Source organism: Zootoca vivipara, chromosome 1 (genome assembly GCF_963506605.1).
Source record: "Zootoca vivipara chromosome 1, rZooViv1.1, whole genome shotgun sequence".
NCBI lineage: Eukaryota > Metazoa > Chordata > Lepidosauria > Squamata > Lacertidae > Zootoca > Zootoca vivipara.
In genome coordinates, this window is record NC_083276.1 from 79,102,976 (window position 1) to 79,171,403 (window position 68,428).

General features: G+C 43.6%; 3 protein-coding genes across 3 annotated transcripts; 2 read left to right on the forward strand and 1 right to left on the reverse strand.

Moving 5' to 3' along the window:
• Positions 1–1,505: 1,505 nt before the first annotated feature.
• NLRP6 (NLR family pyrin domain containing 6) lies at positions 1,506–14,949 on the forward strand. Its single transcript, XM_060280322.1, has 7 exons — positions 1,506–1,580; positions 3,169–3,391; positions 4,984–6,529; positions 10,238–10,387; positions 10,906–11,076; positions 12,448–12,621; positions 14,928–14,949. The coding sequence occupies exons 1-7, from the start codon at positions 1,506–1,508 to the stop codon at positions 14,947–14,949; spliced, it is 2,361 nt and encodes a 786-aa protein (XP_060136305.1).
• On the reverse strand, positions 14,906–35,593 carry INCENP (inner centromere protein). Its single transcript, XM_035123200.2, has 18 exons — positions 35,223–35,593; positions 32,785–32,929; positions 31,202–31,309; positions 29,844–30,568; positions 27,762–27,798; positions 26,399–26,426; positions 25,759–25,849; positions 23,355–23,406; positions 22,766–22,880; positions 22,544–22,681; positions 20,557–20,666; positions 20,350–20,470; positions 19,896–20,018; positions 19,087–19,259; positions 18,478–18,592; positions 18,172–18,270; positions 16,797–16,947; positions 14,906–15,707 (listed from the first exon to the last, which is right to left on the reverse strand). Exons 2-18 carry the CDS (start codon positions 32,919–32,921, stop codon positions 15,505–15,507), a joined length of 2,526 nt encoding a protein of 841 aa, XP_034979091.1. The 5' UTR covers positions 32,922–32,929; positions 35,223–35,593; the 3' UTR covers positions 14,906–15,504.
• A 1,032-nt stretch (positions 35,594–36,625) lies between these two features.
• Positions 36,626–56,525, forward strand: LOC118088960 (inner centromere protein A). The gene is made up of 18 exons (XM_035123223.2): positions 36,626–36,984; positions 37,569–37,682; positions 38,976–39,697; positions 40,448–40,496; positions 41,840–41,873; positions 43,299–43,416; positions 44,425–44,515; positions 45,572–45,704; positions 45,782–45,916; positions 46,687–46,698; positions 47,717–47,826; positions 48,798–48,918; positions 50,553–50,651; positions 51,388–51,473; positions 51,727–51,808; positions 52,429–52,533; positions 54,887–55,046; positions 55,884–56,525. Exons 1-18 carry the CDS (start codon positions 36,818–36,820, stop codon positions 56,096–56,098), a joined length of 2,553 nt encoding a protein of 850 aa, XP_034979114.1. The 5' UTR covers positions 36,626–36,817; the 3' UTR covers positions 56,099–56,525.
• The last annotated feature ends 11,903 nt before the right edge of the window (positions 56,526–68,428 follow it).

Here is a 68,428-nt window from a genome sequence, read left to right on the forward strand (position 1 = left end):
ATTTCTTACTCACAGCATTATCCTTGCTGACTAATGGTAAGTACATAATTTTCTTTATTTTCTTCCAGTATTCGTCAGTTTTAATCGTAGTGTTGATGAAAGGCCCCAACTGTGATCTATGAAGTTTGCTATTCGGAAACTTCTTCATAAGCTCCTTAAGAATGAGCTGGACCTATAGCTTAATTCCCATATATTTCAATGGGGCTTTTGCATATGAAGTCCTAACTCTGGTGAAAAGTTTTGCTGTTGTTTTGTTTTTAAATGGAACATTCAATCCTGAATGGGATTGAACACTGAACACTGATAAATGCCTATAGATTTAGATTTACAGATGCTCAAGGTTAAGTATTAGAGTTAAGTATCAATAAATATTCTATTGCCTCACATTGTCATTAGTTTTTGTCTAGGTGAGACATTTTCTGGAAAAGTAAAGAACACAGATATAGTAGGCAAAATGGAAACTTGGTGGAAGGAAGAGTATCATTGGGACATGGTTATCTCTCTAAAGATAAACTCCACAGGAGGGACTGGAAAGGGCGTACTGGGAGTGGTTTCACAATGTAGGTCAAAGACAACATAGAATCCACCATGTTAGAAATCCCAAAAGGGGCAGATTCCCCCATGGAATCCTTGTGGGTGTTGATAACAGGCCACAAGAGTAATTTAGGACTGGGGGTCTACTATTGTCTGCCTGTCCAAAATCCCAAGGGTGATTGTGAGATAGAGAATGAAATTAGGGAGGCATCTAAAGGAGCAAGTGCTGTAGGCAGTGCTTTTTCTGGGGGTACGCAGGGGTATGCACACCGCTAAACATTTTGTGAATCTAAGTTTGGCCTCACTGAGGGGCAGTATTTCAATATGAGTAGGAAAATGAGAGTACCCCTAAACATTTTTTTCGGGGGGGGGAAGCACTGGCTGTAGGAATGGAACCACCTGGCATGAACAAAGACATTGGATTCTTATCTCTTTATGCATGATCAAGCTTTCTTTAGCCTCAGCCCTTGCTTTCCCCCCGCAGGACCTATTGCAGTCATCAGCAGTCGTTAACAGCCATCAACAGGTTTACCACTCCTACAGCCCATCACCCATTCCCATCACCCCCACCCCACCCTCTCACTGTATATAAGAGTCTGGTTGCTTCTGTTTCAAGTGTATCTGACGAAGTGTGCATGCACATGAAAGCTCATACCAAAATAAAAACTTAGTTGGTCTTTAAGGTGCTACTGAAGGAATTTTTTTATTTTGTAGGAATGGGTTACTTCAGTTACTCTCACACAGACTGGGCAGGTGTGGGTTCCAGTAATGAGAAAGATATAACATTTCTAGATATCCTAAATGACCAGTGGTTCCCAATTAGCTAAGTTCTGCCCCCCCCTGCATTTTTCAAAAGCCAAACCATGGACCCCTTTTGAGAATTTTGATATCTCTGTGGTAGCTTTTGTTATGTGGATGGTGCCACAGACCCCTTGGGTGGGTTACGCAATTGGGAACCACTGCCCTAGACAATGGGCCATGAAACTGGCCAGAGGGGCAATGACTCTGGGCCCCAGTGGGGTAGTACCCAGGACCTGATGCAAGACGTAAGTGTAACTGAACCAATTACTGGACAATTGCTGAGGAAGTTGAAAGGCAAAGTGGGTCAAATCTCTCCAGAATACTTGGGAGCAGTGCTTTTCTTCTAGAAGAAAAGTTGCAGGTACTCATCATGTACAGGTAGTTGTTAGAGTAAGTCCCACACTTTTAAACAGGCCCTGGACCTCTGTGCTGCCCTGACAGTACCACTGTCAGATGCCCCATCTTGAGTGAGTGGGACTTACAGATATGGTGCAGATACGGTGAAAGTAGGCACTGAGCACCTCAGTCATCTTAATGTTATTTATAGTACCTAGCTCACTTTCCCATTGAGTTATGAGCCGCCCTACAGTGTTCTACAATGTTCTCATTATGTTTCGTATACTTAACAGACATGGCTCTTTATTTTAATGTTTCCATTGTTTAATTATACTTTGGTTTCAGCAGGGGGTTGTTGCTTGTCTGGTTTTTGTCTCTGTGTTGCGGACTTGTGGGCAGCAGGTTGGAGGCCACTGGGGAGTGAGGAAGGGGGTGGGTGGGAAGTATAAATGCAGTAAAGAAAGAAAGAAAGAAAATTAGGATTGAAATGGGCAGTCCAGGAGCACCTCTTGATTAATGCCAATTGTCCAAATTATAGAGGAACCAACCGCAAGCCATGCCAGAGAGGGAGGTTCATCCATGGCAGGGACACACTCCCAGGTCGCACCCGCTCTGCCTTTCAAGTTGGCAGACACGGGCCTGTGCAGCACAGCAGGATGCAGCGAGCTCCCCAGACCCCACTGGGGAACATTGCCAGGACTTTTACCTCATAAATCCTGGCTTTCCCCTGCCTGAACCTCTTCACAGCCCATGGAAGGCTACGAGGAGCGACCACCATTGACTCGTGACGTGAACTGAAACCGCTGAGGCCATTACTGACGTCAGCTGGCTGTGTCCTCAGCTCCCTGGCTCTCTGGTGGCCACAACCACCGCTACTGCTTGAAGACTGTAAGCAGTTTTTCTTGCATCACTGTCCTGCTGATGTTCTTAGTTAAAATATCTTTCTTTAAATTTCCTGTTTCTATTCTATTTTTAAACATTTTTTAAAAACCACAGTGTGTCAGAGTTGGGTAGAGCCTTCAGAGTAGCCCCTTTCACTTCCTTGCAGTGTTTAATGCATTTTCAAACACCATAATCCTCATTAGTTGTAGTAGTACCGGTAGTAGCGTTCAAGGCATAGGTATGCAACTTTGGAGCAGTTTGTGAGCACTGCATTTTATAAACGAATTCATATTAAAATAAACATTCAAAAATAAAAACTCTGATGTATACAAGTATACATGCACACATTAGTATAGAGTGAGTTCCCCCAACCTGAGAGTGCAGCACTATTGCCATAGTCAAGCGGCCTGGATATGCAGCCATTTATTTTCCTTTCTGTAGGCAACTAATCCCATCCACCATGTTTATTTTAGATTTCCTTTTTAAATTATGTTAGTAAAGTGGTACTTTGCTCCTTCTTTATATTTCACTTTAGTTCTTTGATGCTTAACGATGGGAAACAAAAGCAGCCGAATCAGTGACCTGCTCTTACTTGTGCTCGGTGATCTTTCTCAGGAAGACTTCAAAAGATTTAAAGACAAGCTCTCCTATTCAGACCTTGAAGGAAAGCGTTCCATAATTCCCCGAAGTCGGCTAGAGAACGCGGACAGGGTAGATACCAAGAATCTCCTGCTCAAGTGTTATGGTGGAGATGATGCAATAGATGTAACCATACAAGTGCTCTCGGAGATTAATCAAAAACAGTCTGCTGCTAAACTCAGAAAAGAGAAAGAGAAAGGTAAGGGACTCTGAGAAAACATGCGACTCATTTCCCTCCATGCATCTCCAGCTGGAACAAAAAGCAGCCGTGAACAAGCTGTACTTAACACAGGCGATCCAACTAGCTCCACTTACCACTTCTGTCCAGGGTGTAAGTGTCTTCTAGAAAAGAGTTATGAAATGATTATGTACAAAGAGTTTGCACTTAGAGTCTGGCAAACTTGCTCAGAATTATCTACTACTGCACATGGTTGCAACATTGAATTTATATGTGGGAAACTCAGTTGGACTCAACTATTACATTTACCAGATAGCTTTGGAGAAGTTATCATCTTTTAGCCTAAGCTGGTTCCAGATGCTTGAAGAAAGATTGATTTCAAGCTCAATGCATTTTAGAATAATCCTTCTTTGGGCCACCAAAGAAGTATATGTATATGTAAATAATATACATGTGTCAAATGACGCCAAACTAAACAGGTATTCTAAGAACAATTTCAATTCTCCTTTCAGGTTTGGAGTCTGGTCAGAAAGCACTGGAGATATCATCAAAAGGTACATAAAACCCACAGCAGTCCATTCTTCTTATTAAAGCCTTAGAAGTCTGGGTTTAACACCTTAGCAAATCTGATTCACTTGAAAGTATTTTGAGAGCGCTGCTGAATGCACATTATTTTGGGTGTTGGATCTGGGTGGTTGCTACTCCATTAAAGTGGTGAACATGGTCTTGTACTATATATATATACACAGGACAGCAGCACTCCTTTCTATGGAAATAATCTAGAGTCCTGTTTGCATATGGAGGGTAGAGTGCTGAGGCCTTCCTCCTGTGTACAAGCGGACCATAGAAATATAAGGGCAGGGCAGGCCTTCTCTGGACCAAATCAAAAGCCCACCTAGTCCAGCAGCCTATTTCAATAATGGGTCACACCCTGGCCACACCTACATGCAGCCTCTCAGGACTTGCCTAGCTGCCACTGCAATCCAGGTGAACAGGGCATCTAACCCCCCCAGCCCCCCTCTAGCCCCGTACAGAGACTCCAGCCACAGTGAGGTATTAGGGCTAGAGTGGGGAATCTGTGGCCCTCCAGATGATGGATCACAATTCCCATCATCCCTGACAATTAGCTGTGCTGGCAACAGCATCAGGAAGGTAATATGTTGGCAATTCCTTTGTTAGGGCTTGAGTGCTCAAATGTCTTGGATCTGAGTCCAGGATCTAGCCCAGCATCCATGGGCCTCAGTAGGGTCCCAATTTGTTTTCTACCTGCCCCACACCTGACATCATACGTGATGTCAGGTGTGGGGCAGGCACAGATGCAGCTACAAAGGAATAATCAAGAACTTAATGTTCCCGAGTAGCTGACGTTATTCCTGAGTAGCTGATCAGTGATTACAGGGAGGCTCCTTGAAATCTGTTTTAATTCAAACCACTTAATCCAAAAGGAGCATTTTACCTCTGTGGATGTCTGTGTCTGCAGAGGAGGGGGGAAAACTCCATTTGCAGGAAGCCCAAACCAAGATCAAAAGTCTACTCCTGGGAACTATATCATTAAATGTCTCGTTTGCATTGTTTCATGTACTCTCCCCCAGTGCTTTCTTTCTTGTTATTAGATTACAGGATTAAATACAGAGAATATGTATGGGAAGAATATCAAGTAATTCAAGACAAAAATGCCCTCCTTGGTCAATGGGTGAACCTAAACAGAAGGTACACCCATCTCTTGATCATTCAGAAACATTGCCTGCTGGAAGAGAAGCAGCATGAAATCATGTCCACAGGAAGGAAACATGCCAACATGATGGGCAAGCAAGCCAGTCCAGGTAGTGTTGCAGCTTTATTTGATGCTGATGAAAACAGAGTGAACCCTAGAACTGTTGTGCTCCAAGGGCCTGCTGGGATTGGAAAAACAATGACCGCGAGGAAGATTATGTTGGACTGGGCAGTTGGCAAACTCTACCAAGGCAAGTTTGATTATGCATTCTACATAAACTGCAGAGAAATTAACTTGATGACTGAGCAGCATAGTCTGATAGATTTAATCTTTTGGAACTGTCCTGAGAGAAATGCTCCCCTGGAAGATATTTTTTCAAATCCAGAGAGGCTTCTGTTCATAATCGACGGTCTTGATGAACTGAAATTTCCCTTAGAATCCAATGGGGAACACCTGTGTTTTGATCCTAGTCAAAAGAAGCCGGTGAAAGTTGTACTGAGAAGTTTAGTCAAGAAAAGCATTCTTCCCAAATCATATTTAATCATCACTACAAGGCCAATTGCTCTGGAGCAACTGCAGAAGTATCTGAAGTATCCCCGCCACATAGAGATCCTGGGGTTTTCTGAGAAGGACAGGGAAGAGTATTTCCACAAGTATTTTGGGAACGAGAGGCAAGGGGTACAAGCTTTTGGGGTTGTGAAAGCAAATGAGATGCTCTTCACCATGTGCTTTGTCGCCATTGTGTGTTGGATCATCTGCACTGTGATGAAGCAACAGATGGATAGAGGAGAAGATCTTGTGCAGACTTCAAAAACAACTACCTGTGTATACATGTTTTATTTAACTAGCTTACTCGGAGATCACAGTCCAGTGTTGGAAAGAGGTAAACAGAAACATTTCCAAAACCTTTGTCTCTTAGCCAGAGAAGGAGTCTTGACAAGGAAAATACTCTTTGAGGATGATGACCTCCAAAAACATGGCTTAAATGAGGCTGACATCCGGTCACTCTTCCTTCACAAGCAACTTTTCCAGCAAGATATTGATTGCCAATCTGCCTACAGCTTCATCCACTTAAGTTTCCAAGAGTTTTTTGCAGCCTTGTCCTACGTGCTAGAGGAAATACCAGAAATTGTCAATAAATCAGATTGTTGTTATGAAGACGTGAGAAAGTTGCTAAAAGATTTTGGAGAGGGTGGAAATGAGTACTTAGTGTTGACAGTCCGCTTTCTGTTTGGTCTTTTAAATGAAAAAATGAGGAAAACCATAGAGAAAAGTTTAGGCTGTAAAATTTGTTCAGAAATAAAACAAGTGCTTTTGGACTGGATCGAAGCTGAGGTGGCATCAAAGAGCTGTCAAAAGAAATCTGAGATATTCTGTTGCTTATATGAGATTCAAGAAGAAGAGTTTGTGGGAAGAGCAATGGATTGTATCCCCGAGATTAAGCTGTATGATAACTGCCTAGGGAACGCATTCAACTCTCTGGTTATTTCATTTTGCCTGAGACACTGTCGTAAAGGACAGTCCTTTCATCTAGGACAGTGATTCCCAACAGGTGGTCCGGGGACCCCCAGGGGTCCGCGAGCTATGCCAGAGGGGTCCGCAAGATGCTATTAGAATAAAAAATATATTAAATATATTTCGTATGATAACAGATTTTTTGTTTTGGTCGCTTCCTGCATGAGCAGAGTCTAGCGCAAAACTAGAATTAGATAGAGGCAGTAGTTCTGCTGTACGCCGTTAGGTGGCGCTTTACAAACACTACTGTTTTGCAAAGAGGCAGCGCGCGCATTCTACTAACGCTCACCTCCCCAACATGCTTTGCGTGCGTCGGCTTCATTTGTGCGCTACTGCGCAGGTACCCTGTCTTCTCCATTCCCCTCCCTCCTCCCTGGCGCCCGCTGCCTCTTTGCAAAACAGTAGTGTTTGTAAACAAAGCGTTGTTTTCCGCGGAAGCTACAGTTCGCGTAGTTAAAAATGGACCGTTGGTTAAAAAGTGGTTCGTTACAACGACAAAGGCCTACAGATGAAGAGGAAGATAATGCATTTGATGTTCAAGCAAGTAAGTCAGTGACTCTCGAACCGATCTTGTCAGTGTCCATTGAACCTAAATTGTCGGCGTCCCTTGAACCTAACCCTTCCAAGATCAGTGTTAAGCTTACTGGAAAAATTAGATTAGGAATTAGATTTTGGATTAGGAATTAATGGGGGTCCTTGTCACAATAGCGGCTCGATGAGGGGTCCTCGAGAAAATTTTGTTGGGAACCCCTGATCTAGGATATCTACTTTTTTTGTCAAGGTATGTAGACCCATCAGCAGACACTGTTCAGATCAGTTCAGGGTTTTTGTTTTTAGCTAATGTGCAAACCAAAACTTTGGTCCATTTAATTTTGCCCTTTCCTGGGATATTCTGACCGCTATGGCCCATGCAACAGCAACCTCATAGTTAGATTACTATAATGTGCTTTATATGGGGATACCTTTGGGCTTGGTTTTAAGGCTGCAACTAGTGCAGAAGGCAATGGTTAGGGTACTGAGCGGGATATATATCTATACACACATAGCGCCCATGTCAAAGGAACTGCACTAGCTTCCTTTTAGGTGCTAAGCCATGTTCAAAGTTCTGTTATAAACAAATATAGCCCTGAACAACTTGAGACCAGGTTGTCATGCCATGTCTTTCCTGCAGTGGCACCAGTCCTCTGGCATACACTCCCCAGTGCAATCTCAGAGGCATCAACTGAGATACATTTTTAAGAGGCATCTAAAACAAATGTGTTTGTTCAGGAATTTCCTGAGTGTTCATTTTTAGATTGATTCTGGGTTTTTATTGACAAAATGTATTTTAATTTTATTTATATTCTAGGTCTCACAATTGGTTGGGTTTTGTTTTGTATACCAAGTAGTCTATAAAATGATTAAATATATAGGTGTGGTGTTATATAAAAAAGAAAAGGTGTAATTCTCTGAAAGCCAAACAATGTTCCAGATTTAAGATTCTATGTTGTATGTTCAAGGGTACTAGAGCATGGGTAGCAGTGAATCTAGGGCATAGATTTTCCAAAGAGCCCATTTTGTTAAGCCAGGGCACATAAATTTTAGTTGCTAAAGCTCAAACTGAATGCAATAAACACGTTTTTGCAAACATGTATATTGTACATGTTAATTCATGGCCATCGCCCCCTTTTGAGCATATACTTGGTGGCAAACCTAGCTTTGCTGGTGCATACTTCATGAAAGAGCCCTAGTTTTGGTTATCAAGGGGAAGTTTTGTTCAAGGTGATATTCACTTTTCATATTCTAAAATGTGCCTTTCTGTTGCTTGCGGCTATGCCAACCTCTTTCAGAAGTGATTTCACCCAGAATGAGCACATCATATGTCAACATTTATCCTCTAGGGCTAAAAATAACTCTTGATCAACAATCTTCTCTCTGCGCCCTGGGGGCGTTATGTAAAACACATCCCACAACTTCACAGGTCATGATGCAATGTTGTCTACTGCAGCTGTATGGTCCAATTGCATAGCATATCCAACACACGTTTTTCTATTTTGTTCAGCTTATATTTTAATGGAAGAGTGGATGAAAACCTCCCTCTCCTATTTGAAGGACTGAAGGATCCAAGGTGTAATGCAGGCATCCCCAAACTTCGGCCCTCCAGATGTTTTGGACTACAATTCCCATCTTCCCCGACCACTGGTCCTGTTAGCTAGGGATCATGGGAGTTGTAGGCCAAAACATCTGGAGGGCCGCAGTTTGGGGATGCCTGGTGTAATGTAAGAGAGATCTGGTATGTAGCTGGCAATGATACTTTTGTTCTTTCATGTCCTGTGCAACTCAGCCTTAGTTCATCTCACCCAGCTTCCAATTGGCATGCCCAGGGCCCAGATGCCCTCAGCCCTGTCTGGGGTTCAGCCAAACGCCCATGGGCACGAAATGGGTAGGGGTTGGGAGGGCTGTGCACACTCCTCCCACCCCAGCATCTCTTCACATGACTGTATGGAGATTCATAGCCTGTTCAGCTGGAAGCCTCCTCGGGATCTGGAAGCTTGTATTACTAGGGTTCCCACTCCCAGGAAGGCCTTTCAGTATGTTCTGCTGAATACAATTGGTATGTCCATTCATCTTCAACAGACAAAGTTTGAGAGTGGAGGGAGGCATTGAAGGTGGTGTACATGGCTCTCTATTTTACACCATTTGTTTAAGTATTTTAAAATTGCAAACTGCCTAGGGTGCCTTGACAGAAGGGCAGGAAATAAACGCAATTTTAAAAATAATATATATGAGACCATATAGAAGTCTAGAGTTGCTGTAGGCAACTTTTACCTTGGATGTGAATAGTTTTTCTTAGGTTTGCAGCTTTAGGTTATTTAAAAGTAGCATCCATTATGAAGGCCTTTTTATTGTTTGGAGATAGCAGCAAGCAGCCAACTTTTTGGACAAATGGGCAGTTGGAGTACAATAGTCTTTTGAGGAGGGGGAAAGCCAGCTCCCTGCAGCTGCTCCCTCTCCGGCCAATGGATCGGACTATGCAGCCTGGCCATTTCCCTTGATGTACAAGGAGATTCTGTTGATGATCACATGAATAGTTAAAGTAACTACTGAAGGGAGTAGACTGCATTTCCAACACTGATTTTAAAAAGGAGAAATCTGTTATCAGGGACTGCCAATCCATGTCAATATAGTTAAAAGTCAAAGGTATAGACGTGGGCCTTAGTATGATTCACTTCCTGTTGGCACCCATCTGTCTCGGGAGACAATGGAGGAGTGCGCCTTTGGGGGTGAGGTCAAGCTGCTGGATGGGTGCAGTTCCTGCTGTGGCGGTAGAGGCCAATGCAGGAGACATACTTCGTTGCAGCAGATGAAGGCACCTGGTTGTCCTGTTGCAGATGCATCATGGTGTTTCTTCTCTTTGGCTCCTAGTCTGAAACAGGCATCCCCAAACTCGGCCCTCCAGATGTTTTGGGACTACAACTCCCATCATCCCTAGCCAACAGGACCAGTGGTCAGGGATGATGGGAATTGTAGTCCCAAAACATCTGGAGGGCCGAGCTTGGGGATGCCTGGTCTAAAAGCTTATCCCAAAGTTGCAAAGAGCTGGGAAAGGGAAGACTGACTCCCTATTTCTTCCTCAGTTTTAAGCGATGTAATCTCAGAGCCGCTTCCTTTGAGATTCTTACCTCTGTCCTCACCACGAATCAACACATCAGAGAATTCAACTTACAGCAAAGTGACCTAGGAGAAGTGGGAGTGATCAAACTCTGTCAAGCACTCAAGCATCCCAACTGCAAACTGCAGATACTGAGGTAAGTACTCATAGGTGCCTTTTATCAAAATCGTAAGGGCAGAACCTGGGTTACACTTGCCAGGGTTGCTATCCAAAATGGCCTTCTTGTGCCAAACGATACCCAGCCTGGATGGAAGACATAGTTGTAGTCTGTGATGCTCTGCCCCGAGTCCTGACACTGCAAATCTCCATGCCACTGATCTATATTTCTGAGTCACTGGAGGGTAAGTGGATAGTCAATGTGATGGCAAACTCAGTGGTTGGAATAAGAAATAAATTAAAACACATTAGTAAATATCTATACTGTTATATAAGTATTTGGGCATAGCAACCACATTTAGAATATTGTTCACTGTGCTAGTCAACCCATCTCTAATGCACTTTCTGAGGACGAAGGAAACAAAGCACTACAAATAAGGAAAATGCCAAAGATAATGGGGCTTCTACTTTGGTTTTTTTAAAATGTGACCTTCTTTTGAAACAGTTAACTTACTGAACACATCATCATAATTCCTCTTGAACACTTAACCCTTTCAGATTACGTTGCTGTAACCTCAGCCCCAAGTCATGTGAGAAACTAGCCTCTATCGTTCCTAAAAACCAGAACCTGAGAATGCTTTATTTGGACTTTAACAATATAGGGGATGCTGGACTAATAGAGCTCTGCCAAATGTTGATGCATCCAGACTGCCAACTGCAGGTACTCAGGTAAGTGACCAATAGCTTATTGCAATCATAGGCAAATTGTGGCTCTCCATGTCCTATTGGGCTTCAACTCCCATCAGCACTGGCTAGCATGACCTCCAGACATTTGATTTGGCATTCCTAGGATGCCACAGCAGAACCATATAGAGACCATCTTGGCTGTCTCTTAGTGCAAACCCAAGTCAGCAAGCCTGAGCTTCCACAGTCACCACCTGCCCTGGCAGGATTGGCAAGCAACAGATGTTCAGTGCTTGAGATTTCATTCTATTGTTATTTATGCTGTTTTAAATGTGCATTTTGTATTTGACTTCCTTTGGTAATGTTTCCTTTTGAAATGTTTAGGATTATTTTTTTTTGTTAAATTTGTTACGTTAAATATGCATCCTGTTGTTGACGTCCTTTGTAATGCTTTATTTTGACATCTTCAGGTAATATTTTAGTTTTCTGTTAATTATGTTGTTTTGAATGTAGTGGTGCCTCGCTAGACGAATTTAATTCATTCCACGGGTCTTTTCTTATAACGACAAATTCGTCTAGCGAATCCCATAGGAATGCATTGAAATTTTTTTGAAATTTTTTTTGCCCATAGGAGCGCATTAATTGAATTTCAATGCATTCCTATGGGAAACCACAATTCGCTAGACGAATTTTTTATAAAACGAATTCGTCTAGCGAGGCAACCTCCGCTCGAAAAATCCTTTCGTTAAGCAGGGCATTCGTTAAGCGAGGCACCACTGTATACTTTACATTTGACTTTCTCCAGTAATGCTTTATCTGATGTTTTAATGTGTTGCAAACAAGATTATTTTCTTTAAAATATAAAGCGGTATAGAAATGAAATGATTAATTGTCAGGGACAATACACCCCATCAGCAGGCTCATATTTCTAAGCAGACTCACTTTGCAGATGGCATGTCATATTCCTTTATAACAAAGAGACAGCACATTGGGGCAAGATTCTGCTACATCTCTTCTTCCTAACAGGCTAGCTGAGAAGGTGCAGGAGTAGTAGTTTTGTCACATGCAACCATTTAATCAGGTAGCCTAGCTGTAATCATGACTGTGGCAAAACCAGGCAGGTGCGCACATCTTGCAAGCAGAGACATTTCCGTCATAAGCCACCAGATAGGGAAAGTCAGCCAAACTAGTCCGATTGGGAAATGGATGCAGTCTCAAATCTTGGGGGGGGGGGGGGAGTCTCAATGAGTACATAAAGTGACCTTTCTTGTACAGGACTCATTTTATTTTCGTTGCAATAAGCTATACACCTTGTAAAGGCAGATATTGTAAAAATACCCTGCTGCTGGACTTAAAGCCTGTTAAGTTTCTTCAACGCAAATAACTTTGTAATGGATTTTTCATCTCTTTGAACAGCTTGCTCAGTTGCAATCTCACTGCTGCTTGCTGTGTGAATCTTGCTTCTGTCCTCTGTAAAAACCAGTCCCTGCTAGAGCTGTCTCTAGGCCATAATGAAGAAATGGGAGAGGCTGGCGTGCAGCTCTTATGCGAAGGCCTTCTACACCCAAATTGCAAAATAGTTTCACTAAGGTACTTGTTTCAAAGTATTTGAAATATCATAGGGATGTTAAAAGCAAATTGAGCAGTGATGGGAACCTTTGACAAAGTGGTTCATAACTATTTTGGGAATAAGATATTATCAGCTATACACCAAGTTTGGATGAGAATTGCTTCCAACAGATTTTAGAAAATTTGGGGCATGGTGCCATCAGTATGCTAAAGCACCCAGCTCTATTTGTCCATAGTATCAGGAGAACAATGCAGATCCTGGCCATGCTTGGACACTGTGGTGGTCTGAACGGGAGAAAATAAGCAAGCTTGAATGGAGGGGCTGTGGGTGAATGGTTTGTGTCTGAAAAAGACCAATTGTCTTTGACAAAACGGCACTCTCCCTAAACGAGCAGATATAGTCTGGTGTACTTCTGGATCAACATTTTTCACTAGAGGCCACATGGTTTCTGTGGCTCGGAGTGTCTTTCATCAAACTGCAGTTAGCAATCATGCTATTATGCTGGGCAACCCAGCCAGGTGGGCAGGGTATAAATAATAAAATAATAATAATAATAATAATAATAATAATAATAATAATAATAATAATTTATTATTTATACCCCGCCCATCTGGCCGGGTTCCCCCAGCCACTCTGGGCGGCTTCCAAAAAAACAGAAATTCTAAAATACAGAAATCCATCAAACATTAAAAGCTTCCCTAAACAGGGCTGCCTTGAGATGCCTTCTAAAGGTCTGGTAATTGTTCTCTTTGACCTCTAGTGGGAGGGCATTCCACAGGGTGGGTGCCACTACCGAGAAGGCCCTCTGCCTGGTTCCTTGTAACTTGGCTTCTCGTAGTGAGGGAACCGCCAGAAGGCCCTCGGAGCTGGACCTCAGTGTCCGGGCAGAACGATGGGGGTGGAGACGCTCCTTCAGGTATACCGGACCGAGGCCGTTTAGGGCTTTAAAGGTCAACACCAACACTTTGAATTGTGCTCGGAAACGTACTGGGAGCCAATGTAGGTCTTTTAGGACCGGTGTTATGTGATCTCGGCGGCCGCTCCCAGTCACCAGTCTAGCTGCCGCATTCTGGATTAGTTGTAGTTTCCGGGTCACCTTCAAAGGTAGCCCCACGTAGAGCGCATTGCAGTAGTCCAAGCGAGAGATAACTAGAGCATGCACCACTCTGGAGAGACAGTCAGTGGGCAGGTAGGGACTCAGCCTGCGTACCAGATGGAGCTGATAAACAGCTGCCCTGGACACGGAGTTGACCTGTGCCTCCATGGACAGCTGTGAGTCTAAAATGACTCCCAGGCTGCGCACCTGGTCTTTCAGGGGCACAGCCCCTTATTACTACTACTATTACTACTAATAAGGGGCACAGCCCCTTATTACTACTACTGCATTCTGCACTAACAAGAATGACACCCTCTGATCATATTACATCTGTTTGGAGAGCTGCACTGCCTGCTACTTTATTACTGGGGCAGTTTACTGTATAAGTGTATGAAGCCCTCAAGAGCTTGGAATCATTTTCTTGAAGGATTTTAACATGCATTTTTATTGTTATTCCTTAACTGATTCTGTTATTGCATTTTATGTCCATTTGTTTTTAACACTTGATTTTAAAGTGACAAGTTTCAAGGAAACCATTGCATCTTGGATATCTTTGCAGACATTTTGGGAGGAGGGTGAGGGTCTCACATTTAGATAGCAAAGGTGGACTAAAAACAATAGGCCAATAGCTTATGACAAGCTTTCTTACAATAGAACCAAATCAGTCAAAACTTCAGTTAGAAGAATGCAAAGTCATCTAGGACAACTGTCCTTCTGAGAGTTATTTGCCATAGATTTTGACCTTGGTGGTTTTCATTTTACAGCAACCATTTCCTTATGAACTTTTATCTAGGTTGGATTCATGTGGCCTGACAGAGGCATGTTGGGAAGCCTTTTTGGCAGCTCTCAAAACAAACCAGTCTCTGAGAAAGCTTGATCTACAAAATAACGATGATTTGAAGAGGTACCTGGAAGCTGATAAACGAAGCAGGATTAGAGAATTGAAGCAGCATAACTTTAGAATACAAATAAGCCTATAGGCCTACAATATGGGGGAAGGTGGGTTTGCTTTTTTCTAATAAAGTTAACTAGTGGTTGTCTAATCTGTTAAAATGGTAGTTTGATATCTTTATTTGATTTAAATTTTGTTTAGAGATTTATGGGAATATATATGGGAACATGTTTACATTTCTTCAACCTTGTTCCCTAAAAGAAAAAAAGCAGCTTTTTCTTTGCTGCTGGTGACAAAGAGAATTCTCCTTTCCAGTTTGATGTCTTCTCCATCTTTAGCCTCTTGCGGCAAGAAAACTGAACCTCAATTATCATTAAATACATAAGTGTGATCATATTTACAAAAAGGTGTAATTAAATTCTGACACAGGAAAGCCAAAAAGGAGTACGTCTAGAATGCACATCAATTTCTTCTGATAAGATAACCTGTTCTTCATTCCACCTTTTAAATATTTTACCTTTTCAGGTCCTTCTAAAATAGAACATCATCTATCATGGTATCAGCAGCTTGATTCTACCTAGCTTGGGCCATTAGACTTAGGAGTTTCCTTTAAATTATAAACTGACATTCAGAGATCTGAACCTAATTCCTCACTCTCAGCCTGACATATTAACTACTATACCATGTAGGCTCTTCCTAGAAGTTCAGTAAGCTAAATATAGGCCAAATGATTTTCACTCATCCTTGCCAATACTAGCTGGCAATTTGTACTCTCTTCTCCCCATCACAGAGACAGAAATTGCCTTAGAAGCGCAAAATTTATTAATATAAACAAGAAAAAAAGAGACTTAACATTTAAAACAGCAATACGCTTCTTGAACAAAAATACCACACATCCATGAGATCTAGAAAACATCATATCTTTAAAGCATATGGTACATTCCTGCCACCTGAGAATGGTGGAGAGTTCCACACTGCAGAACTGGTGCGTTTGAAGTAACGCGGCTTGCTCTTCTTGAATATTTCTTCTAGTTTAGGGCTCTTCACAACTCCAAAGAGGGCAGTGGTGTCAACTGGTTTGTAATACTGATGTATGATTGCCTGGTTTAGTAGATTTTCTAAGGGAATGAAGAACAGCGTACAGTCAGTTGATGCCAATCAACCAAGTTTTATGTGCCATTAAGTGGCATTTATGTGCCATTATGTGCTCATGAAGAACTCTACTCAAAGATACGGTAGTAGATTGCATCCAATGAACCTAAGAGCCTGCTGGATCAGGCTAATGGCCCATCTGGCCCATCTAGTCCTCTCACAGTGAACAGATGCCTATGGGAAACCAACAAGTAGGATTCAAGCACTATGGGTTTCTCGCAACTGGGGAAGTTCCACTGCTCCTGTGAAAGACTTTCCATTAGCACAGTCCTTTTTTTAAAAAAGAAAAAAAGACCAGCATGGACTGAATCGTCTTTTTTTAAAAAAAGAAAGGCGCCCTTTCATAATATCCCAGACTCAGCTTTACAGAACAGACATACTGGGCATCAATACATGGATGTAATTTTTATAATGTGTTCTACTTTTCTATACAGTAAGCCCACAACGTATGCGAGAGTTACATCCCTAAAGCCAAAACTGCATCTAGTCAAAACACATTGGGTTAAATGCCAGGTGGGATTGCCAAAGTCATTTTTCTAGAACCCTGCCCCCTTTCTACTTTTTAAAATTGTGGTGCGTATAAATGTGCATAAGTTGTAAGCTTACTGTATTAATAAAAAGGTAGATAAATAAGACAATGATGTATTATATATTCTCAAACGACTTGGGAGTACCAACACCTGAGCTGTAGGCTGGAAGTTTGAAAAAGTTATCCCCCCCCCCCCCCCGAGAACAAAGATGATATTAATATAACATCCAAGTACTTGAGCATAGACATTAAGTAGACGGCATTGCAAGCTTGGTCAGACTAAAGGTTCATCTATCCCAGCATCCAGTAGCCAGCTAAATGCCTCTTCCTCCCTTAAACCTAGTATTCAGGGGCATGGTGCTGCGGAACACACAAGTTCCATTCAGCTATCATGACTAATAGCAGCAGATAGACAAATTCATGGAGGAAAAGCTAGTGGTCTTCACACCTCCACCATCATACCTTGAAGCAGCCCATTCCATACAGTAATATAAGGAAAGTTCAACTATAAAGGATTCAAACAAACCAGTAGCCCAAGCAGGTATGGGCTTGCGGGGTTGACTCTCATCATCTGTTGAATCATCACTGTTCAAATCCATTCCATAATTATTCACATCAATCTTGAGCTGTTTAGGGCCTTGTGGTGTCATCGGGTAGGAATTACAGCTAGTAGAGTTCTGGAAAGAAGATGAGGGGAGAGCTAAGTCACTGGGTACAGAACCAGATTTTGCTGGCAAAGTTAGAATCACGGAATTGTGAAGTTGGAAGGCCCCACTGCAATGCAGGAATCTTTTGCCCAACATGGAGCTTGAACCCACAACCTTGAGATTAAGAGTCTCATACTTTACCAACTTAGTGTTGTTGCAGTGCGCTAGAATCTCAATACAGCCTTTTAGAAAAGAACTTACTCTATCAGAAGAGCATGATGAATCACCACCACCTGACAAACTACGAGTCAATATTGGCTAACTTCACCCAGCAGCATGCCCCCCTCAATCAAAACACACTGCAACCGATCAACTGCAACCAGCCATGCCCTAGGCCCTCTGATCTCTCGCTCCACCAGCAACAAATCTCTTTTCAAAGTTAAAGAAGCACAAAGGCGCCTTCCTTTATACAGCTTTCTCCTTTGAAATAACCAGCTGTCAACCAGCAAGAAGCTGACAGTCCAAAGCAAAAATTCCAAATTCCAGTTATCATTAAGTTTATTTTTCACACCAACCAAAGCAAACCCCACTTGCCAACAGATCTGTACATATTCTCCAATGTGTAACACATGTCTAAATATTCTTTCTCATTCACAACTTTCTCCTTTTAGTGGAGTGTGTTTTAAATTCTGCCACTGCACTTTCAAGTTATGTCTCTGCCTACGAAATCCAAGGGGATGAGGGAGAAGAGATGGTAAGATTCTCAAAATTCTCACGTGTGCAGTAAGTTTACCAAGAAGGGGAAATAGGGTCAGCAACAAAGGAACCCCACCCCCTCACACACATACAAAGTGGGGAGCAGCACTTCAATATTTTGCAAAATAAGTTTACAGAAAAGTATATGATTTTGGCATGCTGCCCTTTTCAGGATTTAAGCTATATTGCTCCATTTAATGTAGCTGTTCACTTAAGAGCAGTCTTCCCCAATCTTGTGTGCCATCCAAGTGTTTGGACTATAACTCCTATCATGGGAGCTGCAGTCAATCTAGTGCTCCAGGTTGCGGAAGGCAGACTTGGAAATAATTGGGTCAGAACAACATGTGTGGGACTTTATGTTCAAAGCCTTTATTAAGTGGCCTCAAGGCACACTGAAAGTAATGTGCTTCTGTGGGTAAGCAGCACATGCTCTTATAGAGCAAGTCAATCGGGCCATCATTACTCCTTTCAACGCCTGATCCATGGTTTGTAGCTCACCTCGATAACCACTGTTGTATTCAGTTGTTTGCTGGAAGCCTTGGCCTCAGCCTCAGAAGCAGCTTTCTCTCGCTTCTCATCTTGCTGCCGCTGTTCCTGCTAAAACACAAAATGGCCACATGGTTCTGTTGATAGGTCACTGCTCCCGCCCTACACTTGATGACACAGTGCACTCCAGGAAGAAGCATACAGGGTCTGCCAATTAAAATTTCCCCTAAAGCAATCGGACCCAGATTTGGGAAGCTGAAAACATACCTTTTAGTATAAGGAATATATTCATGTGATAGAAACGTAAGAGCCACTTACCAATTTCCTCTCTTTTTCCTCCAGATCTTTTTTGAGTCGCTCCTTCTCTTTGGCTGCTGCTAAAACCTCTTTATGCAGCTGAACAGCCTTCTCCTTCTCCTTCCGTTCATGCTCCCTTGCAGACAAGAGACACTTCATTACCATCCAAAAAAAGAAGGGGATCATGACCTTAAGCATGACCTGTACACCCAGCATTAGCTTGAGCAGCACTCCCAACAGCCTGTGGGATACACCTTGGGGCTCACATCATTTCCCCCCCCCCCCTCACAGCTTCATCCACAGCCATATTTTTTAGATTGGTGAAAAGAACACCTACCTTTTCCTGGGGTGGGTGACTGTTGCGGCCTGGCCCAGCTCCCTGGGGGTGGGAGAGCAGCCCCCACCCTCCTTTTGGTGCTAGTTGCTGGCTTCAGGTATGACTGGCCGCAGGGGATGATGGGATCGTCTGCCAATTTTTTAAATTTAAACTGGCCAGTATTAGCCTTTGAAGGGGGCAGGGCACCAGCGGCAGACCAGGAAGAGTAAGTCTTCACTCTGCCCTATATGGACTGGCTGTGCTGAGTGACTGGAAGCCTTCTCAACGGGGTTGCTCAGTCATTCTGTTCTTACCGCTGTGCTTGGAGCCTCTCCAGTTCTCTCCTCTTCTCCAGTTCTCTCTCAGCAGACAGCTTTTTCTCCCTTTCTAGTTCCAACTGATGTTGCTCTGCAATCTTTCTAGCCTTTTCTTGTTCCTCTTCTTCCCTTTTCTTCTGCATTTGCTCCTTGTGCCTTCGCTCTTCCTCCTGAAAAGATAAACACAGCAGGCTAGTGCTATTGCACTCATGCCTTGCTTTGGGACTTCTAATAATAACTAATAACTAATAATAAATAATAAATCTGGCTGGCCACTGGGATGAAAGAAAGGATGCTGGATTAGACAGGCCTTTGATCTGATTCAGCAGGGCCCTCCTTATAAAACAAAAAACTTTTGCCAACTCGTATAATGACCTAAAGAGCCGTAGTGAAGTCGTATAGATTATGCATAAACATCTGCACGGCATGAATCAAATCCTCAACTCCACCTGTTTCATAGGTGAATAGCAACAGTGAATACTTCAGGCAAGACAAACTTATAAATTAGACTTGCTAGTAAAAATTAGATTTCTAGTAAAGTTTCCCCTTCAAGTTGTCAACCTCTGAAGCTTGATGAAGAGGCAGACATATTTTTTTTTAAGATCCTTAACTGAAGCTATCTATCTACTATCCTAAAGTAGCAGTTACCTTAAAAATCACGACAGATTCGGTGACCATGAAAGACATAGAAATACTTGAAAGAGTAGCCTCTTCAAGTCCTGCAGCTACATGGCTTTGAATTTAGCCTCAACAGGGGTGCTCCTACTGTCCAACATGGCCAGCCATCCCCACACCCCTACCCTTACCAGCTGCAGAGCTCTTTTTTTACGGGCATCTTCCTCTTGTTTTCGCCGGGCTTCAAGTTCTTCCAACTTCTTGGCAGCTACCTTCTTCTTAACTTTGTCCTCTGCCAGTTTTTCCTCACGCACCTACAATAGGTTGTGTATATCTTGCCATTATATGGGTCATGTTTCTTTCAAAAACAAGATAAGCCTAGCACAGTAATGTAAGAAGTAATGTAAGAGATATGTCCTTTATAATGTACCAAACCCTCTAAGCCCTTCACTGTTTTAACAAGACAAACACATGGAGGGAAGGACTTGTTATCAGCACAATCCTAACCAGGTCTACTCAGAAACTAAGTCCTACTGAATACAATGGGGCATATTCCCCTGATGAGAGTGGTTAGGATTGCAAAATAGATAATTAAACTCTGAAGAACACGTTTCCAAAATGCTCTCTGGCCATATTCATGTTCACCTTCTCATTTTTCTCTTCATGCTGAGCAAGCTTTTGCTCAAGCCGCCTTCTCTTCTCTTCTTCCATCTGCTCTACCCGTTCCCGAGCCTGCAACACCTTGCGAAGGCGCTCTTCACGCTTCCTGATGGCACACAGCAGTTCAGTTAGAAAAAGCTCCAAGGCAAAACTAGGAAAGGAGTAACTGGAAGGATGTCTATGTATGCATACCGCTTTATCTCCTCCAACCGCTGCTTTTTCCCCTCCTCCAGTTTCTGCCTCCTTAGTTGTTCTGCTTCCTCCCTCTTTCTTTGATTCTCTAACCGTTCTCTTTCCTTTTGCTAGGTAGGTAAGGAAGTTCATTAGCACACATGAATAAAATGATGTGTCTGTTAACAGTTGCTGTAATATGGAAACCTGCCCCCGGTAGAAGACAAGCAACAGAACTGGGAGGAACTATTCCCTCCATTGTGGTAAATGTTCCTAACAGTGAAAACATCCTTTGTAGTGAAAGTGTAGTAGCTACAAAAAGAGAGCATGAATTTAGCCACCAATTTTTCCCCAAGAGCAAGATAGGCAAGAACTGCTCAATCCCTCACAATGCCTGTCCTACACTCCCTCCCTCTCCCTCAGCTAAATCACAGCAAACAGTGAGTAGACAACACTCTCTATAGTACTTGAATGCATTGTTAGACCTAGAACATGCATCTTTTACTTATTTCAGAAAGGCTTTGATGTGGGTAGGAAGAATCACATAGCAACAACACATTGGTAATTTCTGTCTACCTTCTTGAAGTATTGCACCCTACACTTCCTAATACACATGCAGTCTAGAAATGCCCAGACCTCAGACAAGCCGTCAAGTGATTTGACAGGTAGATCCAGAACAAGGCAGGGCTCCTTTGCCTTCAGTTACGTAGGAGCAAATGCTATTTCTACTATCACCATCACACAATATTGACAGAAGCAACACACCTGCAAAAATTCTTTCATTTTGGGTACTTCTGTCAATATCCACACATGAACAGAACTTGTAAGGAGTATAAAAATGCAGCAGCCAATATGATTGGGCTAGCTCATGGTTTAAAAAAAGTTTGATCTACTGCCTTGGATGAAAAAACGAAGCTCATAGCTAACGGTAGCCTTTTAATCTGCCCAAATTAAGCTATGTAGTTACTTTCTAACAAACGGAAGGAAGGAGGAAAATAGGCATCCCTATTTAGAAGGAGTTCTCCCTGAATTCAATGATCATACCACGTAAGTCTGCATAATGGAAGTGAAAAAGCTCTGGCCCACCAGAGCCAAGGCCAAGTCTACCAATGCAAACTGAACCAACATCTTAAGATTGCATCTAGTTTCTTTTTTGCACTTTATTCTAAACTTAACATTATTTTCTGTTTAATTATTTTAAGATATTCAAGAGAAGAAATGGCAGTTATTGATTATCGTGTTTTGAAATGGTTGTGGCTTTCTTACTACAGGGAACAAAATAGTGCAATGCTACTACCCATTAGCTACTTTTTAGTAAGATTACCCTAATAAGCCCTAAATAAAATGCTAGAATTCCACCTTAAAAAGAGGAAGCAATGTTAAGTCACTATGCAGGTTAAGAATGCCATTAGATAACACACCATGTTAATGATATACGAATACAGCTACTGTGAGACCAAATGTTGTTACTTACAACAAACCCCCGCTGTACAAAGAGAAGATTGAGACATAGTTAATGCCTTTGGAAGTTAGCACCCAAATTATCAGTACCGGTATTTCATTGCCAACAATACAAAAGGACTAGACCACTAGTTGATATAGGATTTGCCCTACTGGCTGATTTCAGATTCAGCTCTCTTCACCAAATGACAGCAACCTGCCATGCTTCACCAGAGTCAAGCCCTGCGTAACCCGAGAAGCAGTAATGGATTGAACTAAATGGCATGCAATAAACTTATGCTAAAAGATCACTGAAAAGCAAAGCTATGGAGTGGGGATGGAGTAATTCACAACCTGAAGTCAAAAATGCAAAGGAGAAATTTTGCTCTCATCCAATCCAATGCCAGTCCTTTCAGTCTCTTAAGCCCTCTTACTCTTACAGCTTCTCCTTCCCTTAAGCCCATGTGAAGTTTTTGTACAATTTATTTCTTACATTTACACCCCACCTTTCACTCAAGGTGGTATACATGGATTTAAAAACAAAAAACAAAAGAGGACTTCACTCTACCTGGGGAGTGGCTTGGATAGGGGTGTTTTGTTTGATGAATGATTTCATGGTTGCACTTCGACTCAAAGAGCCAGGGGTCATCATGAGCACTCGGTTCTTATGCACTGTATGCAAGAATGTCTTGAAAGGACGGGCAGCCTGAAAAATACAGGAAGTGATCAGAACCTTGGAAGGCAAATGATGGGACCTGGTTCGCTCCCAAATATGGAATTCTTGGCTTACTTTGCTGGCAGGGCACTGCGGAGATACAGCCCTTTTCTTTGCGGGGGAGAAGTCCTCCTCTGAGTGCTGTCCTTCATCTTGCTCATAAACTGCTCTTTTATAGCTTGGCTTCCTCCTGTAAAGATTAAATATTAATACAGGGCTCATTTCATAGGATGCACCAGCAGAGAAGTCAACCACCTCCTTGTTTCAGAATTACCATGGGAAGTACAGAACTCTGGCTCCATTCTTTGTTGCTTTGGGTCTTTTGAGTCCAGAAGAAATACAGCTGCTCAGTTACTGGTAAGTATTTTAATTAACTCTCCTCTCACATAGGAACTACCTATCAACCAGCCAATGGACCTGCTCTCCTATTCTCATGATGCTTGCAGTCTTCTCTGAAAATCCTCCCTCTTCCGCACAGAAGAAAAAAACTGTAAGAATACCCATCTTGTATCTTCCCTTCCTCTCCTTCCATTCTTCCACTGTTTAGATCCTAACACCTTCAACCTGCATTAAGGTGTCAACCAAACAGTACCATTAAGCACCTAATCCTCAATTATCATCATCTTGTTTTGCTCCATGGATTTTTTATTCAAAGAAAACATACCTAGCACTCTGGGACTGCTTTTGCACCTCATCACTCTTTTCAGAAGTTCCCCCTGCATACAGAGAAAGAGAGCTAGAATTAGTGATGGTGGAAGTGTTTTATGTAGCAAATGCCTGAAGCCAAAGCTGTTTAGTCAACAAATGGATGAATACTTCCAGTTGTTAGGGCAGAATTATTAATAATTATTAGCCCTATACCATACAGTAGGTCTCAGGGCAGTTCACAGCATAAAGTTACAATATAAAAAAGGCAAAATACATAATAAAAATAAGAACAGAAACAAACCAATAATCCCCCCTTCCACAAAAGATTTAAAAGGGAATCGGATGGTAATCAGCCAAAAGCCAGGTTAAGGAGAAACATTTTCGCTTGGCACCTAAAGGTGTATAATGAAAGTGCCAGCTGTACCTCCTTGGGGAAATGGGGAGTACTGTAGAAAAGGACCATTCTCATGTTGACACCCTCTGGACCTCTCGTGGAGGCACACGAAGAAGGGCCTCAGAGTATGATCTCAGGGTCTAGGTAGGTTCATATGGAGACAGGCGGTCCTTGAGGTATTGCTGTTCTGAGCTACTTAAGGCTTTATAGGTAAAAACCAGCACTTTGAATGGGAACCAGAAACTAAATGGCAGCCAATGCTGCTGAATTCTGCATTAGCTGAAGTTTCCGAACCGTCTTAGGCAGTCCAGCGTTGCAGTAATCTAACCTAGAGGTTTATCAGAGCATAGACAACAGTGGTTAGGCTGTCCCTGTCCAGATAGGGGTGCAGCTGGGCCACCAGCAGAAGCTGATGGAAGGCACTCTGCATCACTATGGCCAGCTGAGTCTCAAGAGATAGCAATGGATCCGGAAGCACCCTCAAGCTCTATACCCACTCCTTTAAAGGAAGTGTAACCCCATCAAGAGCAGGCAACTTCCTAGTCATCTGGTGTAGGGAACTGCCCACTAGCAGTGTCTCAGTCTTATTTGGATTGAGCTTCAGTTTGTTGCCTCTCATCCAGTCCATTACTAAGGCAAGACAACAGTCCAGCATATCCACTACCTCTCCTGCAGATGTAAAGGAGAAGTAGAGCCGAGTGTCACCAGCATATTGCTGACAATGTACTCCAGTCCTCTGGATAACTCCACTCAGCGGTTTCATGTAGATGTTAAACAGCACAGGGGATAAAATCAAACCTTGAGGAACCCCACATTGAAGGCTCCATGGAATTGAATAACACTCCCAAAGCAATGCCCTCTGGGAACAACCATCCAAGTAGGACCAAAATCTCTGCAAAGTGCTGCCACCCACCTGTAGCTTGGGCAGCCACACCAAAATGATACCATGGTTGATAGTATTGAAAGCCACTGAGAAGTCAAAGAGAATTAACAGGGACAACATTTCTCCTGATGGTGGTCCTCACACAGGGCGACCAAAGCAGTTTCTGTGCCAAAACTGGGCCTAAACCCCCAATTGACATAGAAAATAAGTTTCCTGCATAAGCGCCTGGATATGATCCAGGAAAGAGACACAAACAACTGGTTGGTAGTTACTTAGATTTTCCAAATCCAGGGAGGATTTGTTAAGCAGTGGTTTCATCACTGCCTCCTTCAAGCAGGCAGGGACTAGCCCCCTCTCGCAAGGAGGCATTAATCACCTCCCTCTCCCAGCCAGAATTCCCCTCCTTGCTAGTTTTTAACCAGCCAAGAGGGGCTGGTTACCCTGACCAACCCAAGCACCTTGTCCACATCCTCAAGCTTTACCAGCTGAAACTCATTCAACACAATAGGACTAGCCAGTGCTCTGAACACCCCATGAGATTCATCTGCTGTAACAGCAGTCAAGATCTCAGTTGATACAAGCGATTTTATCCCCACAAATAACCCAGAGCTGCATTTTAAATAAAAGGACACATTCTACTCATGTAAAAACAGGCCGCATTGAGAAGGCGATTGAGCCACATCTGGCCCCCAGGCCTTAGTTTGGGGACCCCTGCACTACACCATACTGGCTCTCTCAGTGTACTTCTATGAAGTACATAGAAGCCTTATAATTATTTCTCTTGCCTGTGTATGTGACATAGCCAAGTTTGCTATGAATTTTTATAGGACCCTTCCTTCCAAGAACTCATGGCAGCATACATTGCTTCCCCACAACAATTTTTCAATGTAGATTAGATCGAGAGAAAACTGGCTCAAGCTCACCTCATTAACTCCATGGCCAAACTAGGATTTGAACCTGGACTTCTCAGTCAAACACTAATACACCATCTACTATACCACATTGGCCAGTTAAGTGATTATTTTTGCTTGAGCAACTGAGCATCTTGCAAATAGTAGGCTTGTAAACTTGCCTTTCCTCAAAATATACTCTATCCAACTCACCGTTGACCTTCTCTGCTACTTAGCCAAGGAGTATACTGACCTTTGTCATCTCCATCTTGTTCCACAGGTTTGATAACTGCTTGCACACTGGCCTTGTGAGAACGAAGGGACATGCGAGGGTTCTCATCAACCTGCAGCAAAGGCAAATTCCTTCTCAGTACAAGCCCCTCCCATAGATGTGTAATCATTAGACAACTAAGTGGGCCCTTTAATGATTTAGCACAAATAATGTTAGGCAGACTAAGCCCCTTCGAGTATCTCTAACAATGATGTTGGCACTTCAGTGAGAACCATAGGGAAGAAGGCATTCTAGGACAGGACTCAGGTTCACTAATGTGGAATCCAACATGCACTGGCTCAAATGACACAATCATGAACTTCAAAGGATTGACTGCAGATTATGTCTAACTCTGAATGTGCAGATCCTGTCCAAACATCTCATCCATCATGTCAGTGTTGGGCAGGTCTGGAGGCAGGACAGATGTACCCTGAAGATGCACCATGGAATGCCATCCAACTCTTACATGCACATTACACTTCCCCCTGCTAGAGTCTGAATGGTTGCTAACCACACAGTTCTACCCAAAAATGAGTCTCATAGAGTTGAGTGGGGGTTACTGCTGGGTAAATGGGTATTAGATTGTGGCCTTAAGCTTCTTTTAGTCCTCTTTAGAACTTACCTCCTGAGATGTTGGTTCTATCTTCAGCCTAAGAGAGAAAAAGTATGCATATTTTTAGTAGTAAAAACTTCGCTAATTCCTTTCATGCTCCTATCTTGCAGCTTGAGTGTTAATTGGTCTTATCATTTCATTGTATCTTTAAATGCATTGAAGTAACGAGATGAAGTTATCAACCTATCAGCTAAAAGCTGAACTCTAGCCTCAGCTCATATTAGACTACAGAAAGCCCATACAACACCTCACTGCTGCCATGCTTTCAAAAATAGACTCACCATTTCCTTTCTTGGTACAAGTCTAGTTATTTAATACAATTTCCACACAAAAAATGCATTGTTGTCATTGACAACTTGGAACCTGTGCAGAGGAGGGTGGCCAAGATGATAAATGGTCTGGAAACCAAGCCTTATGAGGAATGGTTGAGGGAGATGGGCATGTTCTATTGAAGGCCTTAAAGGCATCCAGGGAAAGTAACAACCTTGGCATTTCTTTAGATTGCAATTCATAAATTATATTGAGAACCCTTCTTACTGATCCTGCAATGCTTCAAAATGCCATGAAGCATGTCCGGTCCAGGGAGATGTAGGAGGTTATAAAAACATTCAAGTAATTCACTATAATGGCAGCTTAGTGTCCACATTTATAAGTGCTATTGGTCTGTATGAGTCCACTTTTGTGGAATCTTTACCCGGCTTCAGTTTCTTAAAGCATAATGTCCGTTCCTTCCTTTTGCAAGATAAGAGTCTACCTCTGCTCTTTTAACAGCGGCACCTGAACCCTTTACATTTAGCGATCACACTTTCACCAATCTACAAGGATCTACCATAGTGTAGTGGTTAAGAGCAGTGGACTCATAATCTAGTGAACTGGGTTCACTTCCCCGCTCCTCATGCAGCTGCTGTGTGACCTTGCTAGTCACACTTCTCTCAGCCCACTCACCTCACAGAGTGTTTGTTGTGGGGGAGGAAGGGAAAGGAGAATGTTAGCCACTTTGAGACTCCTTCGGGTAGTGATAAAGCGGGATATCAAATCCAAACTCTTCTTCTTCTTCCTATCATCCCACATTTAGAAAGCTGATTTCCTGCCATTTTGTTGATGTGCCATTTCAGAGTCTGAGGCCTTGTTCAAGTCCTCAGAACAGATGTTTTCTGCCTTAAATCAAGTTTTAGCATTTTGCTTTTTGGACTTCGTGATCCCCGGAGCATTACTTATTGGAGCTGTAAATTGCTGTATGTTAAATCACTTTTTAAAAGCCCACTTGATGTGTTTATCTTCCTGTTACCATTTAGCTCCTCAGTTAGCCACGTCTCCTAAATTCATCACTTTTTTTATAAAAAAAAATTCTAAGGTTCTAATTCCAACTCACCCAGATTCAGTAATTTCTTCAGCCACAGCAACATGACCTGAATGAGAAGAGACACAAGTTACATCTCCAACAAAGTCAAACATCCGCAGAAGCATCCTGGCTCTTACATTGCACCTCACATTATAGATGATAGATAGATAGAAGCATCCTGGACCTCCTTAAGCACCACAGGAGTCTACCATGGGACAAGTGCTCAAATTTTAAAATCTTCAGTCCTGGAAAAATCAGTTGCTGTGACTGGAAAAGTTTTTGCTAATTCCACCTGGTAAGGAGTCTGAAACATTCTCAGACAGACACCTGACAATGGTTAATTTATACTCCAGGACTACAGAATGCATTAGCTTCCCTACTTCACAAAATTGTCAGCAAGCAATAAGCAGGATGCAGCTGCTCCTTTTGTAGCTGGAGGATGAGAGTAGGATGTTGTGATGTGCTTTGTGAGGCAGTGTATACAGATCTCCTGGTGGCCACTATTTTTCTTTTATTTAAAACGTTTATTGCCCATTATTCACTGCACATGCCAATTCCAAAGCAGGTTACAAATGAACACAAATCTACACACACGGGTGGCGCTGTGGTCTAAACCACTGAGCCTAGGGCTTGCTGATCAGAAGGTCAGTGGTTCGAATCCCCACGACGGGGTGAGCTCCCGTTGCTCAGTCCCTGCTCCTGCCCACGTACCAGTTCGAAAGCACATCAAAGTGCAAGTAGATAAACAGGTACCGCTCTGGTGGGAAGGTAAACGGCATTTCCATGCGCTGCTCTGGTTCGCCAGAAGCGGCTTAATCATGCTGGCCACATGACCCGGAAGCTGTCTGTGGACAAACGCTGGCTCCCTCGGCCTATAGAGCGAGATGAGCGCACAACCCGAGTTGTCCGCGACTGGACTAACAGTCAGGGGTACCTTTACCTTTACACACATCACTGGCAGGCATCCCAAACATGCCTCTTCTCAGTAGATCAGGCATGAGCCACTTCACTTTGGAGCCTCTGGCTATGTGCAGATTTATGTAAGCACCTGGCAGTGATTGTTCCACAGAAGCTTCATGTCTCTGGATCACTTTCCTTTAGATGCAAAGTTGATGCATTGCCCAAAACTGGCAGACCTACCTGCTCAGCTGGCAATTGATGGGCAAGTATGGGACATTTTGGCAGCAGGCTCCTGTCCCAAGAACCAACTATTGCTAAGTGCCCCCTAACCTAAATGATAGCAGTAGGTTTCCCCTAAACGTACTTAAGCCTGCACCACATGACTTAGGACAGATTTAAAAAATAGGAAGCAGTTTCAAGACCAAGTCTCACTGAGTATAGAGTAAAATTATTCCAATACATCACCTTCAATTTTAAACCTTACTTTTGCCTTGAGTTATTGGAAGCTATGGTGCTGGAGGAGACTCTTGAGAGTCCCATGGACTGCAAGAAGATCAAACCTATCCATTCTTAAGGAAATCAGTCCTGAGCGCTCACTGGAAGGACAGATCCTGAAGCTGAGGCTCCAATACTTTGGCCACCTCATGAGAAGAGAAGACTCCCTGGAAAAGACCCTGATGTTGGGAAAGATTGAGGGCACAAGGAGAAGGGGACGACAGAGGATGAGATGGCTGGACAATGTTCTCGAAGCTACAAACATGAGTTTGACCAAACTGCGGGAGGCAGTGGAAGACAGGAGTGCCTGGCGTGCTCTGGTCCATGGGGTCACGAATGGTCGGACACGAGTAAACAACTAAACAACAACAATTGGAAGCTACAAATGAAGCCATCAAGATACAGTGGTACCTCGACTTACGAATGATTTGACTTGCGAATGTTTTGAGTTACGAACAGAGTTCCGTCCACCATTTTGGATGCGGTTTAGATAGGATTTTTTCGACTTATGATCCCCCCCCACTGGCTTCGACTTACAAACGTCCGTTCGGAACGGATTAAATTCGTAAGTCGAGGTACCACTGTAGTGGAAAGAAGCCTAACCAAAAAAACCTTAAATATTGGAAACTTTTTGCAGTTCATTTCAAGCTAGCCTGCTACAAGGTAAAAACAGCAACACTTTTTTTTGTATTCTTATCTCACATTATTGAAACTTACAACTTGCATGCCTAGCAGATAATGACTGCTGGGATTTTTTCCGCTTTGACAAAGACTTCCGAATAGATTTCTGGATCATTCTTTCCCTTTTAGTACTGAGCGAGTATCTCCCAGCCAGAGAGGCTCTAGAGTGCATGGAGGTCCTGCCCAATAAGCTTAGGCGGACTGAGCAAGGTTTTGCTTTTGGAGTAGTAGGTGCTTGTGAGCTCTGGTTTAACTTCTGAGCAGCCTCTGATTCAGAAGCCCAGCTGTCCTCTTGGTTCTGGGCACACAATTTCTCCCGAGTGCTGGATTCTTTGTTTTCAGCGGGACCGGGAACTTCTGCTATTTTCATCTTGCATATTCCCCGTCCCTCTTTTATTTCGGCTTTAGGAGTTTCTTTCGCCACAAGGCAAGTTTTGGTCAAAGGTGATCTCTTTATAGGAGACCCCTCCTCAGATAATTTAAGAGTCAAATCAGCTGTATCAGTCTGGAGTGGTATATTTTTGGCCTGAAGTTCTGCACTACGCCTCTCATTAGCACTGATTACTACTAGTGGTAACCGATCTTCGGCTAAATTGAAAGATAGTTTCTTAAGAAGAGCATCCGAGACTCTGGCAGATGAAGCAGACTGAGATCTAGTAACACGATGACAAGGGGAGGCATTCTCTACATTAATTCCCACGTTTTTCCGACTTCGGGTAATCCGTTTGGAAAATAACCGAGTACTCTCTCTTCTTGACAACCTGATAAAAGAAACACATTGTAAGGAAAGTAATGGGGACCAAGCTCACTGCATGCCAAAGCTGGCAGAAACAGAGTCATAAGACCAATTTGGTAGGGACAATAGAGTAGCTGAACTGAAAAATCCTAAACAAACTGAGAGAAATCTTACGTCAACAATTTATCACTTATATATCAATCAAACCTTTGGCTGATGAAATTACTGGGGATCAATATTTATTTTAAAGATTTATACCTTGTCTTTTGATTCAGGGTAACTATGCGGCTTACAACAGACAACAAACTAAGAGACTAGCTGATGGACAGGGACAGAGAGAGGGATTCCTTTCAGATTTGCAGTCGTAGGACACCTGGCAGATGGAGTTAGGAAAGTCCTATCCTTGTTGTGATGTGCTTTGTGAGGTAGTGTGTGGAGATCTCCTGGTGGTAATTATTTTTAATTTTTTAAAAAAACATTTACTATCCATCCCTCATTACAAAAGCACACATTTTTAAATCTTCAAAACATATTTAGCTAATCAAATAAACATTGCAACCCAATCTAGACATTTTCCTGAAGTAACAACTAGGAATTTTAAACATTATCTTCCAGATTATTCCCTACTACTTAGCCCACAAACAAATATATTCCCTACCTCTTTGTAGCAAAGTGATCATTCTTAACAGAAGAAAAGCGCTTCTTTTTCCTATGACTTTTCTGTGATGGTGTTTTTGGCATCAGCTCAGGTTCATCAGTGGAGCCACTATTTTGAAATAAGAACAGCAGTTTAAATTCTGGTCTGCCAAGTGCCTTTATCTAGGAATATTGCCAACTACTAACTAAATGGCCATTTCTTATTTCAAACCAATTCACACAATTCATGCTGTAGTATTGGAACAATCTAGATATTGACCGAGAATGTCAACATTTTCCTCAGAAGCAATGGCTTGATGACAGGTAAAATTGCAGGTATCCCACTTTCATTCTAAGTTCATCTTTCAAGTTCTCATTTTGGTAAAGACTGGGGGAAAACATTGTTAGCAGTTCAGGATATTGTTTTACCAAAGCCAGTCTGGTTTCTGACCCTGGCACAGCATCAAACTTCCTCAAACCCAGAGACTAATGACACAGAGTAAGATGGCAGCCTGATACAATAAAATTATGAGAATTATATGCCCTACAATTGTAGCTTTAGCCTCCAAGCATATAATCTTGCTTTGGGGTAAAAATCACAAAAAAAGGTCAACAACTTCAATCCTAAAAAAAGGTCAACAACTTTGGTTGGCATTATGGTTGTCCCTCACGGCCCTTCACTTCATCAAATCTGGCCCTGTTTGGAAAAAGTTTGGACACCACTGACTTACGGCAACCAGCTAACACCCAACCAGTTCAGGAAAGGAAGCTTTCTCTGCAGACTGTCTTGCCAGAGTAGTGCAGGCTCTGGTTATCTCCCACTTGGACTACTGCAATGTGCTCTATGTTGGGCTACCTTTGAAAGTGACTTGGAAACTACAACCAATCCAGAATGCGGCAGCTAGAATGGTGACTGGGAGTGGCTGCCGGGACCATATAATACTGGTCCTAAAGGATCTTCACTGGCTCCCAGTACGTTTCCGAGCACAATTCAAAGTGTTGGTGCTGACCTTTAAAGCCCTAAACAGCCTTGTCCCAGTATTATAAATACAGTAATAATAATAATTTGAATTTATATACCGCCCTATACCCAAGGATCTCAGGGCAGTTCAGTATACCTGAAGGAGCATTTCTACCCCCATTGCTCAGCCCAGACACAGAGGTCCCCCTCTGAGGGTCTTCTGCTGGTTCCTTCACTGCAAGATGTTACAGGGAAACAGGCAGAGCGGCTGCTCGTAGTGGCACCCTCCCTGTGAAATGTCCTCCCTTCAGATGTCAAGGAAATAAAGAACTACACAACTTTTAGAAGACATCTGAAGGCAGCTCTGTATTGGGAAGTTTTTAATATGTGATGTTTTATTTTGTTTAGATATACTGTAAGACACCCAGATGGGTGGGCTGTAAAATAAATAAATAAATACAGTAAATAATATCTTTTCCTTGCAAATTTACTGTTGCCTTGATTTAAAATTAATCTAGCATGGGTGACAAGCCTAATCTTAACCTATGGTATATACACAGCTTATGGGCTGTTGTGATTTCAATGGATTCATAGAACAAATAACTCATGGTTTGGGACACCATTTCTAGATCTCTTGCTCATACCTCGTAAACATCTTTTTAGCCTCTTCAAGAATCTCATCCATCCACACCAAGTGATCGTTGTCAATATTTTGTAGAAATTCCGCAAGTTTCTTCCTGGCACATTCTTCCGGCATCACTGGGTTCCCCATCTTCCACATGGCTTGGCCTGCAAAAATGAAAGTGACTTCTTGCTCAAGTAAATACGGTAGGTGCATAAACCATATTTCTTAAAGCTACAACAGCCTTTGTCGTGTCTCAATTTTCCAAAGGAACACAGACTCTGGGTGAGTGCCTGGAACTCCATGGACTCCTGCCACCATTCGGCAGAGAGAAGGGTAGGCACCCAACTATGAGCCTTTAAAAAAAATTAAAATACATGTTGTCACATGTAATGTAATGTGTGACACAGCCCTGAGGCTACAATCCCATGTCCCTATGTTTGAAATTAGCCAGGCGCCAAGAGCATTTTGCACCTATCAGCCACTTGCAACCAAGTGAAGATACCTGGATGCCACCCGACACCTCCACCATCTGGAGGTGCATGTCTGGGGATCATTGGATCTTGTCTGTTTTCACACACTAATACCACATCCTGTAGACTTCTATCAGTTATATTTTACCTGCACAATCAGAATGAATTTGAGGAACCAAAATGCTTTTTCTGTGCAGCCTGAGCAGGAGTGAACTATGCTATACAGTTGTTAACTGCTGTAGCTTGTCTCCACTTACCCCACCGCACTGCCCTGCTCACGGTTGTGAAAAATAGTGTGTTATGAATAGTCTGTGTCACCGTTAAGAAAAATAGGCCAATATACTGGTATATGTGGACTATCCCTGGATAAAGTGACTTTTCTTCTTTAAGTTCTCAAAGTTCTTAACCTAGCTCAAGGTTGCCCTCTGAACTAGCCAGATGTTTCACTGATAAACTGTTGCAAGAATTTATAGGTTGGGGAGGGGGTTTGCCCCCCAGCAGATATCATGCACATGCAGCCCACTACCAAAATCAGCACAATCACTTTTGTGACTTGTCCCCAAAAAATACTTCATCACAGTTTCTTCCTATCTATTCAAAAGGCCTCTGCTGCACAATACCAAATGTAAAAATTCACTGATAAATGGATCACTTGTGGGGTGCCTCAGGGTTCTGTCCTCTCCCCCATGCTTTTTAACATCTACATGAAGCCACTGGGAGAGATCATCAGGGGGTTGGGCTGGGTGTCCATCAATATGGGGATGATACCCAGCTCTACCTCTCTTTCAAATCAGACCCAGTGAAGGCAGTGAAGGTCCTGTGTGAGTGTCTAGAGGTGGTTGGAGGATGGATGGCGGTTAATGGATTGAGGTTGAATCCTGACAAGACAGAAGTACTGTTCCTGGGGGACAGGAGGCGGGCTGGTGTGGAAAGGGAGACTTAATAATGGTTTATTTATACTGTACGGAAGCGACTTTTTCTAACTTCAAATGCACTGTGCCTTTTTGATCTCTATTTTTCTCCTCCCATTTCTCCTGTTTGGGTTTGCCCTGCCAAATTCAAATGGCACCTGGCAGCCCAATACGGAAACAAAGAGACACTCTTGCTACTGAGAACAAGCTGGTGGACAGTAAATACCACTGAACTTGTGTATGGTTACAATACCTCCCCGCAGCCTGGTCTGACCCTCAGCCCACCAGCTCCCGAAGGAGTCTCATTCTTCAGAGAATGAAAAGTCGCCAAGCAGCCTGGCATCCCCTCCGAGTAGTTCCCAGGCTGCAAGCCTATAAAAGACCCGCTTACCCATGAGCAAGTTCAGCTGCACTGGGTGGAGCTTACTTCTGGGTAGACATACTAAAGGCACGCAGGATATTTTTTTTATTACAGCATTTCATTTCTATACCGCTTTATATATATATATTTTAAAATCTCAAAGCCGATAACCACTTGATGCTTCTGCCTTGCAGCGCCCTCTGGGGGAACACCACGTCCTATAAAGAGGGGAGGGCTAAACCTTCTGACGCCCAAGGAGAGCCTTCTTCAGCGGGCAGAGGAAAAAGGAGGCGGAGCAGCAGCTACGACCTCTTCGCGTACCAATTTGCATTCGAGGAGCTATGCAAAAAGAACAAGTTTTTGTAAGCTCCTGTCCATTTCAAAACACAAGCCCTGGTCGGTAGCACACGGGTGTTAGGCATAAAGGACATGGACGAGAGCCAGTGAGAGGGGCGGAATGGATGACGCGTCGAGGGCCGGGTAGAGATGCCTGGAGGGCCGCATTTGAAACCCCACCCCCACAAAGCTCTGTAAGGCTCCTCAGGCGCCCCCTCCGCTCCAGACAACTGCAGGCTTCCCCGCCGAGACGCCATCTACATTCTCTCCCCGGCTCTCTGCCGCAGCCGGCCGAGCAACGACCGGTGTCCCCATGAGACCGACCTCCGAAAGCCTCCCCTCGCGCCCCCTTTCCCCCCTCCACGGCTTGTAAACTCACTTGGGCTCGGCCCCCGTCGCTCCGCCGCAGGTCCCGTTTGTCCGGCCGCCGCACGAGCCGGAGAGCGAGCGCCTCACGCCAAACAAGAAAAACCGCCCACGGTTCGATACTTCAGGCACGGCGCCCGCTCCTTATTTTCAAAGAGCGTCACCGCCGCCGCACTCCAATCAAAAGCGCGGTTTTTCAGAGCGGCGCTTGTTATTGGCTCAGACGCGACTGGGAGAGACAGGAGGGGAAGGGCTCAGAAGTCTTTCCGCCGGCTCACTGCCTAGCTTTGAGTTTCCGCTTTGTGCGGTAGAGAGGGAGGGAGGGGACGGAGGAAGGAAGGAAGAGGGCGGGCGCCGGTGAGTGGCGTGTTCAAACTTGGGGGGGTTTAACCATCAGCGCGGGTAAACCGGAGGTAGCCGTTCGTGCTTGCTGCAACCTGAGGCGATTGGCCTTTGGGGGGGGGTCACCAGAAAATAACAAAAAATGGGGCAGGGCTGGGGGAAAAACCTTCACCGCTGCACTTTAAAAAGAGCTTTAACAGCCCCGAGATATTTACGTTTGCATTGGTAGGACAACGTTCTCGTTTCCTTTTCATCACGCACAGACCCAAATATGAGCTTACAAGAGCACGACCTCCTTTCTTTGTCGCTCCAGCTGCCCAGTCCCAGCTCCCATAAAGTCCAAGACTTCTCCTTTGTCTCCAATAAGTAGCTGTGTCCTCATTCCTCTACCGAGCCCGAGCCCCCCACAATCAAAATTCAAAAATAAGCAAATAGTCCCGCCATCGAACAAAGGAATAGTCAGTCTATATTATTTTTAAAAATCTGAGATCGGGGCTTGACAGACTAGGAAAGAACCCGCCTCCCAGCTCGTCTTGGTCCGGCTGACGTTAAAAGGGTGCAGTCAGTAGGCGTCGTCTATCCGTATAACCCGCCCTCTCTGCGCTTGAGCCGCGATGTAGCTGCGCTGCAGAAGGGGTGAGAAGGCGCGCGAGGTGCGCGCGGGCGGGGTACGTTTGCAGTTTGCTTCTTTCTCGGCAACGACGGATAACTTAAGTTAAAGGAGAACTTAAGTTTGTTTCCTTGGGTTTGCTATTAACTTGCAGGTTTTGAGCATTTTCCTCTAGCTTTGCTCGACTCCTTGGTAGAGAGGGAGTGGCTTGCGCTCATCCTCTTTTCCCTTCGTTATATTAGTCAGGAAGCTCCCCATCCCGCCCCTGGCAAGCAGCAAAGGGAGCTCTGTCCAAAGGAGTTAAACAATTTGGAAACGTAATGGCGCTTAATCTAACTCTTCTAAAAGCAAAACCTAATCAGGCTAGTTGAAAAGTAACCGTTCCTAACCCTATTGAAAATCCGGGCAGCGTTGGCTTCCTAGTTTCTCCTTATTACTGAGTTTGCATGATGTAAGTTGTTTAACATTACGTATGTATAAGTTGATGGTTTCTCTTCATTTGTCTTGCTGGTGTGTTAGCTTTTTCGGTCAACTTCAGTTTCTGTAGTAGACTCTCAGACAAGCACGTTTGTAAGAAAATTCGTTGACTGTCAATATTATCTGCTGCTAGGAGGAAATCACTATACAGTATAATCAAATGCAGAATGCAATGATTAATGTATTTTTCTCCTGTTTTAACCAGTGCCATGGCAGAGGCAGGAGGCCCCACTCATCTTCTAGATGTTTGCAGTCGGAAGTTCACAGAATTCTTGTTCAATGCTGAACATAAATGCTTGGTGTGGTTGCGGGAAATCGAGGACGAAGCCATGAAGATGTTTGATAGGTAGGCTTAGGCTTTGACCCTTGAATCCCAGGCGTCTTATAAAAGGGGAAGATGACTTTTCCCACCAGTGTAAGCTCTGCACTATTCTTAAGAGATTTTAAAAATGCAGAGTACCAGTCTGCTTGGAAGGAAACCAAGGCTATCTCTCTGGCATGTGGGTTTTATTTTTGTTTTATTTGCTTTATTCTGCTCCTGGCATAAGCTGGGTATTTGTATCAGAAGTTTAGGGCTGACTATTTGAGGGGCTTTTCTGCATGTGGATTCAGTGGCTGTCGCTGTGATAAATACATATGAATACAGTATATTATTCTTTTACTATCAACTGGCTGGTATTGCAACATGTTCTGGCCTGCTAGAATGGCAGTATAATATTTAAGATATTCTTCTGAAACAGGGACCAGCGTATGGTATTGAATCCAACTAAACTTTGCTGAGGCTAGACTAGACCTTTTGGGAGCAATGGATTAGTAATGTCCATTAATTTCAGTGGGTTTACTCTGAGTATGCCAAACATTGAATGCAACTTGCAATCTTTATTTTTGATTTTAATTCAGTTCAATTATTCAGTAGATTGTTTTTAATAGCAACTTCAGTGCTGAGCCTGAGCTGATGCCCAGAACGCCTTCTCAAAAGAAGTATCGGAAGAAGAAACGATCTTCATCTTTTAAGGATGAATATAAGGAACTAACTAGAAAAAGGTATTGCAGTCAGAGGTCACAGAGTTATTATATTTTTAGATGTTCATCTGTGTGTATTTAAAAGAGCTACAGTATATCAATTCTATACTTGCCTAGGACTGAATTATAATTTGCTAAAGTGGTTGTCCCCAGGTTTTGCTAATATCATGTTCTTCTCTCTGTTTCTAGATTATACTTGTCAGCCAGCACCATACAGTGCTTAAATCAAGCCTTAGTTTTACCCTGTGCTGGGCACCTAATAAGGACAATGACTATTCAGTAGAGTAACCTATTGTTACAAAAGCCCAGTGCCTGCCCCTCTCTCTGCCAAGCAGTGGCAAGAGCGCATGGGGCCACAGGCACACAAGCAAGGTCTGTGTCCCTTTGAAGAATGGAAGACACGATGGAGACTGTTGTGCTTTAAGAAATATGGTTTATTCCCCTATATTTACACCTTTGGGACCCAGGTGGCGCTGTGGTTAAACCACTGAGCCTAGGGCTTGCTGATCAGAAGGTCGGCGGTTCGAATCCCTGTGACGGGGTGAGCTCCCGTTGCTTGGTCCCAGCTCCTGCCAACCTAGCAGTTCAAAAGCACGTCAAAATGCAAGTAGATAAATAGGAACCGCTACAGCAGGAAGGTAAACGGCATTTCCATGTGCTGCTCTGGTTTGCCAGAAGCAGCTTTGTCATGCTGGCCACATGACCTGGAAGCTATACGCCGGCTCCCTTGGCCAATAATGCGAGATGAGCGCGCAACCCCAGAGTCGGTCACGACTGGACCTAATGGTCAGGGGTCCCTTTACCTTTACCTTTTTATTTACACCTTTAGCCTGCATGGAGGGAGTCTAGATCGTACAGCATGGCCCATGGCATTGTAGACGACCTTTCGTCCCCTTCTCTAAGATGGACCTCATCCGTACTTCCTCCTCCTTCTGGCAACCTGGTCTAGGATCCTTCTGTAGCCACTTAACACCTTCTTGTAATGCTAGCAGGTCTCCTCTTCTCCCAGCCAGGCTGGTTTGCATAAGCCACCCAGGAATTCCTTTGCAGCTTGCATTCTCCCTTCATACCACAAATAATCAAAATCCTAGTATTTATTAATTTCTAGGTTTATCGTGTCTATAACACTACAAAAAATGGAGGGATTTGGTGTGGTCACACTCAATTCTAGTGGAAAACAGTTCTGTGGAATATCTGAAATTTGTATCCCAGTTTCTGGTGCCACCCTGTGGATTAAAATAGAATAAGCATATTTCTTTAGATTTTTTTTAAAAAACTTTTACAATAAGTTTATTTGCTTGTTTCTCTTTTAAGACTGTCTAGAAGACGAAGCAGTATAAAGCTAGTCCCTTCTCAGTTTCTGTCCCCATGTGAAGAGAAACTGAAAAAACTTGATGTGGGGATGGCAAGATCCATATCTGGTTTTATGGCCTGCTCTGTTGCTAAACCAGCTTCAGAAGTACAATGTGACAAGTTGACTATGTGTCCAGCAGGAGGCGGAGCACTTGGTACTGACTGTAGCCAAAGTAGTGAATTATCAAGAAAACTGAATGAGGAGATGAACGGAGACCCTGAAATAATTACTGTGGGTTCTAGCGGCTGTTCAGTTGATAGGCATGGGGCTACAGAGACTGCAGGTATAGCAAATAGCTCTGCTCTGGTGCTGACAGACACAACTGATCTGGGAAACGCAGAAAAAGATGCAGTCAGATCAATGCGTACATCCACTCCAAACACATCTTTGGATGAAAAAGCAATGTGTGAAAGTGAAGACTTTCCTGCCCAAGAACTAGTCACTAATATGGTACCCGAGGGAGAGTTTTCCCAAGGGTTAAAGAACAACACTGGAACTGCTGCAGACTCTCAGTCAGGCCACCCCCCTCCAAATAGACCTCGCAAGAGCAGGCGGGTGTCACTCGCGGAGAAATACTCACTAGCCAACAAAAGGAAAAGCATGATTCGGAAATCCATCCACAAGAGTGTTGCTAAGAAGAAAGCAGTTTGGGACTCCTCATCTACCTCTAGCCAAGTAAGCTGTAAGTAGAGACAATTCAGTTCAGTTCTGGGATGTAAGGCTCTACAAGCTGTCAATACGTAGCCTTAAGTTTGTGACATAAGGGAAAGAAATTGGCATCTCCAATACGCTGCTTATATAGAAAGTATGGGGTCACTTCCTAATTGCAGCGCCTTCAAAACTTGATAGCTAACCCTAGTAGACCCAGTGTTTTTGCCTTCTTTTTGCAGGCTAGGAACTACTCTGAAAAGTACACTGGTATTCCTTAATTGTTTACACCTCACATTTCCCCTTAACTAACACTGATTTAATAAAACCTGTGCAGGGCTATCTCGAGCAGGTCGGGCGCCCTGGCGCTGAGGCGGAGAGATTGCTCCGGCGCCCTCGCAGCGTGCAGCACGGCTTCCGCGCGGCTTCGCTGTGCAGCGCCCCCCCCCCTTGCCGGCCCGGTGCCCCGCGCCACCGGGACTGCACCTAGAGCCGGGCCTGAACCCTTTGGCATACTATGCTCTTTGTCATGCCCAGTGAAAGTGCTGAATGAAGACAAGTAGCAAATGGGCTGGTATGTTAATTCTGTCCATGTGTATGTGCACGCAGCAGAGAGAGATATACACACACACACCCTTCACTGTAGCAGAACTTGTTGACATGATTAAAGTTCTGCCTCTTAGACTGACAGAGTTGCTAATGAGAGGGAGGGAAGCAAAACCACACTTTTACCCTTCAAGCATTTGTTCAACTAATGGTTTTCTTTAACGTTTTTATTCTCCAGGCCACAATTCCATTGAAATATTCATGGATGATGAAACCAGCAAACATAGGTGAGCCAGCTTTAGCGAACGGACAGAAATCAATGCCCTTTGGAAGATGCTGCTATAACTTTAAATTTAAATTTTAAAAAGTTTTAAAAAACAAATTTCTGACCAGTGCCATTATAAAGGTTGCTAAAATGGAAACAACAGAAATATGTTTTTCTTTTAATGCATTTTAAATGTTAACATTACAGCATAGTGATGTGTTAGCACTATATCTTTCATTACAAAAAAAAATACCAAACCCAAAATCATCCCTACCTGGAAAATTGTCTTAGTGGCAGTTAAAATAAAACAAACAAACAGGGCCATAAAATGGCACCTATCACAAGGGTTTTGCTAATGTGTGTTGAGCATCAAACACCTTACCCACAGCAGCTATGTCATGCCCTCTAGTGTGGATGGATCCTAGTGGAATGTACAGTGAAGAAAAATACTCATAATGTGGAAAATAAGTTACGGTTCTGTCTGTAATTTACAGTGGAAGAGCAAAGACTGGGAGCTGCCTCAGCCTCAAGGCTCTGTTGCACTTTGGTTCTTGACTAAGGTCACAAGTGGCAGAGGGAGCTTTTGGTTCTAATTGACAAGAAAGCCCTAGTTGTCTGGCCTGTACTCCTCGCCTTCCCAGATTTAAGTGGTGATTCGCTTCTTAGCTCAGGAATCTATTGGTAAAATGTCCCCAGGGCATAAAGAGGTTCATTGCATACATATGTGTTGTGATATACACTTGAATGGTGCTTATTTAACACTTTGGATATGTTTCTGGCACACTTGACTAAAGGATTGGTCATTGCTCTCTTGGCAGCTATGAGGCTCCTAATGAATGTATAGCTTAAGGTCATTTTACGCCAGGACTGAGGAACCTGTGGGCCTCCTAATGTCATTGCAACATCAATTGCAACCAGCATTGCCAGCTGTCAGGGATGATGGGAGCCAGAGTCCAACAACATGTGGAGGTCTACAAGCTCTCCATTCCTGTTTTCCACTGTCCACTTTAAGACCAGTGGCTCTGCAAAAAGTCTTTAACTTTCCTTGGAGTCTTATGTTCAGTTTAAACTTCAGAAGTTGCACCCTGAAGGGCATAAAAAAGTATACTGCTAGACCTGGGGACATAATATGCTGTTCTTTCAGTTTTGTTCTATCAGAAGATTGAGCTTCATTCAAGTAGCCTGTAAATAGTTTTTTGGAAGTGCCTTAATTATTATTATTTATTATTATTATTATTAATTATTATTTAAACCCCACCCACCTGGCTGGGTTTCCCCCGCCACTCTGGTTTTAATCCGCTCATACTGCCACTGTTTTGATCTCAGTTGGGATGGGTAACGCTTTGTCAAAATGCCTCTCCTTAGGCCTTTTTTGGCGCAAAATGCTGAAACTGGTGAGGTAAGGTATTGATGAGCTATCTACTGGGTTACACTGGGTGAATTGCCTGCTCCTTCCTTGCACCTGCTTTATTTCAAATCACTTTCCCTCTTGTAGGAATCTGTCTGTTGGATCAGAGGTCCGGTCAGTTAGTTCTGTCAGGATGGCTGGTGATAGATGCTTCGTATTAAAAGGCATCCCAACAAAACTTGGAGACTTGAGCAAAACGCAGGGGAAGACTAAGTGTTGTATCTGTTGGGTAGAGAAGTAAATTTGGGCCTTAGACACAAGCCTCATGGAGGTAACGAGTCTTGTGTATAATCTTGGGAAGAAGTTTTTATTTGCCACCCTTGTTTTCTGTTTTGGGTGTCAGATTAGACTTGTAAAAGTATCTCATTGCAGGGACTTAAGTTCTTGTGTCAGGATAGAACTATCACCCCTTGTGCAACTGAACAGACATTATCCATCTTAACTAATGCACGTAATTAAGTCTGTACACTGCTACGGTGTTGGAATATTCTTCACTTAAATTTGCCTAAACAAAACACCACCCCTGCTATGTTATGGAGGGGCACCTCAGTCAGAGCATGAGACTCTTAATCTCAGGGGGTTAGAACCCCATGTTGGATGAAAGATTCGTGCATTGCAGGGGGTTAGACTAGATGACCCTTGTGGTCCCTTCCAACTTTACATATCTCTGACTCTGTGTCTTCTCTAAGCCAGGTAGGCCCAACCTACATGACCACACTGAACCCTTTGCCAGATATTTTAGCTTTTTTTGTGGAGGAAAGCTTTGTTTAGGAGAGCAATTGAATAAGCATGCCTTCTCTCCTTACTCCCCCATGACACCACTGCCCGTAGCGCTAGTCTAAGAAAGTTTTATTTGATCTTCTAATAGTATAAACTGATCCCGAGATTCCTGCTTCCGGTGTTTGAATATTTCCTTGAGTTTGGTTGGGTTCTCTCACTGGGTGCTATATAGCTGCTTTCTTGGAAATAGTATTTTAATACTTCTATCTCTTTCATCTTTCTTCGTGAAAAATGGCACGTGCTTATTTTACTGTTTGTATGAGTTGGACCATGCATCACATGAAGCTACCCACATGGCTATGCTTGCATGTGTTGCCATATAGGAGGGCACTGGCGCTTTGATTTACATCCATTTTTTCTATTCAGTTGGGAACTTGAAGTTTGCAGTTATTTTAATATACTGTAGAGCCCTAATTTTGAAATAGGAGAAATTATTTGCATCTCCTTTTTCTACAAAGTTACTAAAGGTAGTTATGAGTTAAGATCCTTGAGTTTTGGGGTTTCCCACTGAGGTTTTGGGACGAGCTTTCATGCCTAACTAATAAAAGTTATGCATGTGCTTCATATAGGATTCAGCTCGCTCCACCTTGTGGAAGGACTGTCACTCTAGTTTTAAAACATTGTTTTTTCCTATAGGCTTTGAACACACTACAAAATATAACTTGTGCTCTGGGCGCACCTAGTCTGAATATTTGTTGCACTTTGCAAAGTCCAGTTCCACTCGAGATGCAGCAAGGGGAATCGTGCATTAAAGGTAAACAGCTTCATGCAATCAAAGATGCCTGTGCAGCATAGGACTCTGTGGAACAAATGAAATTAGAAGTTGCCATCAACCCACTATAGCAATGTTATGAATCATTTTCTTTTTATTAAAAAAAATTATTTTTGTTTCTTTAGAATTTTAATTATATGGGTTGTGTTTCCAAGTTTAGAATAAAGGGGAACTGTGATGCAGCAGCTAAAAAAGCCAATGCAATTCTGGGCTGCATCAATAGGAGTATAGCATCTAGATCAAGGGAAGTAATAGTACCACTGTATTCCGCTCTGGTCAGACCTCACCTGGAATACTGTGTCCAGTTCTGGGCACCACAGTTCAAGAAGGATACTGACAAGCTGGAACGTGTCCAGAGGAGGGCAACCAAAATGGTCAAAGGCCTGGAAACAATGCCTTATGAGGAACGGCTTAGGGAGCTGGGTATGTTTAGCCTGGAGAAGAGAAGATTAAGGGGTGATATGATAGTCATGTTCAAATATATAAAAGGATGTCATATAGAGGAGGGAGAAAGGTTTTTTGCTGCTCCAGAGAAGCGGACACGGAGCAATGGATTCAAGCTACAAGAAAGAAGATTCCTGACAGTAAGAGCTGTTCGGCAGTGGAATTTGCTACCAAGGAGTGTGGTGGAGTCTCCTTCTTTGGAGGTCTTTGAGGCTTGACAGCCATATGTCAGGAATGTTTTGATGGTGTTTACTGCTTGGCAGGGGGTTGGACTGGATGGCCCTTGTGGTCTCTTCCAACTCTATGATTCTATATAAGTTAGCCTGCATAAATGCTTAGCATCTTCTCCTTCCAATGGAAAGGACTTTGCGCAAGAGACCTGAATCTTGGCATACTATTACTATGCCTAGATTAGCATTGTCTAGAGGACACGTTGCGCCCATGGTACGATTTCTACCTAGGTTTAGCTGCCATCAGTTGAGGGTGGCTTTTGTGATACTGTTTCAGAAAATACCCTTCATTGAACTAATTGTGCCTTCTCCACAGAAACAGCTGAAACTAAAATTATTGACACCCGGGTCCATGGAGCTGACTATTTAGCCCAGAACTGTCCCCGTGAGCAATTTCAGAATATACGGTATGTTTTCTTTTGGGAGCATAATCTGGTATGGCCTCTTTTTTTTCTTTTCAGCTTTGATTTAATCCACATCAGTATCTAGTCAATGCAGTTACCAAAAGTTGTTTAAGGTAGAAAGAGTTCTCCTGGAAGGTATCATGATGCCTTGTGTTAGGGAATGGTTACACAAGTATATCTGATGAAAGCTTATCTTTGTTCTGGGAGATGAGTTCTTCCAGGATGGGTCCAGCCAGTGAGCCAGATTCTTCTCTCTGATCTTATCCCACGCCCCACTCTATGGGTCACCACTGGCAGGTGGGTGGACTTAGAAATAGTATGCAGTCCATTATCTTTACTGTAAAAAGCTCCAGAATGAACATCTCCTACTATAACTAACAGATCAGAGGAAATTTGGATAGTTGGGTAAGCTTAACATGTGTTATGTACAGGCAAAATTGGCTATCATGAAACCATGTGGCATAACAGAATACAGCCATACCTTGGATCCTGAATGCCTTGGTACTCAGAAGTTTTGGCTCCTGAACGCCACAAACCCAGGAGCATTCCAGTTAGCGAACGTTCTTTGGAACCCAAATGTCTGGGGCTTTTGCGGCTTCCAGTTGGCTGCAGGAGCTTCCTGCAGCCAATCAGAAACTGCGCTTTGGTTTCTGAACATTTTAGAAGTCAGAACGGATTTCTGAAACGGATTCCATTCTACTTCCAAGGACGACTGTATATTCTTGAACATGTTACTATATCAAGGTGTTATCTTACTCTAATCTGAAGAGTCCCAAATTTTGGGTTCAAAAATATATAGGGTTTTTTTTTGTTTCTTGTGCTTGCTAGGTTTTTGTTTTGTTTTGTGTTTGTGGTTTCCTCTGTAATCTCTCCCCCCTCCCCAGTTTTCTTTGAGCTTCACTGGAGAGCTTATAAGGCACCTTGACCTCTAAAAGGACATCGAGTAAGAGGCCCCAAACCTTTTGATCCTGCTGAATCGTTGGGAGTCTTCAGATCTCTGACAACAAGGATAATTTATGTAACTGGGATTGCTATGTATACACTTCATGCTCTTTTCAGGAGCCAGAGTTATAAACAAGCAATGGATGAGCTGCCTGCTGCCCAGCACACACAGGATGAAGGCGCTTCTCTTCCTAGTCACAAACCCACATCTCCTGCAAACAAGCTCTTGCCCTTATCTGGCCCAGGCAAGGTAAGTAAATGCCAAGGACAACATAATGGCCCTTTGCTGGTGCCACATCACTAAGAACATCCGTACTCTTCCGACAGATCGCACGGCCTTTCAAAAACTTCTTCCAGACAATACAGAAGAGCCAGCTACTCAAATCCCCAGGGTCTGCAGGCCACAATAGTGTAATGAAAAATCTCATCAAACGTGGCACCCCTAGTAAACCTACCTCCAAGGTAAGTTATTTCCCCATCTTGGGTTTAGGAATAATAAAAATAAGCCCCCCCCCCTAAAAAAAGTGTCAAGGATGCTGCTCAAGTTAAAAGTCTGCTACACACTGAGCTCCTGGCAGCTGCAGTTACCTTGTGTAGCGGGGCTAATGGACCTCTGCATGAGACCTTCCAGAACTGCTGCCAGCTGGATTGGGTTTGGTGAACTAATAGTGTGGGCTTATGCATCCTTCTGTCACACCGAGAGATGTGAGGTTGGGGCTAGGACTGTCATTTTTTACGTGACGCCGTGGGAAGTGTCCAGCGCATACCAGCAAGAGAAGTTTCTTCCTCCACTTGTGCGTGTGGATCCGATTGGTCTGCCTTACTCTTGCGGAAACCAATTTAGGAGGTCACTGGCCAGACCAGGCCATCTTCTTCTGCCCTGTGTCTTATCTGAAGCATGGCTGAAGTCTCTTCAAAATAAAGCTTGTTGGGCTTTCCAGCTTTGGTTTGGTTTAATTCCCATTCCTGCTGTGGAACTTGGGATCTTTGATAGCATTAAGGCAGCAAATTATGATTTATTTGCTTCATCTCTCCTCTGTTATTACTGATAAGGTAAAGAGGTTACTTGCTGGGCCCTGGTGCCATGTTGCATCTTCCCACAAGCCTTTGCTTTACTATGGCAGAAGGAACTGTTATTGAATCACTCTAATGAACTGGTTAGTTAGCATTTAGACTTCATGGAAACTAAGTAACTTGTCTTTCCTTTCCTTTTCATATCCATCCTACCAAAGGGAGAGTTTGTTGTAAGTAACTATTTTTCTCATTTTGTGGCCTGGGAATTGTTTTCTTTAAAAAGACTTAACTGCCCTAAATGCGCTACCCATTTTAGCTGCATATGGATCAGTACCTAAGTACTGCTACATGTACTGATCTGGCTTTAACTCGTGGTAGTGAGGTTGGAGAAAACATTGCTTTTGTTGGCTAGTGGGTCAATAATAAATAATAATCTATATATATAAAAATGTAAAAATCGTGAAAGTGTGTGTTCCACTTTTCTCCGTAACCGCTTGACCGATCGTCCTGAAATTTTGACACAATGTTCCAGCCCCCCCCCCCGAGTGTTGTTAGAAAAAAAATCCCTCAAATCTCACACCTGGGCAGGTATAAACCTGCTCTCCTACAAATTAAAACAGACCCCCATTATCAGACCCCTAGGCCCCTGCCAGGCTGCTAGGCCCCCACTAGGCCCGGGGAGGTCCCAGCACGGCCTTTGTTTTATGTAGCCCCCTGCCAGGCTGCCAGACCCCCACTAGGTCCGGGGAGGGGGAGAGGACAAGCGCATGGATCGCAGGCTGCGGCATGGCCTTTGTTTTATGTAGGCCCCTGCTAGGCCCCCACTAGACCGGGGGGGGATAACCCACAGCAACGCACTTAGGGGCACGGCAAGGGGTTTTTACTTTAAAATTTAGCACCACTACCCCCCAAAAAAATCCCCCACCAAATAACCACAAGACAAAAATAAATACCATCCTTCAAAATGTCATGAGATACGCCAGTCACGGAGGGGGTGGGGAACAAACAGAATAGATCATGGATCGGGACACATGGGGGCAGTCACAGGGATTAGCCACAACAATGTGCCACACTCACAATCCCTGCCTCCGCCACGAGATCCTGTAAAACAGGGGGACTCTGAAGCTCAGGGGGATCTGAAGGGGGCCTATTACCCTCCATTGGACAGCAACACGTGCAGGGCCAGCTAGTAATAAATAATAATGGTTGCTGCAACCGGAAGTAGTCTAAACTTTCTACGCATCATAGGAAAAGGAGCGACAGCGTCTTGAGAGTTTGCGGAAAAAGCAAGAAGCTGAGCAGCAGAGGAAGCAGAAAGTTGAGGAAGAAAAAAAGCGGCGACTAGAAGAGATAAGGCTGTAGGTAGCTGTTCACCCTCAGTCCCCTTTGGATAACTGTGGGCCATTCACCTAGATAGGTCCAGCCTGCAGACTAAACTATGCATGGCAGTCCATTTAGATAAATTACACCACCTTTCCCAAGCCTGGCATATGATGTCCTTCATGAGGAAGTTATGTTGCCGCTGAAAGGAAGAAGGTGACTCAGGAGTGCACTCTCGGTGAGGACCTGATTCTTCCTTTGCATCACCAGCTTGAATTCAAGCTAGGGAATACGTAATTAGCAGCCTGGTGGCATCAGGTGATGGGCAGGCAGACCATAGGTGGCCTGTGGGGGGAGGTCATGCCAAAGGAAGAGATAACTCCCTTCAAATATGGCAGGACTTACTGGTGTAAACCCTTCATAGCACTGAAAATATATTTCTTCTACATTTATTGGGGTAGGGGAACTGTCAATCACCTGAGATCACTATGATGTCAAATGGAGCATTTTTCCTTGATGGTACAGCATGCTAACAAAGGAAATTGACGTCAAGCAAGGCTTGCTGCATTTTTGTATTATGTTGGAAGCAGCCCAGAGTGCCTGGGACAATCCAGTCAGATGGGCAGGATATAAGTAATAAATAATAATAATAATTAATAATAATAATAATAATAATAGTTACCACTGATCAGCTGGTTCAAGCCCTGCTTTCTACAAGGATTGGCAGCACTACCAAGTTCCCCATGGGGAGCTCTGTACTGCAGCCACTTCCAGCGGGCTGATTGGCCATGATAGCAAGCCTTCCTTGCTATTGAACAATTGGGAGTGCATGTGAAGGTTCCCTGTGGCACATTCCCTGCCTGCCCCATACCTGATTCCACATATGATGCCAGGTATGGGCCTGCTGGACGTGGTTTGGGGGAAGCAGCACTGCTTGCCAAATTGGGGCTTGTGCCAGGCCTAAGGTTCCCCAACCTCTGCTATAAACACACCTGTTTATACCTCACAGAAAACGGGAAGAACGGCTAAGAAAGACACTGCAAGCTCGAGAACGGGTGGAGCAGATGGAGGAAGAAAAGAGAAGGAGAATGGAGCAGAAGTTATCTCAACATGAAGAAAGGAGCGAGAAGGTGGGAGGTGGTCCTATTTTTTTTCTAGCCTTACAAAACATTTTTTTATGGCAGTAGTCAGAGCATGTAAGTGGATTCCTATTGGTACGCTTTGTCATCCATTCCGAGATATGTGGTTGTATGTTTTATTAAATAGGCTACCAATCCCAACATTAATTCTTTGTATATATGTAATCCAGGGGTCACTAATGTGGTATCCTCCAGGTGTTGCTGGAATACAGCTCCCATTATCCCTGATTATTGGCCATGCTGACTGAGGTTGATAGGAGTTGTAGTCCGACAATATCCGGAAAGCACCACATTGACTATTCTTGGTTTGGCCTCTTGACAAGAGCTGAGGAACTTTCACCCAGGTGTTGCTGGACTCTGCCCCAGCCAGTGTGACCCAAGGTAATGATGATGGGAGTTCCAGTCCAAGAACATATGGAGGACACTTGGTTCCCTAGCCTTGCTCCTGGCAATCCTGTGAGGCCAGGGAGGCTGAGAGACTACAACTAGCTCAAGATCACCTCGTGAGAATTTGAACCTGGATCTCTTCAGTTCTGGTCTGGTACTGACTACAGGATCCCACTTGGTACTTGGCACTGAGATCAAAAACTCAAATCAGTACTTCACAGGCATGTAGGGTTGACAATTCTTAACGAGGATACATTAGCAGGGTTTTAAGATTACTTGTAATTTTATTATGAATGGATAATAGGTGATTTAAATCTCTCTCTCTATATATATATAAATGTAAACTGGGCATGTGGGTGCGTTTCCACTTTTCACCAAAACCACTTGACCGATTGAGGTGAAATTTTGACACTACATCACATGCGAATGTCCGAAGGCTATAGGAAAGTTTGCTAAGACAGATGTGTCACCTACGCCAGGTAAAAACCCCAAAACCCCGTGTTTCAGAACTCACAAATCATATGAAAGTGCATGCTGGGAAAAGAACTAGGTTGCAAACCAGCGCCCTCTACCGGTGGCTACACTGGTACTACACCTATAAAACCTTCCCTCTCAACAGCACCTCGGCTCCCATTTACATACTAGGCTGAAGCCTTTACAGACTAGGCCGAATGGAGGTACTGACTCGCCTGGGTGGGGGCTTGGGGGAGGAAGGGACAGGATAGGTCAGGACACGGTGGGACCAGTCACAGGGATGAACCGGGGGGTGGGGGGAGAATGGGGTGTTAATATGTCAAACATCAGGACAGGGAAGGGGGAATCACAGGGATAAGCCGGGGCGGGCGGGTAGGGGGAATCACAGGGATACGCCTGTCTAAACAGAACACACGTAAAACAGGGGGACTCTGAAGGTGAGGGGAGTCTGAAGGGGGACTCTGAGCCTCCATTTAACAGACTGACCCACAGCAACGCATGGCAGGGCCAGCTAGTATGTTATAAATTAAACAATGGACTTGCAGTATCTTGATAAACAATAGAGCCAAGGAAGGGATTAGAGGGAAGTCGATTTGTTTTGTTTTCGTATTTTTATTTTTGGAAAATCAATAAAATGTTATTTTTTAATATATGTGTGTGTGTGTGTGTGTGTGTGTGTGTGTGTGTATGTACACACACACACACACACACACACGATGAGGTCTGAATATGAAAACTAAAATACAGAAGAATCTTTTGCACAGGTGCGGGAAGAGAAAGTAACAGAGGAAAAGACCAAGAAAAGAATATCTACTAAGAAAGTAGGGGAAGCAGAAGCGCGAAAACAGAAGGTGCTTCAGATGGTGAGCACTGCATTGAATTTCAAGTGAAAGGGTGTACAGAATAGAATGAAACTGAGGTGGAGGATTAAGCCCTGTGTGCTGGAGACTGAAACAGTCAAACTCCTGAGCAGTGTCCTGAAAAGTGCATTTGCTGTTGCTTGAAGTATCAAACCCTGGAGGTCTCCTTGGAAAAGATGCATTTAAATCTCCACTGACCTGTTGATTCCTATTAACAAAGCCAGGCCACAAGGAGTTGTCAGAAGGGGTGAGGAGTGAGCAAAATATGGAAGGACTCCTGGTGAGAATATGGAGGTTTTTAAAACCTACCTGAATGTCTTTGCATCTAGCTTCCTAGCATTCATGTGGAGAAGAGGTAATACCATTGCCACATGCCCTCAGAGATATTAAATGCAAAATCCTCTAGCTCAGGCATTGCCTTCTGTATCTCTTAGAGAGCCATGAAAAAAGCACCCAAGTTCCACTGTGGTTTTCACTGCAGATATATGGGTGAGAATTGAGAAGTATTGTCTGTACCGCTCGGTTTGTTTCTAAAGCATTCTGCTTGGCTATTTAGTTTTTTTTAAAATAAACCTTGTTGTTACAATAAAACCCCTCTTAATACAATTCCTTTTGTGTACATAAGGAGCAGTTAAATATAATGGGGCAGATTTCTCTTCGTTGCACTACAGGGACTTGGCATTTCTCTGCCTGCTCTTCATGTTTATGGTGGGTGCTGATTCTGTACTCCTTGTTTCAGGAAGAAGGGCACAAACTTCGAGAGTGGAAGACCGTTGGAGAAATTAAGAAAATGCTGGAGCACAATTGCACAAAACAGGGGAAAGGGTGAGGACTTTGCTTCCTCGGTTACAAGGTTGGATGACCCTAGGACACTTGATGGAATGGTGTAGATGCAGTTCTGACGACTCCCAAAATTGTGTGCCAAAGGGCCAGTTCTAAAACCATATGGCTTTCTTTGGGGTAATAACTGCATTTTGTAATTAAGGGAAACTGCTTAAAGCTGCAGTCCTAACACACACTTGCTAGTAATCTAGTCACAAGTAAATATGTTTATGTATGCTCTCCTTTCACTTTTTAGACACCATGGACAGCACGATAAAGAGAAATTGGTGAGACCCCTGGAGCTAGCAGTAGTTACAGAAGAGGAGGAAAATCTGAAGGTACGCCAAGGAATTGGAAAGCCAGGATTTGAAGTGGGGGTGGGCATAAAGCCCCACTTGCCAGCACCTATGTAAACAAATCCACCTAATTTTAGCAGATGCCTTTTCAAAATGCAAGACATTGGCTTGTCCCTTGTACTGCTGATGGGAACTGCTTGAATTGAGTATTTGTTTGTCTGACATTTAAATTCTGTAAAGTGCTGTGTTAATCTTGTGCAGCTATGTTCCCACCATACTGAACCTGATTGTAAGCTTGTGCATATTTTTTGCACGATATGCTCTTCAAAAGAACTGAGTTTACACTTATATTTGTTTTTCGGGGAATGGGATGTGTGTCTGGGGAATCACCCAGGGGAAAGGTAGCGATCACTATTATGCTTCACTGATGATGGGGGAGCAGGCAAGAAGAGTTAACGGACATAATAGTGGAGCATCTTAATGGATTTTTCTGAAAAGAAACTTGTTTTTTGAAGACCCTCTGCATCTTTACAAAAAAAATAGCTGCTGGTGCCTTCTAGTGAAGAGGCTACCCTACTAAATTGCAATGCAGTCTGGGTGAAGTGGATGGAATCAAAGACCATTGTAGAATAGTCAGCTAATAAATCTGATCTTGCTAATAGGATGAACAGAATTCTACCCACCTAGACGAGCTGCAGCAAGAAAAGAAAGCTATGCAGGTGGACACAGTTCCTGCTGCTAATAAATGGTTGAATATAACTGCCCAGGTAAGCGATAGATAGTTGAGGCCTGTGGTCAGATCCTTGGGCTTTGAATTGGAAAGTGACTTGGATGTCGGTTGGTATCTCACAAACTTGTGATACCTTTTCAGTAACTGAAATTAAAAGCAGTCCTCTGTTTTATGCTCGGAGATATATTCACTCTGTCTATGCCCTGAGCAGTGGGCAGACGCAGTCCAAAATTGCCTTCTGTTGCCCCTCCCTTCCCTTTGCCTGTTAAGTAAGCACTTGGGGATGGGGCAGTGTCTGTGTTTTTGCAGTTCCCCTCACTTGTACCCTTGCTGTGTAGTGTGCCTCAAAGCATCAGTGGGGCCTACACTGTGATTAAAGCAGATCAAAAACAGCCAGGTGGTATATTGCCAAAAGTGTTAAATGCCTCCAACTTGGGGACCTTTTATTTCTCTTCTCCCCTCACCCTACCAACACCTTCTAGCACAGTCACTGGCATAGGTTTTTGAGTGAGTTTTGTGACCCAGATGCTGCATTAAGCATTTCCTGAGGCTGTACACTTCCTTCCTCTTTGAAGGAGGCAAGGCATCGAAAATAACACTCTTTTGAATACATATTGGAAGAAACCTACAGCTGTTTATGCTGCAATAAGCGGTCATGAATTCTAAAGGTGCTGCAGTTCTGACAAATGAGCACAAGGGGGCATGAGAATATGAAGAACTAAGCTGTTTGACTGCTGTTATCAAAGAAGACTGGGAATATTTTTAAGGGCAGCCCCTCCATGGCTGCAGCCAGTGCTTTTTATCTGGGGGTACACATAAGGTAAAGGTAAAGGGACCCCTGACCATTAGGTCCAGTCGTGACCGACTCTGGGGTTGCGGCGCTCATCTCGCATTATTGGCCGAGGGAGCCAGCGTACAGCTTCCAGGTCATGTGGCCAGCATGACAAAGCCGCTTCTGGCAAACCAGAGCAGTGCACAGAAACGCTGTTTACCTTCCCCGCTGTAGCGGTACCTATTTATCTACTTGCACTTTGACGTGCTTTTGAACTGTTAGGTTGGCAGGAGCTGGGACCGAGCAATGGAGCTCACCCTGTTGCGGGGATTCGAACCGCCGACCTTCTGATCGGCAAGCCCTAGGCTCTGTGGTTTAACCCACAGTGCCACCCGTATCCCACGCACACACTTTCCAGTATGCTATTCCATTTAGCCTGGCGGCAACCAGAATGAGGAAGGTGGAGTTTCATAATCCCCATGTTGCCTTGTGAGTATCTGTTGTGCAGCTCCAATAACTCACAAAAGCACAGGAGAAGGATTGATTACTAGAAGCCAGCAAGAATGCAGTTCAGCATTGTTCTGGTTAGACCTGGAGTTATTGTCTTTCAGCCAGTTAAGGAGGAAGCTGTGAGCACTATATATAGCAATGCCCTTGCGTGTCTATGAAGTCCTAGACTTCGTGGTGTTTCAAAGTGTCAGCATGTTGGAACAAGCTCAGTTCCGATGTATAATGTAACTGGCTGCTTTGACGTTATGTATATTCATGTATTCATTCTTGAAGTAGCCACTCCCTGGTGACATATTGTGATAGACAAACTGGAACTACCAATCTCAAGCCTTAATTTTCAGGAACTTGCATAGCTGGTGCCTTTTAGTACTGTGGCACAGTCACCAGCATCTCCCTAGCTATTTATCTTTTGGACTGTGCCACCAATGGCTCATGCCTGCAATAGCTCAAGGACCGTCTCTCCCTTTATAAACCAGCCTGGACTCTGCAATCATCATCTGAGGCCCTTTTTTGTGTGCCTCCTCTGCAAGAGGTTTGGAGGGTGGCAAGGCAAGAACAGGCCTTTTCGGTAGTGGCTCCCTGCTTGTGGAATGCTTCCCCCAGGGAAGCTCATCTGGCACTGTCGTTATATATCTTTAGGTTCCAGACAAAAATGTTTCTCTTCAACCAGGCTTTTGGCTGATTAATATTCTATGGGCTTATAAATGTGTTTGGAATGAGTGTTTTTGTTTTGCTTTGCTTCACTTCTAAATATTTATTTGTGCTTATATTCTGTATTTTTATTTTGTAAACCACCCTGAGATCTTTGGATGAAGGACAGTATATAAATTTAATAAACAATAATAGTATACACACATTACAGGGGGGGGGGACCTCAAGCTCATTAGAGCATCCGTCTTCCATATTAAATATTATAGGTATGGTAATCATAAGCTTTCCATAGTGATTAATGATCCCAGAGGATCCCAGTGCTTGCATAATAAGAAACTTAAGAAGGCGGCACATGTTGAAACATTGGAACTGGAAGATGTGTAGCCAAAGAGCCCTGTTGGCAAATTGCTGCACCTGTAACGTTAACCAATCCATTCAGGTCTCGTCTTTATTACAGAAATCTCCTGCTGGCCGCTCTAGTCAAATGAGCCCCCAAGGTCTGAAAGGTACCAAATCCCTCAAAGTCAACCACAATGACTATGGAATGGACTTGAATAGCGATGACTCCACGGATGACGAAAGTGAGCCCAGGAAACCCATCCCTGCATGGGCCACTGGTAAGAGCGATTTTTCACTGGCAGCAAAATGGTATCACTGACATTACAGGGTTCTTGCTTCAGATTCTAAGGGTCCTCTCAGTTTTTGCTTGGTCTGTCCTAATATGTAAACGAATCTCTCAGAGCTCAGTTCTGCTACAAGACCCTGACAGTACCACAGGAGCCTTCACAGCGCCTCTACACAACCTTACGGAGAGAGCAAAGTCAATGTATGCTTCATTGTGCTCTATGAGATGCTCTTTCTGGATGGTTGGTGGAAGGACCCTGAGTGAGATGCAAGGAAGATCTCCCAGGGTGTGAGAGGACTGGGAGAAGAAAGGAAAGCCCCCAGGGGAGAGCTGGGAGGGTCCCCCACTTTCTGTGTGTGACAAGGGTTAAGAACTACCTTTGAGAGAGGACTCTGCACTTTCTTCCTCTGTTTTTGTTTTCATTTAGTTTCTTGTATTGTGAAAAAGCTTTAATAAAATCTTAAAGGGGGAAAAATGAAATTCATTGTGTAGCCAACTTGACCAGCTTGAAATATAATTTCTGTTCTGCAGGCCTGCCTCTATTTGGTCATCTGACAAACTTGCTTTTTAATTCCTTTGGGGTTTTTTGAATCAAAATGATAAGTGTGTTTGTGTGGTGGAGACTATTGGATGATTACAGTGGGGTATTCCGTGTGTAGGCCGAGCCATACCTAGATCTGGTAAATGCTGCAGCTGAATTGAGCTGCTGGCTAGAGTCCACTCAAAGATTGGGTTTCACTTTTTTTTTTCCCCCTACGTAGAAGTGCTTCAAGTGGAGATGTGTTGCTACTTGAAGGATTACTCACAGAATAACTGCTTGTTTCCTCAGGTCTTCAGCTTAATGAAGCTGTTACATACCAATACTACAACCCTCCAGACATCAACAAGTTCTTTGGAGTAATCTTAAGTCCTAAACTAGAAGCTATCTTCTATAAAAGTAAGCCGAGGTATTTCAAGCGCACAAGTTCAGCTGTTTGGCAGTCTCCACCTCTTCCAGGTACCAAAGCAGCATTGCGTGCCTCTAACAGTATGAAGAAGCACTGAAGCTGTCTAGAACCACTTATGGAGCTCAGCTGCTTTTTGTCTGTCATGTCTATGTAAAATGCATCTGTAAGGTATTTTAATGTTTTATATCTTGTGCAATAAAGGTTTAAATGCTGAAACTGTCAAGAACTTTAAAAAAATAAATGAATAAATAAATAACCAGAGTAATTTTGCTTTGCTTATTTTGGATGCAGGTGTTGACCGAATCTTCCAACTAAGATGAAAAAAGAGGTTGTAGTAGACTTCAATACTGCTGGGTTTATCTCTTCCCATTATGCCTTCAGGTCCTAACAGACTGTTTCTTAACTGCACACCAGCACAAATGGTTCTTCCAAGCTAATGGTGAGAGAGAAAGAGGGCAGTTGAAAAAACAAACTGACAGTAGTTGGAATAACTGAACAAGTAAACAAATTGGCAAGAATGATGTGAACGGAATTCTTGCTCAGTATCAACCAAAGGCATCATCGCCAGACTAAACTATATTAATACTTTATGGGACTTCCTCTGCCTTTTTTAAAAAAAGTGGGTTTGGTCTTATGTAACGACTAACAGCCTTTAGTTTTAGCACACAGTTCCCAAATGTTATCCTCTCAGATTTTCAATAGCTTGGGGACAAGCCTTTTTTACCTGCTCAGATCAGAACGCAGATTCACTTCTTCAGAAAGTTAGATTTCAGTGTGACATACAAAGGTTGCATGCATTTGCAGTCAAGTAAATAAAAGACAAATATTTTGATTGACTTTCCTAGAAAGGCAGTAAAACCAAGGAATGTTACAGCTCACATGGTTATTTCTGGAATTTTGAGGAGGGTGAAATCCGTCATCTTGACAAAGGCAGTACATAAACTCACTTTTCATGGCTCTGTCTAATGGGAGAAAAGCGAGGAGGAATTAAAGAACCTTTTAATGAGGGTGAAAGAGGAGAGCGCAAAATATGGTCTGAAGCTCAACGTCAAAAAAACCAAGATCGTGGCCACTGGTCCCATCACCTCCTGGCAAATAGAAGGGGAAGAAATGGAGGCAGTGAGAGATTTCACCTTCTTGGGCTCCTTGATCACTGCAGATGGTGACAGCAGTCACGAAATTAAAAGACGCCTGCTTCTTGGGAGAAAAGCAATGACAAACCTAGACAGCATCTTAAAAAGCAGAGACATCACCTTGCCTACAAAGGTCCGTATAGTTAAAGCTATGGTTTTCCCAGTAGTGATGTATGGAAGTGAGAGCTGGACCATAAAGAAGGCTGATCGCCGAAGAATTGATGCTTTTGAATTGTGGTGCTGGAGGAGACTCTTGAGAGTCCCATGGACTGCAAGAAGATCAAACCTATCCATTCTTAAGGAAATCAGCCCTGAGTGCTCCCTGGAAGGACAGATCGTGAAGCTGAGGCTCCAATACTTTGGCCACCTCATGAGAAGAGAAGAATCCTTGGAAAAGACCCTGATGTTGGGAAAGATTGAGGGCACTAGGAGAAGGGGACGTCAGAAGACAAGATGGGTGGACAGTGTTCTCGAAGCTACGAACATGAGTTTGACCAAACTGTGGGAGGCAGTGCAAGACAGGAGTGCCTGGCATGCTATGGTCCATGGGGTCACGAAGAGTCGGACACGACTAAACGACTAAACAACAACAAAATGGGAGTATCACAGTGACCTTGGCTTTATTTACATGGAGGTAGCTAGCTTTAGGGTTTTAAAGTGATAATTGCAACAAATGTGCTTTTTCTTATTTGAAACTGCCTCTGGGGACTGCTGTATCAAAGGACAAGAAGTAATGCCCTTGTCCTGGTAGCAAAAATTATCCGACATGAGGATGCCAAGGCAGTTTCCTTGGAGGAGACAAGCCCAGATCTGTCCTAGTAGGCATGTTTAGTTTCAATGTCCAAAACAGCAATTAGGCACAGAAGGTAGCTAAACACGATTTATGTTGCGAGGCAAACCTTGATGAAAAGTTGTGAATCCAGACTAATATATTACTGGTCATGCTATAAAAGTGAGCCTTGGGATTAATCAGTTGGTAGCTAATTTTCATTGATTTATCTGTTTTGGATGTAGGGGAGTCTATTGGAATTGTAAGTTCTCCAGCATTCTCTATTATGCCATGCATCGTCTCTGCCTAAAAAACCAGTAGCCTACTGTCCAGATTGTGGTTGCTGCCTGTCACAGACTCCTCTTGTGCTAGCAACTGTGTGATACTAGTAGGCAAAAGGAGCCAAGTGGTCCTTGTGTTGCATTGGCCAACATACTTCTATCTTCCTCCAGGGCAAATGCTTGCAAGCCACCCTATGCTACCAGGGATATCTGCTGGCATAAGGAAATGTACACATGTACACCCTTGTCCTGGAGCAGATTTTTGGTGTTTTGAAGAGCAGGTGGTCTCAACCCAAAGAAGAGATCTTACTTTTTCCAGCTCCTCAGTTTGCTACACTCTGTATCTGCATGTGGACTTAGAAAATTGAAGCTATGGCTATCAAATTGGCCTTGGAGCAACAACCCACTCATTCATAACAAGCCCTTGTTTGAAGAAGGCCTGTAAGTCGAAGTAACGTTCATGTCTTGTGTTAGAAGAATCTTGTCCCATCAGCTGAAATCTGAATTGGCGGTAATGACATAGCCAGAAGAGCAGGAAGGAAAAAGATAAATCAGTCGCTATGGATGTTGAAAGAACAGCCCTTTGTACATATTTTTGTACAATGTGGTTTTTTTTTAATCCCATGCATCTCCTTTAACATCAGTAAAACAAAACAAAAACCTTCCATTCCTTTTGTCTGCATAAATCGGACCACAGAGGCGGCTCACATGTAATTTGTGCTTGATCTGCATTAAGACTGCAGATGTTGAGTCAAGGCTGTTGATGGAATGTGTTTCCGTATTCTCTACTACTTACACAATTTTGGGTGAATAACAAGTGCTCAGTTGTAATGCAATTGAAATACTGGCTCTTTTGGAAGTCATTGGTAATGGCACAGGATTGAAGGTGCTTTGCTCCTTTTCCTAGAGCTGCTTTGAAAGGATGTGCACAGCGATTCTCTACAGGAGCACTGCTTCCTGAGCACCGAGTGTCCTTTTGCCAACTTTTGCATTTCCAAAGAACTCTGTAATGATTCTACCGTTTACCCCCTAGACTGGTGTGTGTGTGTATGTGTGCCTTGCACCAACCCAGTCACGAAGGATCTGCTGCTCACACAAATGAGTGAAGACTGGGGTGTAGCTCTTTCCATCAGCAACCGCTTGCTAAACTGTGATGACTGAATTTGCAGCTCTTGTTCTCCCAAGCTGTGCTCCTCTGTGGTTCTGTCTGCTAGCGATAATTACAGAGGGTTAGTATTGCTTCTGTGCACATGACTTGAGGAAGTGCTACAGCACGAATGCCTGCCAGCCTAAGAGGGCCTTGGCAAGATGGTAATTATGTCTGTCGGCTCCATAATACGATGAATGACTAATATCACCTGATAAACTATTTGATACCTAGCTAAAGTTTGTAATATATGCTGACATGTTCAGAAATGCATATGAAGATGCACGCAGATGGAACAGTCAGTCCCTAAGGGGCCTAGTGCAACTACCCAGAAGCGCTCTTATTGCAAACTGGCCAAGTGTGCAATAAGTCAGATTTGAATTCCCTACTGTATCCTCCTATGAAAGCTAGTAAAACTACACATTTATTCGGAATATACCTGAGTGGAATACAGTGGTACCTCGGGTTACAAACGCTTCAGGTTACAAATGCTTCAGGTTACAAACTCCGCTAACCTAGAAATAGTACCTCAGGTTGAGAACTTTGCTTCAGGATAAGAACAGAAATCATGCTCTGGCGGTGCGGCGGCAGCAGGAGGCCCCATTAGCTAAAGTGGTGCTTCAGGTTAAGAACAGTTTCAGGTTAAGAACGGACCTCCGGAACGAATTACCGTATTTTTCGCTCCATAGGACGCACCTAGTTTTTAGAGTAGGAAAACAAAAAAATTTTTTTGCTTTCTTGAATTGTCCTAGGCATAGCAGCCAACTCCTAGAGGCCTAGGTGCCTTTGCCCCCCCTCCAATTAAATATTTGAGGAAGCTTCTTTTGCAAAGGGGGAAAGCTCCATATTTTTGAGGATCAGCTCAAAGTTGTGCAACTTTTTTGCAAGTGGGAAAAGCCCCGTTTTTTGGGGGGGGGTCAGCTCACAGTTGTGCATCTTTTTTGCAAAGGGGGAAAGCTCCATTTTTGAGGATCAGCTCAAAGTTGTTGAGCTTACCTTGCAAAGGGGGGAAATCCTGTTTTTATGGGGTTCAACTCACAGTTCTGCAGCTTCTCTAGGAAAGTAAAGGGGCCCATTTCTAGTTTCCAGGCAGATAATCTAATTAGCCAGTCACATGTAGCTGGGGAAACAAGTAGGGTTGCCAGACTCAATAGAGGGCAGTACTTCTGTGCCTTTAATTACCCTGCTCTCTTTTGAGTCTGGGAGCCTTAAGAGAAACCAGCAGACCCTTTGTTTAATTTCCAAGCAAAGGGTCTGCTGGTTTCTCTTTAAGGTTTCCAGACTCAAAGGAGAGCAGGGCAATTAAAGGCACAGAAGTCCTGTCCACTATTGAGTCTGGCAACCCTAGAAACAAGCAGCCTCTCTGCAGACAACAATTGAGGCCTGGGCAAGGGGCCTGGGTGGGAGCTAGCTCCCTTATCTCCCTCCCTGATCTCTTGCAATCAGCTGCTGAATGGGTCCTTTCAACACTCTCCTTCCCTCTTGTTAGCTTTTAGCTCTTTCTTTAAAAAAACAAAAAAAGCACGATCTGCCTTTCACCCCTGGGCATTTGCTCCATAAGACGCACAGACACTTCCTCTTACTTTTTAGGAGGGAAAAAGTACATCTTATGGAGGGAAAAAGTACGTCTTATGGAGTGAAAAATACGGTAAGTTCTTTGGTGAAAGATAGAGAGTAGTGGCTTTCTAACTCTATAATTTCTGAAGTTTATTGCTTTTGCTTGAAATCGTTTTATTTGGTTTTTATAATTTTATATAAATTGTTTTCCTTGTTTGCATGATTGCTGTTTGCTGATTGCTGTTTGCTGTTACCCACCCTGGAACCATACAGTGAAGAGCAAATAAGAAATCTAATTAAAAAAGCTTTGGGGGGGATCTCTGACCATCAGCTGATTTGTGGGACTTGTATGTGCAAAACACTCAAACCCAAGTATCAGTTGATCCTTGGGGCTTGTGAATGGAGGTTCCCCATCCCTGGTGTTGGTAGTCCTTCAGCTAACCTGGTCCCACACTGTTCAGGGCTTTAGAAGCCAGTACTAGTCATTTCAGTTGAGCCAGTGAATGAGTAACTAAAGTGGCTGATGTAAAATTGGTGTAATATGACCAAACTGCCTAGCACCGGTTGAAGTTCCACGCTATAGTTCCACTCTGTTGAACCCTCTATAATTGGGGTCTTCAATCCTCCCAGTTATTTGTGAACAGCGTTGTGTTTGTTTTTGTTTAGGGAGGTTAGGTTACATGTTTGTTGGGGGAGTTGTCTCTCTTTTGTCTCTTGCTTTGGATGTGTAGGTGTTTTGTCTGCTACATAGTTCTGAACATCACAAGTGTTTCTTCTGCAAAATGGGTATCTTCTTGTGCCCTCGGCAGTTCATTAGATTTCCAAATTCCCCCCCCCCGACTCCAAAAGGTTAGGGGACTCTACAATATGTAAGGGCTTTAAAGACAAGGCACCCAAGTCAGCTGATAGACTGAGGAAGAAAGGGTGCTGCAAATGCAGTAGATTGCCTGCTGTAAGTCTAGTACTTTTTGTTCTTCTTGTTCTACTCATCTCCCACCCCTGCTTTTGTGTATCATCTAGCTCAGGCATCCCCAAACTTCGGCCCTCCAGATGTTTTGGACTACAATTCCCATCATCCCTGACCACTGGTCCTGTTAGCTAGGGATCATGGGAGTTGTAGGCCAAAACATCTGGAGGGCCGCAGTTTGGGGATGCCTGATCTAGCTTAACAAAGTGTTCCAAGCTAGGGGACTCAAAAGCTTCTTCAAGCCTCAGCCCTGTATACCTGAAGGAGCGTCTCCATCCCCATTGTTCAGCCAGGACACTGACGTCCAGTTCCAAGGGCCTTCTGGGAATTGTATGTGGTATTGGGTATATTATGTGGAACAATATTTTCAAAATAATGAAACAAGATTCATCAATAGACTCTGAGAATAGAGTTCTGACAGAGTTAGTGTTATGATGAGATAATCCAGCGCAAGAGCCCTACTGCCAGGGGAGTGAGAGTAAAACTTTATCTCGTTAGGTATGTCAAACCTAGAGCAAACGGAATAAATAGGCCTTGCTAGAATGTCCTGTAGAATGTCCTTGCTAGAATGTCGCTGCCTTTCAATCAATAAGCAGCTGCTAAAGAAATGTCCTTTAATTCCTTACTAGAATTCTGAGATTAATTGTCGTCAGTCTGTACACCAAAAATTAACTTGGATTTAGCACACAACTTTACATTTCAGTGAGGAGTGATGATGTCCCTTTTCTCCCCCTCCTTTGCCTCACCCCTTCCCAAAGAGGACTGCTGGCAATCTTCCTATAAACATTAGCCAAAGCAAAACAAAAAAATGGCTCCTGCTCTCCAGATGTTGCTGAACTTACAACTCTCCTTATCCCTGAGCATTGTCCACAGGGTTGAGAGCTGTGGCTCAGCAACATCTGAAGGGCACGCCGTTGGCGATTCCTGCATGACAGCTTATGCCAAAATAAAGGGACAAAGAACTCTGTTACGTTTTTGCATGGGAGACCCTGACTTTTTTGGCGTTCATAGATTTGAGCTCTGTTAACCAAATTGCGCTCTTTGGTGTGACGAAGTTATCTAGACTCTGCCTTGGGTGGTTTGGGAAGATTGTGTTTCTCTTCTCTCCTGATGTGTAGGGGCTTTTCCTGCTCAGCTGCTGCTGGCTCCCCACCCCCACCCCCTTGCATATTCTACAGCTGTTTCGATCCCATTTAACTTGGGGGGGGGAATCCCACATGCCCAAGTTGCAACATGCTGTCTTTCCCCTCATCACATGAAGAGAGTAAGTGTGGGTTCCTGAATGAGCAGAAATGTGGAATGGCCATTGTGAGCTCAGCTTTTGGGCAGGGTTGTAGTACAAAATAGGGACTGACAGCACACATGAGGGATTGGGGGCAGGAGAAGGGACATGGATGGGGATTAGGAAGCGACTGAGTAGGAGGAGGACTCCCGGTTGTTTTTATTGTCTCTGCTTGTTTTTTGGAACTGCTGATATTTAACTAGACCTGAGGTTAAATGCCCCTGGTTTTGGCGCCAAGGGAGGGGGGTTTCCTCCCTATGCAAATAGATTCAAAGGACTTCAGCAAGGGAGGGGGAAAGCTCCCCACTTCTGCCTTCTGCAATCTGGTCAACTCCCCAGCCCTGCTGCAGCTTACATTTTAAAATAATAGACTACATGGGAAGGGCAGAGACATATTCATCGACACTGCCTTGTTTGGCCCCTATTTGAAAACAAGAAGCTCTCTCTGACTAACTTGCAGCAAAGGGCAGGGCTAGGTTCCTACAGCCATCAAACCTACCAGTCAGCCTCATTGTTTACCAGTTGTGTTTGCACAGTAGCTGGAAAGGGGCAGAAGGGGTTATAGGGAGTGGAAAGTCTCCGTAATGCCATTTCAACAGAGTTATCTTTCCCCCTCATTTGCTGAGTTCTTGTGTTTTGCTTCTGGAATATTTTCCTCTGACACCTCGGCTCACTGCCTGAGGGACATCTGCTTCTCGTCTTGGGACTGAACCCTCAACAATGTTCTCTCTGTTGTGTAGGGTGGTCTGGTCCTTGTGAGCTGGTGCCTACATACATTGAAATACTTTTGAGGCAGCAAATCAGCACCAAGGTGACTGCTTTCCATTCTCCCTGCCTACAGCCAGCCCAGGAGGCTAAGGGAACTGGTGGAAGAAGAACAAAAGGAGGCAGTGGCTTGAGCTGGCTGCTGTGTGAACAGCATCCTGGACTAGATGGGCCTTTGGTCTGATCCACATTCTGGCAAATAAGAGTGTCGGCATTTCCAGTGGCATCTGTGACCTGGGGAACAAAAAAACAGATCAGCAAATCAATACAGGTTTTGGACATTATAGACACTTCCAACAAGTGGCCCAGTATTTCTTAGCAGTACAGTGCCTTGACTCTATTCCGAAGTTAAAAATGGAAAGCGTAAAGACTGTCTCCAGGCAAATCTATAAAAATGTAGTATAAACACTGGCAACAGGGAAACACTGGCCTGCGGGCACTCCAGTTGGAGAACAGCCTTTACCAAAGGTGTCATGGGCTTTGAAGACACTCAAACTCAGGACGCAAGGGAGAAGTGTGCTAAGAGGAAGGCACGCTTGGCAAATCCACACCGTGATCAACTCCCGCCCAGAAACCAATGTCCCCACTGTGGAAGGACGTGTGAATCCAGAATTGGCCTCCACAATCACTTACGGACTCATTGTTAAAACCGTGTTTATGGAAGACAATCTTACTTCGCTATGAGTGATCGCCAAAGAAGAAGACTGTATAGAGCAGCTTATGTACTAGGGTTTATGGAGTAGCAGCAATAGCTTCTCATTTGCAGTACAGGACAGTGGCAGGCATTACCTTTCCTAATTCTGTCCTATGTCAAAGGGACTGGTGCAAGGAAATGTACAAATTATTACCAGCACCCCTCTGAGTCATGTAAGATGAGTAGGCCTAATTGACCAATGCTACTTGGTTCATCTTCCAGTGGGGTTTTGTGGCACTCCCCACTGTGGTTTTAATTCTGTATTGTGTAGCTCTGCTTTCTTAATATTTAAGACTCTGAGTGGCTTTAACATGACATAGCGTTTTACTGTGATTTGGCGTTCTTAAAGGCGTTTTGGAAACCCAGGTTATGCTCTCCTAATCCCTTAAGTACTTTGTAGACTCACCACAAGGTGATATTTCTGTAGTTTGTTTTCCCTCATTGTTGCACAAAGTTCCTTCACAGGGCATTGCATAGTTTGCCTGACGTAATTGGGTTTCTACAAGCGATAGCCCTGGTAGTTGCCCAATGGAACTTTTACACTCATTTCCTGTCCGGGTGACATGTCAGATTCAAAACAAACAGCTAAACAAACTAAAAAAAGAGTTACTCTGCCTAAAAGCTTCTTCCCTCTCAAAACACACTGTGAGAACTGCAGACAAATGTATGGATGGCTAATTCAAACAATTACCACAGCCCCTTAGCATCCAAAGCTCCTTTGCTTACTGTACTTATCCCTTCCTGCCAGCTATGGGCCTCTCCTTTTAGAAGAATTCTTAGAAACACCCTTCCCACTTGTTGAGCAGAAGAGCACGGTGTCACCAGGTAAGCAATTCTGCTGCTGACAGATGCCCTGACTGCATCCCTTGCCAGCTGTGCATTTGGTGGATATAAGGAGAGCTCCTACAAGTGTACCAAATGTCTAGAACCCCCACATGTCAGGAGGGCAGACAAAGTGATGTACTAGTGAATTGTATGGATGGCAGATACTACAGCAAGGGGGCATGGCTTTAAAGTTGTTGTTGTTGTTATATTTTATACCTCACCTTTTTCCCTGATGCAACTCAAAGTGGCTTACAATTAATAATAATAATAGCTAAAAAACACAGAAAAAACAACAATTAAAAAATAAGCATTGATAGAATTAAAACTATATACATATATAAAACCCATTAAAAACATAGATAATTACAATAAAGGGACGCGGGTGGCGCTGTGCGTTAAACCACAGAGCCTAGGGCTTGCCGATCAGAAGGTCGGCGGTTCAAATCCCCGCGACGGGGTGAGCTCCCGTTGCTTGGCCCTTGCTCCTGCCAACCTAGCAGTTCAAAAGCACGTCAAAGTGCAAGTAGATAAATAGGAACCGCTACAGCAGGAAGGTAAACGGCGTTTCTGTGCACTGCTCTGGTTTGCCAGAAGCGGCTTTGTCATGCTGGCCACATGACCTGGAAGCTATACGCCAGCTCCCTCAGCCAATAATGCAAGATGAGCGCGCAACCCCAGAGTCGGTCACGACTGGACCTAATGGTCAGGGGTCCCTTTACCTTTAAATTACAATAAAAACAGCATAGCACCAGCCCTTTCATTAAAAGCAGTCAATTCCTCAAAGCCTGTTGGAACAAGAACGTCTTCACCTGCCTGTGAAAGGGCAACAAGGAGAGAGAGCCAGTCTAGCTTCTCTAGGGAGGGAGTTCCAAAATCTGGGGGCAGCCACCGAGAAGGCTCTGTCCACAAGTAATCCTGTGAGGGTGGTGAGATCAATAGAAGGGCCTTCCCTGACGATCTCAAATGTTGGGGAGCTTTGTATGAGGGAATAAGACTTTCAAATAGCTCGGACCTAAGCCGTGTAGGGCTTTACAGGTCATAACCAGCACTTTAAATGAGCCTGGAAACAGCTAGCCAGTAGAGCTGTTGTAGAAGGGGGGTCCCATGTGGGACTAGTCTGTGTTCAAAAGGCATAAGAGGACCATGCGGCTGCACAGACTAGCTTGTCCCATTTGCCATGCCTGTAGCCGCTCCTCTCCATATGTGAGAAGGAGCCCTTCGTGCAAACTGATGAATACATATACAGTAGAGCTTCTGAGTGAATGGAAGCCCATGAGGGGTTTTGTCTCTTATTTGCCTTTCTTTGAGCTCTCTGCCTCCTCTACCTAACCTCTCCATTGTTGTTGTTGTTTTTGTCTCTTAACCCACTGCCAACACTGTCCAATAAAGTTCCTTCCACTACCTCCCCTCCCTTCCTGGCTCTCTTAGCTTGGCTGCCTATTGGTTCTACTTTCTTCTTCTTTTGATGGGCTGTCTTTGAGAATGGAGGAATCTCCTGGGATATATTATTTGACCCTATTTATATATCACTTAATTAACAAAAAACCTCTGAGCAGTTTACAATGTAAAATAAATGATTTAGAATCAAGTGTTAAACACTAATGTAAAATTTATCAACATACAAATAAAACCAGCAGCTATAAACCAAATATACATAATAGTGTTGCATGTTGAAAGTGCATGGTAATTATTGCCCCCAAGGAAGAGCTGTAGTTTGAAACATGTTAGATACCACAACATTTCTAATCAATCAATCAATCAATCAATCAATATTTAACTGCCCTGTGATCTTCAGATGGTGGTATACAAATCATAATCATAATTTTGTACTCAGCATGTTGTGAGCTGCTTCCCTTTTTGGAATATCAAATCCCATCACCCTCACCAAGCTGCTATTGAAATCCTTTAGTTATCCTGTTACTCTCTTTGACAAGAATAAACCTTTTTAATTAGTACCAGTTTGAAGTCTGCTACTTCTTTCCGGCCTTCAGTCTACAAATTATGGGCTGAAATAAGCCTTTAACAACGCTCCCTGGTAATACAGGAGTCTAAAGGGAATCCACGGCCCCTAAGGGCATCTATTTTATAATTACTGCACAGTGTTTTTCTACTCTCCGAATCGTCTCTGAATTCATTCCTGATTCTGTAGCTTCCCCTGCAACTAGTACGTTACTGAGGCTGATTCAGGACTTTCTCACTTGGGAACTAAATTTCACAATTCTGCCAGTGTTTTGAAATTCTGAAAATGTTGAGGATGACGTGATGATAAAAAAAGAAGAAGTGCAGTTATATAGTGCATCATTGTGAAAAGGCGTTTCCTGGCACATTCAAGAAAATGTATACTTGGAAGTTTGTTTGTTACAAAATAATTTGGCAGAACATATCACCAGACCTCACAGAAGAGCCTTATTGATTTTGGCTTGACGCCTATTTTATGTACAATGAGCACTCTGTATGTACACAGCTATATTTTCTCCTGTCAAGGAGTGAAGTATGTGTGCAATGTATACAGTGCTATAAAGCAGTTTTTCCCAACTCTTTTTTTGATTGAGGATCCCCTAAAAAGCACTGCTGTAAAAGAAGGTGCTACATTTACAGAAACTGTAAATGCACATTAAAACAGAAGAGCAAGTGTTTTCTCTCTCTGGAAGCTGTGACCTGGCTGGCCATCAGCTGCTCCGAAAGACCAGTTGTCTGGGCTCTCCCTGAACAGCATCCTAGCCTTGCCTGTTCCATCAGGTTACAGCAGTGAGAAAGAAAAGCCAACAGGGCTATTTCAGCCGCTCTGCTGGGAGACCAGCTACCTTTGGCTAGTCTTCTCCCTCATGGGTCACCTAGCAATGGCCATTCCTTCACGCTACCAGACCTGTTATAACTGACCTGTTAAAAGAACTGTAACTTTAAGAACTGGTGTCTTGAGTTTCCTTTTCCCCCTTCTCCCACTCTTCTTCTTCTGAAGAGTGGGATTAAAAACAGTTTAAATAGTTAAAGAAAAATTTATTGCAAA

Coding starts and splice junctions, on each gene's coding strand:
- NLRP6 (XM_060280322.1), top strand. CDS start 1,506: ATGGGCCATGAAACTGGCCAGAGGGGCAATGACTCTGGGCCCCAGTGG. Junction 1,581..3,168: donor CCCAGGACCTGATGCAAGAC/GTAAGTGTAACT, acceptor GATCTTTCTCAG/GAAGACTTCAAAAGATTTAA. Junction 12,622..14,927: donor TGCAAAATAGTTTCACTAAG/GTACTTGTTTCA, acceptor CTCCATCTTTAG/CCTCTTGCGGCAAGAAAACT.
- INCENP (XM_035123200.2), bottom strand. CDS start 32,921: ATGTGGAAGATGGGGAACCCAGTGATGCCGGAAGAATGTGCCAGGAAG. Junction 20,471..20,556: donor CGGTTGGAGGAGATAAAGCG/GTATGCATACAT, acceptor GTGTGCCATCAG/GAAGCGTGAAGAGCGCCTTC. Junction 16,948..18,171: donor ATACAACAGTGGTTATCGAG/GTGAGCTACAAA, acceptor TCTTCTTTCCAG/AACTCTACTAGCTGTAATTC.
- LOC118088960 (XM_035123223.2), top strand. CDS start 36,818: ATGTATTTTTCTCCTGTTTTAACCAGTGCCATGGCAGAGGCAGGAGGC. Junction 44,516..45,571: donor GAGCAATTTCAGAATATACG/GTATGTTTTCTT, acceptor TGCTCTTTTCAG/GAGCCAGAGTTATAAACAAG. Junction 51,809..52,428: donor AAGAGGAGGAAAATCTGAAG/GTACGCCAAGGA, acceptor TCTTGCTAATAG/GATGAACAGAATTCTACCCA.